General features: G+C 43.6%; 1 pseudogene; it reads right to left on the reverse strand.

Annotated features, from left to right (window-relative positions):
* Positions 1-5,785: 5,785 nt before the first annotated feature.
* Positions 5,786-45,251, reverse strand: LOC142712499 (gamma-tubulin complex component 5-like; annotated as a pseudogene).
* Between the last annotated feature and the right edge of the window lie 26,838 nt (positions 45,252-72,089).

Raw genomic sequence — 72,089 nt, forward strand, 5'->3', positions numbered from 1 at the left:
TTTGCTCCGTACATTGCATAGTGGACGTGCTGCCGAACTGCAGCTCTGCTCTTATTCACTTGAATAGGAGTAGAGCTGCAGTACTTCAAGCTCGGCCACTATTCCATGGCCCAAGCTATCTGCTTCCGGCATGTACATCCGGACCCCCACTGATAATATACCGATTTCCTATCCGGTGGATAGGTAATCAGTTGTCCAGAAGTGGACAACCCCTTTAAGATAGCAGCCTATGTGCAGGAGAGCAGTTAATCTCAGTGGCTGGATGACAGGATGCGCCCCTGCCCCTAGAGTTCCTGAGCAGCATCAGGAATTGTCCCCCTAAAGAACTAGAGCCCTGGGAAAAGAAAAGTGAGTGATGGATTTGTACTACAACACAACAGTATCTGTATCAGAGTGCACCCTGAAAATCAGTTTGTACCCCACAATCACTATAATAGAGTACAGCTCAGATACAATGCCTTCTAGATTTGCGCAGTTTTAGGATGTATTCACATGCGCAGGTTTTGTTCAGGTTTTTTTATGCCGTTTTCAGAGCCAAAACCAGGAGTTGATTTAAAGAGGCTCTGTCACCAGATTTTGCAACCCCTATCTGCTATTGCAGCAGATAGGCGCTGCAATGTAAATTACAGTAACGTTTTTATTTTTTAAAAAACGAGCATTTTTGGCCAAGTTATGACCATTTTTGTTGTTATGCAAATGAGGCTTGCAAAAGTCCAAGTGGGAGTGTATTATGTGCGTACATCGGGGCGTTTTTAATACTTTTACTAGCTGGGCGTTCTGATGAGAAGTATCATCAACTTCTCTTCAGAACGCCCAGCTTCTGACAGTGCAGACACAGCCGTGTTCTCGAGAGATCACGCTGTGTCGTCACTCACAGGTCCTGCATCGTGTCAGACGAGCGAGGACACATCGGCACCAGAGGCTTCAGTTGATTCTGCAGCAGCATCGGCGTTAGCAGGTAAGTCGATGTAGCTACTTACCTGCAAACGCTGATGCTGCTGCAGAATCAACTGTAGCCTCTGGTGCCGATGTGGCCGACACGATGCAGGACCTGTGAGTGCCGTCACAGATCTGCACTGCCAGAAGCTGGGCGTTCTGAAGAGAAGTGGATGATACTTCTCATCAGAACGCCCAGCTAGTAAAAGTATTAAAAACACCCCGATGTACGCACATAATACACGCCCGACTTTTGCAAGCCTCATTTGCATAACTACAAAAATGGTCATAACTTGGCCAAAAATGCTCGTTTTTTAAAAATAAAAACGTTACTGTATTCTACATTGCAGCGCCTATCTGCTGCAATAGCAGATAGGGGTTGCAAAATCTGGTGACAGAGTCTCTTTAAGTAAGAGAAGTAGTATCTTGCCTTTTATACTTTATCTCCCTTTACGATACACTCCTGCTTTTAAAAGACCTTTTACACAGGCCAATAATCGGGCAAACGAGAGTTCACAGTACGTTCGTTCCCGATCATTGCCCTGTGTAAACGTAGCAACGATCAGCTGATGAACGAGCAGGCACTCATTTATCGGCTGATTGTATCGTTTATGCAGCCGAAAATAAATATAGTTGTCGACAGCACATCTCCCTGTGTAAATATGTGCTGCTGACATGATAGAGATGTATGGGGATGAGCGATCCTAGTAATGATACATAGCTCCTTGTGAAAGGAGCAAACGTGCACTGATCAACGAGTGAGATCAATTAAATAAAGTTGAATCCAATGCTGAAGCAAGGAACAGTCAGCTCCCTGCTTTAGCATTTACGGTGCGAAGCGGCGTGAGCCACTCGGCACAGACAGGTGCGATGCAGTGACGTCATCACGCCTGTCTGTCATCGAGGACTGCTCGGGCACAGCGCTACTTTAAGCGTTAAGCCCGGGAAAGCCATTGACGTCACTGTCCATATATGGACAGTGATGTCGGGATTTCAACTGCGGAGTGCCCGGCCAGAGCAATACAAGCAGGGAAAGTCCTTGACATCCCTGTACGTGGCTCCTCCGGGAGCAGATTCCCCCGGCCAGAGCATTGCCGGCGCTCTGTTGGGAATTCCGGCACCTCAGGGCCCCAAATATCACTGTTCATATATGGACAGTGATGTCAGGGGCTCCGTTCTTGCCAGGGATTCCGGCATCTTAAATGTATACAGTATATACGGCGGATGTTTGAAAGGGTTTTTTTTAAAAAGCAAAAAAAAACAAAAAAAAAAACAACAACTATACCAATTTGGTTATTTATGTCACACAGTAAACAGCATAAATTTAGGACGCAGAACAGAATGAAAGTTTTTTTTCCATTACCCTTAAAGTTTTTGAGGCTGGTAAAAAAATGGGATGAATTTCATGCGTCCCCTTCAAGCATTTGTTTTGTTTTTATTTATACATTTGTAACGTGTTAACCCCTTAGTGACCACCAATACGCCTTTTAACGTTCCTCACTAAGGGGCCTTAGGCTAGGCTGACGCCTTTTCACGTTTGTCTAGTCTAAGTCCTGCACGGGTCTCCTGTGCAGGCTGGAGCCGGGGCTCAGCTGTCTGATGACAGCTGAGCTCCTGCTCCAACGCCCGCGATCGAAGTTTACTTCGATCGCGGCCGTTTAACCCGTTAAATGCCGCCAATAGCGACCGCGGCATTTAACTTTGTTTACAGAGGGAGTGAGCTCCCTCTGTCACCCATCGGCGGCCCGCAAATGCAATCGCGGGTCTCCGATGGGGTGTCATGGCAGCCGGGGCCTTGATAAAAGCCCCCAGGTCTGCCCTGAACATATGCCTGTTAGGACGCAACAGAGGCACGTCCTAATAGATTGCCTGTCAGATTTACACTGATAGGCAATAATGCTCTGGTATACGAAGTATACCAGAGCATTAGAGCAGGGATCGGAAGATCGCACAGTAAAGTCCCCTAGTGGGACTAATAAAATAAGTCACTAATGTGAAATAAAGATTATTAATAAAAAGTACAGTAAAAAAATAAATAAAACCATTTTTTTCCATAAAAAGTGGTTTTATTTAGTAAAAGTGTAAAACACTAAATAAAAGTACACATATATGGCATCGCCGTGACCGTAATGACTCCATTAATAAAGTTAATATGTAATTTAAACCGCAAGGTGAACACCGTAAAAAAAAACCGCAAAAAACAATGACGAAATTGCAATTTTTTTCCATTGCCCCCAAAAAAAGTCATAATAAAAATGAATCAATAAGTCCCATGCACCCCAAAACAGTACCAATCAAAACTACGTTTCATCCCGCAAAAAACAAGTCGAAAAAATCACTACATTGATGGAAAAATAAAAAAAAAGTTACGGCTCTTGGAAAGCAACGATGCAAAAACAAATAATTTTAGTTCAAAAGTGTTATTGTGCAAAAGTTGTAAAACATAAAAATTACTCTACATATGTGGTATCGCCGTAATCGTTTTTTTTATAATCCCCCCAAAAAAAGTTAATAAAAGTTAATAAAAAAATTATATGTACCCTAAAATGGTGCTATTAAAAAGTACAACTAATCCCGCAAAAAACAAGTCCTCATACAGCTATGTAGACGAAAAAAAAAAAAAAAAGTTATAGCTCTTTGAATGCGACTAAAATAGCTTGGTCATTAGGGTCTAAAATGGGCTGGTCACTAAGGGGTTAAAGAGGCTCTGTCACCAGATTTTCAAACCCCTATCTCCTATTGCAGTTGATCGGCGCTGCAATGTAGATAACAGTAACGTTTTTCTTTTTCAAAAACGATAATTTTTGGCCAAGTTATGAGCATTTTTATATTTATGCAAATGAGCCTTTCTTATGGACAACTGGGCGTTTTTAATCTTATTTCCAACTGGGCGTGTATTGTGTTTGTTACATCTGGGCGTGTTTACTTGTTTTACTAGCTGGGCGTTGTGAATGGAAGTGTATGATGCTGACGAATCAGCATCATCCACTTCTCTTCGTTACCACCCAGCTTCTGGCAGTTCACAGACACACAACGTGTCCTCGCTCGTCCGACTCGATGAAGTTCCTGTGGGAGGAAGTGAGTGACGTCACAGCGTGATCTCGCGAGGACACGCTGTGTGTCTGTGCACGGCCAGAAGCTGGGTGGTAACGAAGAGAAGTGGCCAATTGTCCATAAGAAAGGCTCATTTGCATAAATATAAAAATGCTCATAACTTGGCCAAAAATGCTAGTTTTTTTTTACAAAGAAAAACGTTACTGTTATCTACATTGCAGCGCCGATCAGCTGCAATAGGAGATAGGGGTTTGAAAATCTGGTGACAGAGCCTCTTTAACTCCATACCTAGAGCGCTCTGCGTTTTAAAAATCCACAAAGACCTAAAGGCTATGTTCACACAGAGTTTTTTGACGTGGAAACCGCGCTGCAAAACTCGTCAAAAACGGCCCAAAAATGCCTCCCATTGATTTCAATGGGAGGCGGAGGCGTCTTTTTTCCCCAAGAGCGGTAAAACCGTCTCACTATCGTTGGGCGTTTACGCCTCTGACCTCCCATTGACATCAATGGGAGGCAGAGACAGCGTATTTCACAGCGTTTTATGCCCGCGGCGCTCAATTGCCAAAAATCGTCGTGCAGGGAGAGGAAAATCTGCCTCAAACTTCCAAACTGAATTTTGAGCCAGAAATTCCGCTTGCAAATAAATTCTGTGTGAACATAGCCAAAGAATGCACCAAAAGTGAAGGAAAATGGCACAAACAAAAAAGCATTGTTTGTAGTGTGTTTTATATTTCACTATTGACTTTCAGCAAGCAATTGGCCTGTTTGTTTTTCTTAAAAAAAATTAAAAAAAAACAACAACAAAGGCCAGCACTGCACTGCAAAGCATTTTTTTTAAAAAACAACAACAAAAAAACGCTATGTGTGATGGCTTCCTTTTTTGTGCGGCTTTTTTTTGGCCCCAAAAGACTCATGTAATCAGCCTTTGATTCCCAGCATTTTTTGGAGCTAGTTTTCAAAGCATTTCTATCTTTAAAAGCGTTTTTGAAGCGTATTTTCTAAGCGCTTTTTTTTATTTTATTTTTTTTTAAGTGTCAACGGGAAAAATCAGCTTGTAAAACATCTGGTTTACAAAGCTTATTTTTACTAGGTGTTTTTTGTAATTTAGCAATGTAAAAATACGCTTCATATGAACTACACAGCGTATTTCCCATTAAAGTCAACGGGAAGCTGTTTGAAGGCGTATTTCAGCGTGAAATATAAGCATTCTACACTCCAAAATACGCCTGAAAATATGTTGTGTGAACATGACCTAAAAATTCCCTATGGACTTCGAGCTAACATCTGGCCATAGTGTTTTTTTGGTGCAAAAGTGTGTCGCTATTTCTAAAAAGCCTGCATATAAACCTGGATTTTAATACTCAAAACTTCGAATCTGTAGAGATTTTTTTTTTTCTCTTTTTACTGGGAAGCAAATAGCTGCTCACTATTAACAGCTAAGGCTTCGATCACATCCTTGTCAAGGCTCCGTTTCGACGGAGCTTTCCGTCGGAACGGAGACCTGACGGACAAACAGAAACCACAGGTTTCCGTTTCCATCACTATTGATTTCAATGGTGACGGATCGGTGCCAATGGTTTCCGTATGTCTCGGTTGTGCAAGGGTTCCGTAGTTTTGACAGGATCGACTACAGAGCCCTGACGCAAGCCTAAACTCAAGCAATGACTATTCAGCCTCTGGAATTTTCCAAGACCAGGAAAACCAATACTGCCCATTTCTGGACTAAAGACAATTTATTTATTCTTTGTGAGAGATACTGAATGGACAATTTAGATCAGAAAAAAAAAAGGAAACATTATTTAGAGCAAACACAAATTTTATCGTGTACAGGCATGAATAAAACTCAAATTTACAGCAGCTGGTATCTGTATATCATTACAGTTTATACAGCAGAGCTTTATAAAACACATCAATCTTTATAGATGAAACCAGAAATATTATTGTAAATCATAATATTTACAGTGCCAAATTCCATCTATGCAGTGATAGCTCAATATAACATAAAGGGGGACATTTCTAAAAACTAGTACAAACAAGAACGGTGGTGTCATCCATAGTGACTAGGTAGGTTGGAAATAAAAACTGGGACGTGACTGGTTGCTATAAGCATCACCACTTTTCCTTTGCACTAGGGCTAGATTTTATAAGCCTCCCCACTGTTTTATATACAGCAAATTTATACACACAACACTATAAACACAATTTAATTTGCATTCATGACTAAATCGTATTCATAGTCAACCAGGACTAACTTTGCTCCATGCCAGCCATAAGAGATAAAGCCAACGATTCCACTGTGACAAAAACAAAACAAAAAAAACAACTCAGTTGTAGCATCTAAAAGGTTGTTTTACAATATTTAAAGTGGTTTAAAGTGGGATACCTGCCATAAGAGACCAAACCAACTCCACCCACAGGTATGTGATAGCTGTAGACAGGACTACCCATAAACAGGCAAGTTTGACTCAGCTGAGCTTGTATGTTATAGAGGGAGATAAGGGTGTGTATAGTGTTGCTATTCTGCCTTATTTAGGCCCCAGCATTATAATAACCCTGTCATCTGTCATTAAATAATCCACCCGCTGCGGATCCTATCCCAGTTTACAGAGAAAAGCATTTCCACTAACTATGAAAAATCCAACCTGTTGAACCCTTCTTTCCCCCAGGAGAGTGACAGGCATTTTTTGAACCCTGAAAGAAAAGATTCTAAAGGTCTATGGCAAGCTTTAGAATTGGAAGGACTCTCAAAAGAAAAAGGGGAGGAAGAGGTTCAATCTCTAGCCAAAGAGAAGTGATCAGATTTTTGGCTGGTGATTGACTTATATTGGAGCATATATACAATAGGTCTCTCATTAAGGCATAACCTTGACAGATATAGTGAAATGTCAATACAGAGATGAATAGTCTCCATAAGTAGGTCTGCTTATGTAGACATAAGGCACCAAATCAGACTTTTCTAGCAAATATTTAATAAAGTACAAAATATATGCTCTATACTTACAGTGTGGAAACGACCCTCTGCAGACTGCTTTATTTAATACTTTCACAAGAAACTTGTGACAATTTGTAAAATCAGATTCCATCTTTAGGATAGATTCTGCCCTTGATAAAAAAAAACTAAAAAAAAAAAACGGCATTAAATATATTAGCACAAGAGGTTTACTAATTTTACATGCACACCGTGGGGAGTATATTAAGACTGGGCCAAGTCTTAAATTAAATTTACAGTGCATTCGGAAAGTCTTCAGACCCTTTCACTTTTTTCACATATTGTGACGTAGAGGCCCTGTGCTAAAAAAAAATTTTAAAAAAAAAATCTATATTTTTCCCATCATTCTGCACTCAATACCCCATAATGACAAAGTGGAAAAAGAATTTTAGAAATTTTTGCACATTTATTACAAATAAAAAAAACTAAAATTTCGCATGGACATAAGTATTCAGACCCTTTGCTATGACACTTGTAAATTTCCTTTGGGCACTTTCCTTTCCTCTAGATCATCTTTGAAATGTTTCTACACTTTGATTGGAATCCACCTCGGGTAGATTCGCTTGATTGGACATGATTTGGAAATACACCCGTTTATAGAATGTCTCACAGCTGACAATGCATATTAGAGGAAAAACCAAGCCGTGAGGAGGAAAGAACTGCCTGTAGAGCTCCGAGACATAATTGTGTGGATGCACAAATCTGGAGAAGGGTACAAAAAAAATTATGCTGCACTCAAAAGTTCCCAAGAGCACATTGGCATCCATAATTCTTAAAAGGAAGAAGTTTGGAACAACCTCTTCCTAGAGCTGGCCGCCCCACCAAACTAAGTAATCGAGGGAGTAGAGCCTTGGTAAGAGAGGTGACCAAGAACCCAATGGTTACTATGGCGGAGCTCCAAAGATCATGTGTGCATATGGGAGAAACTTCCAGAAGGTCAACCATCACTGCTCATCACCTGCACAATACCAACCCTACAGTGGTGGCAGCATCATGCTGTGGGGGTGTTTTTCAGCACCTGGGACAAGGAGACTGGTCAGAGTTGAGGGAAAGACGAATGGAGATATTCTTCATGAAAACCTGATCCAGAGTGCTCTGGACCTCAGACTGGGCTGAAGGTTCACCTTCCACTCAACAATGACCCTAAGCCAAGACGACACAGGAGTGTCTTAGGGACAACTCTGTGAATGTCCTTGCATGGCCCAGCCAGAGCCCTAACTTAAACCCAACTGAACATTTCTAGAGAGATCTCAAAATGTTATCACTGCCAAAGGTACTTCAACGAAATGCTGAGTAAAGGGTCTGAATACTTATGTCAATGCAATGTTTTTCCTTTTCAATAAATTAGCAAAGATCACTAACATTCTGTTTTTAATTTGTCATTATAGGGCATTGAGCGGAGGATGATAAAAAAATAAATCTGTTTTTTCCCCCATTTTAGCACGAGGCCTCAACATAACAAAATATGAAAAAAGTGAAATGGCCTGAAGACTTTCCGAATGCATTGTAGGTTGGTAGGAAACACCAAATTTACTGAGCGGTGCACATCTTTGGCAGTTCGTGTGACAGAAATGCAAACCTACACCTACTATGAGCAGGTGTAAAACTTGCGCCATAACTTATGCCAGTTCTGGCGTAAGTTACGGTAAAGCCGTTGTGCCCCTTCCGGAAAGTAGCGAGAGAAGTAAAAAGTCACAAATTGTAGTGCAACTATGGCGTGCGCCAAAATTTGCAACTATTTAACGCCAGTAAACTGGCGTAAACCTTTTAATGTATTCCCCCCAGCATGTTTCTAGCACAGACTGTACATCTGACGAGTCGGATTTATTTGTCCATTGCTTTAAAACGTCCAACTGATAAATCAATAAGCTGAAGATTACACTACTAGTTTAAAAGAGTTGTGAAGCTACGGATGCAATTCATTGTCAATTCTATGCTAAGGGACAATAATTTTTGTTAAAATGTCTTGTTTCACAATTAACCCCTTAGTTACCACCAATGCGCCTTTTCACGGCGGTCACTAAGGGGCCTTTGGCTTCACTGCCGATTTTCTGACGACAGCCAGGCTCCTGCTCCAATGGTAGCAATCGAAGTTTACTTAGAACGCGCCCGTTTAAGCCGTTAAATGCTGCGGTCAATAGCGACCGCAGCATTTAACTTGTTTACAGAGGGAGGAAGCTCCCACTCTATCCCATCAGCGGCTTGCAAATGCAATCGCGGGCCTCCGATGGGGTGTCTTGGCAGCCAGGGGCCTAACAAAGGCCACCAGGTCTGCCCTGGCTATATGCCAACTAGGCCGTGCCAAAGGCACGTCCGAATAGATTTCCTGTCAGTTTTACACTGACCGGCAATAATAATTTTGTATACGAAGTATACCAAAGCATTATATCTGCGTTCTAAACATTGTATAGTGAAGTCCTCTAGTGTGCCTAAAAAACATAAGTAATAAATGTTAAATAAAAATTACAGTAAAAAAACAAAACATTTTTTCCATTAAAAAAAGCAGTTTTATTTAGTAAAAGTGTAAAAAAGTAAATAAAAGTACAGATATATGGTATGGCTGCAACCGTAACGACCCAAACAATAAAGTTAACTTGTAATTTAAACCGCAAGGTGAACGCCGTAAAAAAAAGAACCGCAAAAAAAGATCGATTACTTACCGGTAATCTGTTTTTCAAGAACCTAAGACCGCACCCCTGGAGAGACGTCCGAGGAGAGACGTCCCATCCGCTGGACAGGAAACCTGAGGATATAAAATGGACACACCTCTCCACACACCCAGTCTTTAGGAAGAACTCAGGATGAGAAGTAGTTTAGTTTGTATGTGTGCTTTTTTTTTTTTTTTTGGTGAAAGTCCCTCACACCTTAATATGTACAATATTTACAGGGATGCTCAAATTAAGGGTAGCGATCCAGTTTATGAGGGTCATGTACTACAGACATGGGAGGGTAACAGCGGGGTGCTGTCATAGGTTCTTGAAAAACAGATTACCGGTAAGTAATCGATCTTTTACCTATTCACCTATGACAGCACCCCTGGAGATTTAAAATAGAAATCATTATTTCTAGGGTGGGACCACAGCTTGTAGTACCTTTCTACCGAAGGCCAAGTCAGAGGCTGTATGTAGTTGTAATCTGTAGTGTTTAAAGAAGGTGTGAGGAGAACTCCATGTGGCAGCCTTACATATTTGGTCTAGGGATGCATCTGCTCTTTCTGCCCATGAAGTGGATACGGCCCTAGTGGAGTGTGCCCCGAAGAATTCTGGGGGTTTGAGTTTTTGGTTTATGTAGGCTAGCCGTATGGCCTGCTTGATCCACCTTGCTATGGTAGCTTTGCTGGCTGCTGAACCCTTATTGTGACCATGAAACTGGATAAACAAATTTTGTGATGATCTCAGATCTTGGGTAACCTTTAGGTACTGGACTAGACATCTTCTTACGTCTAGGCAGTTAAACTGTTGTTCCCTCTGATTCTTTGGAGAGTCACAAAAGGAGGGAAGGACAATGTCTTGGTTTAGGTGAAAAGGGTGAAACCACTTTAGGAAGGAATTCTGGTAGGGTTTTTAAGATGACTATCATCTAGTAGTAGGGTATGTGGAGGAAAGGCAGAGAGGGCCTGGATCTCGCTCACTCTACGGGCTGATGTAATGGCTAATAGAAAGGTCATTTTGAGTGTTAGCATCTTCCAGGAAATAGAGTCTATGGGTTCAAAGGGTGGTTTCATCAAAGCCTGGAGAACGAGGTTTAAGTCCCAGGGAGGAACAGGGGACCTTATCTGGGGTTTAAGTCTGCAGGCGGCCGCTAGGAATCTTTTGATCCAGGGGTGTTCTGCTAATTTAAAATTGAAAAAGGAACTTAAAGCCGAAATCTGAACCTTTAATATAGTAGGCCTAAGGTTCTTTTTTAGTCCCGCCTGGAGAAAATCCAATATTAGGGGAATATCTGGATTGGTTAAAGGATTAACCTCCCTGCCTGCGAAGTTTAAGAATGCGTTCCATGACCTCATATATATTTTTGAGGTAATCGGTTTCCTACTAGCTAGTAGGGTGGAGATGACTGATTCTGAAAATCCTCTCTGCCTAAGGATTATCCTTTCAGTTTCCATGCTGTCAAGTGCAGCCTCTGAATATCTGGGTGTAATACTGGGCCCTGATATAGAAGATCTGGCCTGTCTGGAAGAACCCATGGTTGGTGTGATGACATTTTTCTTAGCTACGTGAACCATGGTCTCTTTGGCCAGAAGGGGTCTATCAGTATCACGCTGGCCCTGTCTCTGTCTTCTCTGATCTTTTTTAAGACTCTTGGGAGTAGGTCCAGGGGGGGGGGGGAAGCGTAGCCTCTCTCTAGACTCCAGCACTGGGAGAGTGCGTCTATTGCTGTTGGGTGATCTGAGGGATTTAGGGAGAAGAACCTCTGGGTTTTTCTGTTTCTTTTGGATGCGAACAGATCTATGGATGGGGTTCCCCATCTGAGAATGACCTCCTGAAATACTGTGGTGTTCAGGCACCATTCTGATTGGTGAAGCCTTTCCCGGCTTAGGAAATCTGCCACCAGGTTGTCCTTCCCTCTGAGATGAACAGCTGATCGAGTCAACAGGTGGTGTTCTGGCAGAGAAAATATCTGTGTGGCTAGGCCCATCAGTGAGGCCGATCTCGTACCCCCTTGTCGGTTTATATAGGATACTGTAGTTGTGTTGTCCGAATAGATCTTTAGGTGCTGACCTAAGATTGCCTGTATGGATCCCTTCAGGGCCTGAAGAACTGCTGCTAGTTCCCTGAAGTTGGAGGATCTGAGAGCGGTCTGCTGGTCCCACTGACCCTGAAGAAAAGATGAGTCGTAATGGGCTCCCCACCCCCAGGGACTCGCATCTGTGGTCATATTGAGAGTAGGGGTTAACCTCCATGGAATACCCCTTGTGAGATTTGCCCTGTTTAACCACCATCTGAGGGACAGCCTTGCTGTGGAAGAGATGTGAAAGGGTTGGTCCAGGGAGAAACTGCTCCTGTCCCATTGGTCTAGGATGTCCCACTGCAGTGGTCTGGACTTGAAGTGAGCCCATAGTACGGCTGGGATGCATGATGTCATGAGGCCTAAGACTGACATAGCTTCCCTGAAAGATGTCGTATGGTTCAGGTAGATCTCTGATATCCTGTTCATCAGGGGCCCGATTCTTTCTTCTGGGAGGAAGGTCATCTGTTTGGAGGAATCCAGCAGGGTTCCTAAGAATATACATCTTTTCGATGGATTTAAATTTGATTTCTTTAAATTTATGTTCCATCCTAATCTTGTCAGTATATCCCGGACTATCTGTATGTGTAGGGTCAGAGTTGGAACCATTTTTGCTACCACCAGGAAGTCGTCTAGATATGGAATCAGGAGAATGTCGTTCATCCTGATGTATGAGGTCACTTCCGCTATCAGTTTGGAAAATACCCTTGGGGCTTGAGAGATGCCGAAGGGAAGGGCTCTGTATTGTAGGTGGCATACAGACCCGTTGAGTGTTACTGCTACCCTTAGATACTTTTGATGATGGTGACATATGGGTACGTGATAATAGGCATCCTCTAGGTCTATTGAGGCCATCACGCAGTCTTTGGAGAGGAGGTTTATAGTTGACGTGATACTCTCCATGCAGAATTTTTTGTAGGTCAGATAGCAGTTCAGTTTTTTTAGGTTTAGAATGACCCTGTGTTTTCCTCCTGGTTTGTTCACTAGGAAGAGGGGGGAATAAAAGCCCTGACCTATCTCTGTGTCTGGAACCTGTATTAGGACCTCTTTTTTTTTTTTTATAAGTGACATAACTTCTACTTCTAGGATCTTTTGTTGGACTGGGTTCCTTAGGACCCCTGTGGGCTGTGGGAAGGAATCTATCTGGGGGGAGGGTTGTGAACTCTAGTATGTATCCTGTTTTTATGATTCCCAGAATCCAAGGATTCGATGAAATCTTCCGCCAATGTTTGAGGAACAGGGAAAGGCGACCCCCCCCATTGCCCCCTTGGCGTCATTGTTGGTCCCTATTTTTAGGGTCCTTCTGGGGCCTGAAAAGAAAGGACTTGTTTTTTCTTGGAAATCTCGAGGGTCTAAATTCCTGTGCTCTAGGGTTAGCGTACCCCCCTCTTTTGTTACTTGGCCCTCTGGGACGAAACGACTCTCTTGTTGGCCTTGTTTGTGCCGGGAACCCCTTTTTACTGTCTGATGCCTTTTCTAGCATGTCATCAAGTGGGGGCCCGAAAATGTAATCTCCTGAACAGGGGATAGCGCACAGCTTCCCTTTGGATCCGGTGTCCTCTTTCCAGGTCTTTAGCCAGATAGCTCGTCTAGCTGAATTCGCCAGGGCCGCTGATCTGGCGGAAAGGCGTACTGCGTCTACTGAGGCATCTGCCAAGAAGTCTGATGCTTTAGAAAGTGTTGGGAGGGAGGCTAAGATTTGATCCCGAGTAGTCTTGTCTTTCAGATGTACCTCCAGTTGTGCGAGCCACACTTTCAGGGATCTGGCCACGCAGGTGGCTGCAATGGCTGGTTTGAAACCCCCCGTAGAGGCTTCCCAGGTTCTCTTAAGGTAGAATTCGGCCTTTCTATCCATAGGGTCAGACAAGGAGCCTAGGTCTTCAAAAGGAAGGGAGTGTTTCCTTGAGATCTTGGCTACTGGAGCGTCGAGCCTGGGGATGTTATCCCAGTCCCTGCATGAGTCTTTCTCAAAGGGATACTTCCTTTTGAGAAACTTGGGAATGCTTGTCTTTTTATCAGGAGTTTCGCATTCCTTTTTAATAAGGTTAGATATGTTCCTATGGATGGGGAAGGTTCTATTCTTTTTAGGTCCTAGCCCTTGAAACATAATGTCCTGGATGGACCGTGGTTCTTTGGGGTTGTCTATATTCATAGTCGCCTTGACCGTTTTTAGGAGTAGGTCAACATCCTCCGTTGGGAATAGATTTCTCTCTCCCTCCTCCTCACCTGAGGAATTGTAGGAGCTGTACTCCCCTTCTTCGCCTAGCTGGGGGTCCCCTTCAGCTGAGGAATCCGAATCCAACCTGCTAGAAGAGGCTAAACCAAGAAAATATGATCGACTGATGCACATGAGATTAGAGAAAATATACAAATTTTATTGAATAAAAACATGAAAAAATTAATTCACTGTATTGAACGATACATATGATTTGCGCTCCCACAAAATATGAAAAAATTGTAAATTCACTGAAGTGATATATGAGTAAAATATATATCTTTATTTCATAACTCTCTAAAAACAGGGGTACAATCACCACTGTGAAAAGCCCCACCGTGTGTATTAAAAATGTATTAAACAATTACTCCAAGTCCTGATTCAGTTGCGAACCCTCTATGACTGGGTGTACTACAAAGATACCAATCTGGAATCAGCGTTTAAACATTGGTGTAACAGTGGTTTAGACCCTCAAACACACCGGAGCCCGCGATAACCGCACCAAAAACTCCTAATGCTCAGGTACACAACAATGCCACTGTTCCCTACGCTAAAATTCCTCACTTGAAACCAACCCTACGCGTTTCTATACTTATCAGGGGTCTGTAGCTTGGTCACTCTGGCCAGGATGCCAGCGATATTACTTCAACAGCAGATATTCTGCTGTACACCACGGATGCATGCTCGCATAGATATCAGCGGCATGCTTCACTACAGGACTCTGAGTTACTATAACACAACTCCTCCCCCAGGCCTCGGCGGCGCACTCCGAACCAGCCAATCACACTCACCCACCAGATTTGTGACGCCTGACCATGTGACTCCCGGCTGTCATCTGACATACCCGGAAGCAACAGACAACATCAGAACGAACGCGCAGGCGCAGTGGAGGCTGTAGGAACACCTCATTGCCGCACAGGAGCTCATTGTAATCGAGGATAGAGTATAACAATAATAATAAATTTGGATAAATATTGCGGATCAGCTCAAAACCGCAACTGGACTACCATCGATAAAGCACCATCCCTGTAGATACATATTGTATGAATGATTGAGCGATACAATGTCTACCACGCTTTGGAATTTTGAATCACCTACTGAAACGAAGAACCATGCCTCTTAACATTAAATGACATAATGCAAGCTGCTGTACAAGGACTTGGCACAACGGCCATAAATCTGCCTAGAAAACCCTCATGATATACAAACGATAAGGATGCATATTTAGATAAAACAGGCATAATTTGTCTGCTCGTTTAACCCTTCAGGCTGTACACATTCCAATCTATAAATCCATTGGGCTTCTTTACGCAGAATAAGGTTGTCCCAATCCCCTCCCCGCTTAGGACGACGTATTAGTTCAATTGCCTGAAATTTTAAACATTCTGCTCTGCCCTGATGTTTAGCATGTACATGTTTGGATATAGGAGTATCTCTCGAGTTAACAACATCACCAACATGTTCTCTAATTCGGCGCCGAAACTGCCGTACCGTTTTACCCACATAATTCAGGGGGCATGGACATGTTATTAAGTAGACCACTCCTGCTGTTTTACAATTCACGAAGTCTCGAATATCATACTCCACCTTTGTAGTAACACTTTTGAATTTTTTCCCACTCTGGATAAAATCACAAGCTTTGCAACTGCCACATCTATGTGTGCACGGTACGTGCCTGTCTAGCCAAGTTCCTTTTTGTGTAATGGGGTCAAAGCAACTCTGCATCACCCTATCCCTAATGTTTTTACCTCTACGGAACGTTACTGAAGGCCATTGTGTAATCTGATCCGCCAAGTCCACATCAGCACTTAGGATACGCCAGTACCTTTTTAAAATTTGCATGATTTCAGATTGTTTGGAGTCATAAGTACCTATGAGTCTCGTGACTCTTTCCTCTTTTCGTTGTCTAGGGACAAGAAGACTCTGCCTATCTGCATCCCTCGCTCCCTCATAGGCCTTTCTGATTAACCCCTTAGGGAAGCCTCTATCCTTCAATCTATTTGTGAGGTCCTGCGCCTGTATCTCAAAATCATCCATCGAGCTACAGTTCCGGCGTACTCTCATAAACTGGCCTCTAGGGATCCCTCGTTTGAGGGGATAAGGGTGGCAACTATTCCATTGAAGGAAGCTGTTGGTCGCTGATTCCTTACGATGTACTTTAGTACGTATTGTGCCTTCCTTAGTTTTGATGATCTTGAGATCTAAAAAAGATAATTCCCGATCACTGATTTCACAAGTAAACCTTAGCCCTAGATCGTTTACATTGAGGGCTGCCACAAAGGTATTGAATTCCTCCACTGTTGAATTCCAAAACAGCAACACGTCATCAATATATCTAATCCAGATCCCTATTGATGAAGTCCATTTAGCAAATCTGTCCCCGAATACTACTGTCTCTTCCCACCAACCAAGAAATAAATTTTCATAGGTGGGAGCAGTCGGACTCCCCATTGCTGTACCACGTTGCTGGTGAAAAATGCGGTCTTCAAAGATAAATACATTTCTTTCTAACACAAAATGTAGCAATTGCAAAACAAGCTGGTTATGAGCCACATATTGAGTACCTCTAGATTTTAGGAAATATTCCACTGCTTCACAACCAAGTCTATGTGGAATAGAAGAATACAATGCCTCTACGTCCAGGCTGGCCAAAAATATATTATGTTCCAGTGTGATACCCTCAATTTGTTTTAAAACATCCATCGTATCACGTACATATGATGTAAGGCCCAATACAAATGGACGCAACACTTGGTCTATATATGTGCTCACATTCTGGGTTAGATTGTTGATGCCTGACACAATAGGTCTGCCACGTAAGGGAGGATACCCTTTGTGGATTTTGGGCAGGCTATAAAAACATGCCATGATGGGAAATTGTGGAAACAAAAAGTCAAATTCACTGGCACTGATCAGAGACCTGCTCTTTGCATCGCGCAAAATACCCAAAAGCTCCTTTTTGAACAGTGCTGTGGGATTGACTTTTAAAATGGTATAACAGTAAGGATTGAGTAAAATGTCCTCACACATTCTTATAGTCTTCTCTGCTCATAACCACGATGTTCCCACCCTTATCGGATGCTTTTAAAACGATATTTTGTCTTTTTTCCAAAGTGGTAAGAGCTACTCGTTCAGACCAAGACAGATTGTTGTCAATGCCCCTCATATCCGGACTCAAAGCCTTAACCCATTAGTGACCGGCCCATCGTGTTTCTACGTCGGTCACTAACAGGCCTTATTCCAATGCCATAGACTTTTTACGTTGCGGCATCGGAATAAGTTTACAGAGCAGGGAACTGTCAGATGTCCCTGCTCTCAGCTGCCAGAGGCAGCTGAGGGCTGGGAGCGTCCCTGCTCTGCCGTGTGAGATCAATATCAGTATCGATCTCACCCGTTTAACCCCTCAGATGCGGTGCTCAATAGCGTGCACCGCATCTGAGTGGTTTTGGAGAGAGGGAGGGAGCTCCCTCTCTCCCCCACCGACACCCGGCGATACGATCGCCGAGTGTCTGTGTCTCTAATGGCAGCCGGGGGTCTAATAAAGGCCCCCAGGCTGCCCGAAGTGAATGCCTGCTAGATCATGCCGCAGGCATGACCTAGCAGATGCCTGTCCGTGTTAAACGGACAGGCAGTAATACACTGCAATACAGAAGTATTGCAGTGTATTATAATAGCGATCGGAGAATCGCATATTATAGTCCCCTAATGGGACTAGTAAAAAAGTGAAAAAAAAGTTTAACAAAGTTAATTTAAAAAAAAAATGTGAAAAAAATAAAAAAAACCAGCTTTTCCCCTTACAAACTGCTTTACTATTAAAAAAACAAAATAAAGTAAAAAAGTTACACATATTTGGTATCGCCGCGTCCGTAACGACCCCGACTATAAATCTATGACATTATTTAACCCGCACGGTGAACGCCGTAAAAAATGTAATAAAAAACTATGGAAAAATTGCTGTTTTCTGTGAATCCTGACTTTAAAAAAATGTAATAAAAAGTGATCAAAAAGTCGCATCTACTCCAAAATGGTACCAATAAAAACTACAAGTCGTCCCGCAAAAAAAAAGCCCTCATACAACTGCATCGGCGAAAAAATAAAAACGTTACGGCTCTTCAAATATGGAGACACAAAAACAAATAATTTTGAAAAAAAAGCGTTTTTACTGTGTAAAAGTAGTAAAACATACAAAAACTATACAAATTTGGTATCGTTGCAATCGTAACAACCCGCTGAATAAAGTTATTGTGTTATTTATACCACACGGTAAACGGCGTAGATTTAGGACGCAAAAAAGAGTGGCGAAATTTCAGATTTTTTTCTATTCCCCCCCAAAAAAAAGTTAATAAAAGTTAATCAATAAATAATATGTACCTAAAAATGGTGCTATTAAAAAATACAACTTGTCCCGCAAAAAACAAGACCTTATATAGCTATGTCGACGCAAAAATAAGAAGGTTATAGCTCTTGGAATGCGATGATTGAAAAACGTAAAAAATAGCTTGGTCATTAAGGTCCAAAATAGGCTGGTCATTAAGGGGTTAATCTCATCTCCCACCATGTCAACAAACAAATCCACATTTGTAAAATCTCCCAATGGTGGCAACTTCCTACTTTTAGTTTTTAGATTGGTAAAAGGGCCTAGTCATGGGGCTCTACTTGCTTCCTCAAGCAACCCTTCCAAGGCTTCTAGGCCTTCCAAATCAGAATCTTCTAAACCCATTTCCATACATTTTTTGCGGTTGTGATGTTTGAAAAACTTAATCCATTTTAATTTCCGAGCAAATAAATTTAAATCCTTGATCCATGTAAATGAATCAAACTTCACTGTGGGGACAAATGAAAGCCCCTTCTCTAAAAGCATGATCTCAGATGCACTCCGATTATATTCAGATAAATTATTAATTTGTAACTTATCCGTTCCTCTTCCCTTTCTTAATCCTTTTGTCCCCTCAGCATGTAGCGGGAAATGGGGGGATTGTTGGATAAAAAATTACTGCCACTGTTGGAAGAAGCTCTAGCCCGGCCTCTATTCCTACCTCTGGCACCTCCCCTATATTTCTGTCTACCACCACCAGTCCCAAAGAAAGGGCCCACTCTTTCAGAGTCTGTTGTTTCACTCTCAGATGTAGAGGGGTCAGATTCTCTTAAACCCCTATTTAACTGCTGGTGCTGCGGTTGTTGTTGATTAACAAAATTGTAAGCTTTTTTCTCCCTAAACTCCTGCAGATCTCTCTGGAACTGGAAGTGCTTACGCTCTTTTAGATGATTAGTAAACCTCTCCAAGGATTGTTGTAAGATTTTGTCTTTTTTATCAAAACCTGGGGTATCTACCAGAGTCTTGACCGTCTCAATTTCTTTTTTCAATTCAACACTGATATGATCAAATTGGATTATTTCTTCCTCAACCAAAATTTGCATTAGTCTCAGTGAACTCCCTGTGATCTCCTGCTCCCACCTCTCTTTTATATTAGGTGTCTTTAATCTGGAGGCTGGAGCAATAGGAACTCTGTCCTCTCGGTACTATTTTATTCTTGAGATAGTTCTCCAGGCTCTGAATTTCCCACCAACTCCTTGTATAGTCCTTATGTAATCTAGTGAGGTTTTTAAAGGTGGATTTAAGGGACGCACCCTGCGTTGTATGCACAAGTTCACACTCAGAGAAGACGCTTTTGGCCTCACTCATCCATCCTTCTGTACTTAAATCAGAGAGTGCAAAGGCTGCCATACCCAGATATAATATACTATATCATGAACTGTATAAATTCGCATTAATTCACTGTATTGAACGATACATATGATTTGCGCTCCCACAAAATATGAAAAAATTGTAAATTCACTGAAGTGATATATGAGTAAAATATATATCTTTATTTCATAACTCTCTAAAAACAGGGGTACAATCACCACTGTGAAAAGCCCCACCGTGTGTATTAAAAATGTATTAAACAATTACTCCAAGTCCTGATTCGGTTGCGAACCCTCTATGACTGGGTGTACTACAAAGATACCAATCTGGAATCAGCGTTTAAACGTCCCATCCACGCCTCCATTATGTCTACCGGTAGGTTTCACATTTTTTTCTTGCTCAGCAGCTGTGATTAAGCCTCACTTGTCATTCTCGGTCGTCCTTTGATCCAAAGTGCAATTGGCATTCAGCACTGCCCTATATTGTTCATATAATTGGTTGCGGTTTATACTAATTCTGTATACTTACTTAGAAATCGCCACCCCCATAATTAACACATCTCTACATTTGCCATATCTCTGTCAGATTTCATTGGATGTACTTTGTTACAATTTGCATTGGTTCCACTGGACACAGTTCTGTATGTGATTATATATATCCTCTTTTGCTGCTACAACAACATGTACATTGCTTACATGTCGACTTAACAATCATACCTGGTTTTTGATTGATTCAACGTCTTTTTATTGTGTGACTCATCCCCTATTCCATTTTTTAATTGTTTCATGTTTTTATTCAATAAAATTTGTATATTTTCTCTAATCTCATGTGCTTCAGTGGATCATATTTTCTTGGTTTAATCTCAAGTCAATTGTTGATCGATGCACCAAGTATTTCTTGGTCAAATATTCAGGATTCAATATAGTGCATAAGCAACGGTGCTTAACAGTTCATTGGTGTCCCTCTTGAGCATTATTTTTTATTGTATTCTGTCTGTTGGTATTTCATCGGTGTACTGCTAGAAGAGGCGACCGGAGGATCTCTTCTCTTTCTAAGGGACTTTAGTGAGCTCCTCACTTCAGCCTTTACAATATCTTTAATGCTTGTGGCTAAATTTGTGGACTCTTCTGATATAATATTATCTAGACATTTCTGACAGGAAAGAAGCGAGTTTCTTTTTACACATCGCACATTCCTTGTTATGGGCCTTATCCTGCTTTTTCCTAGGACAATCCCTGGCCTAAACATATGTACAAGAGAAAGGGGAACAGCATTAAGTAAGGGAGGTGTCTTCTCTTACCCCGCTCTGGCGTCCTCAAGTACCGGGCTGGAGGACTTGGCATCCGAGCGTTCAGTGCGTCCTGGAGCTTCTCCTGGCGACTCCATGACTGTGGAAGCAGGAGAGCGAGTCCTGCTGTTACTGGGCTAAAATAGGCCAAGGATTGGCTGGGAGGCCCTCACTCCGGACGCTGGAGCACCACCTCCCCACGTGGGCCACCAGAACACCTCCCCCTGGAGTGTTGCACGCGCCCGGAAGTGACGTGTCGCGGCGACCGGACTTGCCAGTGAGAGCACCGGGAAGCCGCCAACGCTGGGTCTGGTCCGGCCCTTCCCCAAGCCGAACGAGCCCCGGGGATCCGCTCTCCGCCAGAGGAAGGCCCACACTGTGGACCTTAAACCACCATCCTGTTTTGCAGCAGGAGGGGGACGATGGACCGGGAGAGGCGGGAGTACCTATCCCAGACTAAGGTTGCTCCCAGGGGGGAGACTTATACCTTTCCAGAGCACCCCTAGTGGAATAAGGTAAACCTTGCTAGGGGGTCTGCAATCCCGGAGAAGTGCTTTTTTCCTCAGGAGAATCTTCCATCCGGAGGACAGGAAACCTGACTGGGTGTGTGGAGAGGTGTGTCCATTTTATATCCTCAGGTTTCCTGTCCAGCGGATGGGACGTCTCTCCTGGGACGTCCCTCCAGGGGTGCCGTCATAGGTGAATAGGTAAAATATGACGGAATTGCTATTTTGTTCCCATTCCCCCCCAAAAAAAAAGTAATAAAAGTTAATCAATAAGTCCCATGTACCCCAAACAAGTACCAATGAAAACTACGTCTCGTCCCGCAAAAAACAAGCCCGCATAGCGCTAAATCGATGGAAAAATAAAAAAAGTTATGGCTCTTGGAACGTGACAATGCCAAAAACAAATAATTTTAGTTCAAAAGTGTTTTTATTGTGCAAAAGTAGTAAAACATAATCGTACCGACCCATAGAATAAAGGTAACATGTTATTTATCCCGCACGGTGAACGGCGTAAATTAAAAATGCATAGAGCAATGGCGGAATTGCTGGTTTGTTTTTTCTATTCCCCCCAAAAATAAGTTCATAAAATGTAATCAAAAGATTATACACTACCGTTCAAAAGTTTAGGGTCACTTAGAAATTTCCTTATTTTTGCAAGAAAAGCACAGTTTTTTTCAATGAAGATAACATTAAATTAATCAGAAATACACTCTATACATTGTTAATGTGCTAAATGACTATTCTAGCTGCAAACGTCTGGTTTTTAATGCAATATCTACATAGGTGAATAGAGGCCCATTTCCAGCAACCATCACTCCAGTGTTCTAATGGTACATTGTGTTTGCTAACTGTGTTAGAAGGCTAATGGATGATTAGAAAACACTTGAAAACCCTTGTGCAATTATGTTAGAACCGCTGTAAACAGTTTTGATGTTTAAAGGAGCTATAAAAAACTGACCTTCCTTTGAGCTAGTTGAGAATCTAGAGCATTACATTTGTGGGTTCGATTAAACTCTTAAAATGGCTAGAAAAAGAGAGCTTTCATGTGAAATTCGACAGTCTATTCTTGTTCTTAGAAATGAAGGCCATTCCATGAAAGAAATTGCCAAGAAACTGAAGATTTCCTACAACGGTGTGTACTACTCCCTTCAGAGGACAGCACAAACAGGCTCTAACCAGAGTAGAAAGAGAAGTGGCTGCACAACTGAGCAACAAGACAAGTACATTAGAGTCTCTAGTTTGAGAAATAGACGCCTCACAGGTCCTCAACTGGCAGCTTCATTAAATAGTACCCGCAAAACGCCAGTGTCAACATCTACAGTGAAGAGGCGACTCTGGGATGCTGACCCTCAGGGCAGAGTGGCAAAGAAAAAGCCATATCTGAGACTGGCTAATAAAAGGAAAAAATTAATATGGGCAAAAGCACACAGACATTGGACAGAGGAAGATTGGAAAAAAGTGTTATGGACAGACGAATCGAAGTTTCAGGTGTTTGAATCACATAGAAGAACATTTGTGAGACGCAGAACAACTGAAAAGATGCTGGAAGAGTGCCTGACGCCATCTGTCAAGCATGGTGGAGATAATGTGATGGTCTGGGGTTGCTTTGGTGCTGGTAAAGTGGGAGATTTGTACAAGGTAAAAGGGATTTTGAATAAGGAAGGCTATCACTCCATTTTGCAACGCCATGCTATACCCTGTGGACAGCGCTTGATTGGAGCCAATTTCATCCTACAACAGGACAATGACCCAAAGCACACCTCCAAATTATGCAAGAACTATTTAGGGAAGAAGCAGGCAGCTGGTATTCTATCTGTAATGGGGTGACCAGCGCAGTCACCAGATCTCAACCCCATAGAGCTGTTGTGGGAGCAGCTTGACCGTATGGTACGCAAGAAGTGCCCATCAAGCCAATCCAACTTGTGGGAGGGGCTTCTGGAAGCATGGGGTGAAATTTCTCCCGATTACCTCAGCAAATTAACAGCTAGAATGCCAAAGGTCTGCAATGCTGTAATTGCTACAAATGGAGCATTCTTTGACGAGAGCAAAGTTTGAAGGAGAAAATTATTATTTCAAATAAAAATAATTTTTTCTAACCTTGTCAATGTCTTGACTATATTTTCTAGTCATTTTGCAACTCATTTGATAAATATAAGTGTGAGTTTTCATGGAAAACACAAAATTGTCTGGGTGACCCCAAACTTTTGAACGGTAGTGTATGTACCCCAAATAGGTGTCATTACAAATACAAGTAATCTCGCAAAAAAAAAAAAAAAAAGCCCTCTGCTATGTCGACAGAAAAATAAAAAAAAGTTATAGGTCTTTCATTATATGCGACGATGGAAAAACCCCCAAAAAATAGGATGGTCACGAAGGGGTTAACTTTGGAGTTCGGTTCAAGTTTACATTGCCTTACTTACTTCCATGCTCCAAAACCAGCATGCCAGCGGTCTGCAAACATCAGCACAACATTCATCACTTTCATTATTGCTTCTTTTACAGAGCTCACCTGAAAGAAAAAATTAATATTACACTTAAGAAATACTTTAGTTATAATAGACTCAAACATTAAAATCATGAGTCTACTTCCCTCCTTACAGATATCAATGGATCAGTATACATCGAGAGGAGCGGCATATGTATTGTTCACTGCAGAATGAGACGAGAGACCGGCATTGGACTTTTTTAAATATTAGACTTTTATTGAGCAGTGCATATCACATTATTTTTCTGTTGAGATTTTCATTGGAAAAAAGGAATTGTTATAATTGGTTAAAGAGGATCTGTCATGGCAAGAGACCTGATACTGCACTCGCAGAACACATGATCGAGAGTGCCCTAATATAAAAGGTCTGTCGCCATGACAGATGCTTTAAGAATCCAGTCTATTTTCTATTGTATAATACTTATTCTCTTACCAGTCGCAATGCCATCTTTTAAAACACATAGCAAACATATTTCTTTGGAGCTTTCTTAGGACCAAAGTGGCATGTGAGAAGCGTCCATACACAACAGACACAGAATTCTATCAGAAAAGTATGTATGGTGCCCCTTTAACACCTACACTAACAGTTTTAAACTGACAAATTTTGGGGTGTAAACTATTAGTATTTATGGACACCAGACATGAGCTGGTATAAAAAAGAAAAAAAAAAAAAAGTGTCTAACATGTCTATTGAGCTACACCAAATATATCACATTTTGCGCCATTTTGATAAATATGACTGATCGTCTTGTTTTCAACAGGGTTGAGCTGTACCTTAGATGTCAGCATTACCTGACTATTACAGTGGGATTGACGGACCATCTAATAGGTATAGGGGCAGCCCAACCATTCAAGTCATATGCCTTCTGAATTTCAATTTGCTCCCTCTCCATTTTGAAAGGGATCAGCCACAGGTTTATGTGTGAGTCACGAAATATAACTGCAGACAACTGCTGGCATTACCCTTTCTGCATCTCCAGAAATAGTATGCATTTTTATGAATGAGAGATCAGGCATCAGATGCATATTTAAAGAGGCTCTGTCACCACATTATAAGTGGCCTATATTGTACATGATGTGATCGGCGCTGTAATGTAGATTACGGCAGTGTTTTTTTATTTAGAAAAACGATCATTTTTGACGGAGTTATGACCTACATTAGCTTTATGCTAATGAGTTTCTCAATGGACAACTGGGCATGTTTTACTATATGGCCAAGTGGGCGTTGTGGAGAGAAGTGTATGACGCTGACCAATCAGCGTCATACCCATCTCTCCATTCATTTATACAGGACATAGCGATATAGCTATATCGCTATGTGCAGCCACATAAACACACTATAACGTTACTGCAGTGTCCTGACAATGAATATACATTACCTCCAGCCGGGACGTGATGTCTATTCAGAATCCTGACACTTCGCTAATACAATCCCGACACTACAGCACAGGAAGCGTAATCTCGCGAGATTACGCTGTAAACGGTCATTTCAAACGAGATTACGCTTGCTGTGCTTTAGTGTCAGGATTGTGTTAGCGAAGTGTCAGGATTCGGAATAGACATCACGTTCTGGCCGGAGGTAATGAATATTCATTGTCATGACACTGCAGTAACGTTATAGTGTGTTTATGTGGCTGCACATAGCGATATAGCTATATCGCTATGTGCTGTGTAAATGAATGGAGAGAAGTGTATGACGCTGATTGGTCAGCGTCATACACTTCTCTCGTTTTTCTAAATAAAAAACACTGCTGTAATCTACATTACAGCACCGATCACATCATGTACAATATAGGCCACTTATAATGTGGTGACAGAGCCTCTTTAATATCTATAATGAGTTTTAGGGTATTATATGACCTTTTAATAATAGGGTATGAATGGATAGTCAAAGTTCAATAAAATCTTTCTTTACCTTTTCCCTTAAAAGACAGCGATCATGAATGGTAGACAGATATCTATAGTGAATTTTAATCAGTTGGTCCAGATCTTTTGCTTCCTCTACTTGATGTTGAAACTCCAGTCCTGTGCTATGAAGAATCTATGAAAAAAAAATGTTATTAAATAAGTTTAGATATATTGTGATTTACTATCTCCTCTTCTTAAATATAAAAATGATCAAATACAGTTATTAATATTAAGGCGGTATTCCCATCTTAAGCATTTATGACATATCCACAGAAAAATGGGGGTCTTCACATCATTTTCATTTTAATTGAATTAATAAAAAAATAAAACTGCCAACCCTGGTCATCATGTAATTGTGCAAGCTGTTGACAAAATGCATAAGCTTGACTCGGAGGAGAAACATGCAATGGATTTGTTGTTCCTTAGGCTCTGTTGGAGTTACTAGATGAGGAAGAAGTTGTGGTTCAGATCCAGACTCCGCTTTTAGAGATTCCTTCACAGCTGTGCTTACAAGTTCTATGAAAATATTGGTAATTAAAAACATTACAAGCATACCAAAAATAAGACAAAAAGCAACAAAGTTATGGGCACAGCAAACATAGCTGCCAATACAGTCAAATACTGTGCTCCCTCCCTGCTGAAGTTACAAATAAAGGCTCCAGGAATAGTAAATGGTCAAAACTGGAAAATTATTCTTTTTTCTGGCTCCACCGGAAATTTTCAGTCTTCACTGGGATTTCCAGGATTTTACATTAATGCCATTGCTTAAATGTGCTGGGTACTACAGTGAAAGGGACATTGTGCTCCAGCGAGCGCCATAACCCCTTCGTTCTGATGATCAGTGGAGTCCCATGTGTTATAACCCCCGCTGATTACCTATTCCTCAGGACAGGCCATCATCGTAAAATCCTTTAATTCATTATACTTTAATTTATTAAATCCTAAAAGTTTTTAAACAAAACAAGGCATTTCCAACAGAAAAATAAATAAATATCAAAATTGGTGGTAGTTATTGGATTTCTTTTTGGACTGACAACATCTCCTGTGCACCTCAAACACAATCTAACCCGAATAACAATCAGCTCTACGTTGAACAACTTAGATGTGATCGGTATGAGGGTATGTGCACACACACTAATTACGTCCGTAATTGACAGACGTATTTCGGCCGCAAGTACCGGACCGAACACAGTGCAGGGAGCCGGGCTCCTAACATCATACTTATGTACGATGCTAGGAGTCCCTGCCTCGCTGCAGGACAACTGTCCCGTACTGTAATCATGTTTTCACTACGGGACAGTTGTCCTGCAGCGAGGCAGGGACTCCTAGCATCGTACATAAGTATGATGCTAGGAGCCCGGCTCCCTGCACTGTGTTCGGTCCGGTACTTGCGGCCGAAATACGTCCGTCAATTACGGACGTAATTAGTGTGTGTGCACATACCCTTAGGGTAAGATTTTGTGTTAGAGCCACACAGAAGCCGCTGTCAGACAAGCAAACAGTCCAGCTGACTGAAAAACTTGGCTTACTGCGGCGTTATGCAGCTTCTATGTATAGTGGGTACATAGACGCTGCATTGCTAAAATGAAACATTTTAATAAAACTATATTAGAAAAATGATTAGTATGCAAAAACAGATACATTGCATAAAAAAAAAAAAAGAACCGATATCAAAAGGTTTTCATAGCCTTTACTCTTAACAGAATGAGAGTGTACTTACCATTAAATTGCACGACATCCAAACTGTATTTCGCCCATTTTATTAGTAACAAAAGTAGAAAGATCTAATTATAAATCTTTTGGCACTCTGAGCTGATAACGATATCAACAGGCCAAGGCACCTAGACCAATAAAACAAGAGGAGCAGTTGAGAAGACACACAGCATGTGTAAATGACAGAATATTTAAGGCAGCTATACACATGATTGTCATTGGCCAAATGCTCAGTAATGTCCCCCTTAGGGCCTGTTCACATCACAGTTGCCCTTCCGTTTTGGGGTTTCGACTGAGGTTTCCGTCGGTTTAACCCCTCAACAGAAAGGCAAATAGAAACCTAAGCTTCCGTTTCCCTCACCATTAATATCAATGGGGTGAGGGGTTAACCCAATGGAAACCTCTGACGGAACCCCTCAGCGGAACACAGACTGATGTGAACACAGCCTTACTCCCTCTAAAAAATGCACAATTAAATAGGGAGAGGAAAGTTATAAAGGAAGCATAAATCTGTGTATGTACTGGATACAATAAACTTTACTTTGTAACTCTGTACAAGACCGTGTATATACTGCATACAATATAGCATGACCTCATAACTCAGTACAAGTCTGTATATACTTCATACAGTAGTATAACCTTATAACTCAGTACAGGGAAGTGTATATACTGCATAGAATATGGTATGACCTCTGTAAAGGGAAGTGTTTTATATATTTATATCTATATACATGCGAGTGTAGATATATATAGATTTGTCCCTCCAGAAAGGTGTATACCCATCCCCCTACTAGATAATGGTATTCCATGAGGCCCAGGCCCCCCCTTTTTCGTGCATGAGCCGGTGATGTCACACAGGTGTGCACGGGGAGGTTTAAAAGGACATACGGTCCCAAAGTTCTCTCTCTTGTTCCTGCTACCTGGCTCCACTAAGGGTCTCCTCTTCCCTCCTGGCCTGCTCTTGCCTCATGGCCCTTCCTGAGAGACCTCACCAACTTGTACCACATGGACTGCTAAGTATCCACGTGTAGCAGCAGCTACACGTTATGCTCTCCCCCCTCCTTACTTCAACCCTTGTAGCCCTGAGTTCCTGTTTACCCTTGCTGCCCTGAGTAACTTGCTAGCCCCGCTTTACCTGTTTAACCCTTTCCTACCATTTACACAGCAACCCATTCTCCTTGTTAACCCATTGCTGAACCCTTAGAATATAGGGAAAGTGATATTAGGTAGCGTGTATTGTATTTTAACGTAACTGTATTCATATGTATGTTTAGATAAGTGGGTGGCGGTATAATTAGGATTGTGATATCGTGGTTATACTGTACTACGTATAGTGTGAGTATACTCAGTATATATTAACGTGTTATATGTATTGGGGTATACGGATACTATACGGTGATCAGTTACTGTGTTCAGTTTGGTGTATTTTATATGTAAGTGTGATTATTGTTAGTAATAAATAGTACCCTTTATTTACTATACAATTGTATTTATTGTACGGTCTTATTCCGTTGAGTAGAAGCAAAGCAAGTAGACGTTAGTATAAGAAAAAGGTAGGGGAACTAGTCATAACCCGTGTGACCCCGATTATAAAGGGGGTAGTAATAATGGGCGACCAAAGTAGGTGAAACCCAGCTATTATACCAGCCCTTTTACACACGTGGGTGAGTGTGTAGTGAGTATTCATTATATATATAGTTATATATACCGAGTCCTTTTTCAACCTCATAACTCAGTACAAGTCTGTGTATATATTGCATACAATATACAGTAGTATAACCTTATAACTCAGTACAAGGTTGCGTATACACTACATACAATATATATGACCTCATAACTCAGTATAAGGCTTTGTATGTGCTGGAAACAATATAATTTTTCTTGTAACAGTACAGGGTCATATATAGTATGTGTTGGATACAATATAATATTAACTTATACCTCAGTACAAGGTCATATACAGTATGTGCTGGATACAATATAGTATTACCTTATACCTCAGTACAAGGCCATATACAGTATGTGTTGGATACAATATAGTGTTACCTTATACAGGGGCGCAGCTAGGGGGGGGGAGCAGGCGGGGCATGTGCCCCGGGCGCAAATTAGACGGGGGCGCCAGGGCCACACCGTCCATGACGGCGGCCTGCTGCCTCTCTGAGGGGTTGGTGGCGCCACTGAAACAAGCCGCCACCACCCCCTCCTGCACTATAATTGTACCTGCTTTTATAGCACACAGGTACAATTAGAAGCAATGAACGGCCGGGTACGTTCCATGTCCGGCCATTCAGCGCCTTTCTACGAGTGAAGCAGCGCGATACTTTGCGCCGCTTGCGTCGTTGAAAGGCGCTAATTGACAGGGAAAGTCATTCTGCCCTGCCAATCAGCACCTTTCATAGACGTAAGCGGCGCGATCATGTCATCGCGCTGCTAGCGTCGTTTTAACCCCAGGAGACATGCGCAGAAGAGAGCAGGTCTCCATTGCTGTCGGGCGGCGCGGGAACGGGATTAAGGGGAGTTTGCATAGTTTGTTTTTTTATCCTAATAAAAAAAAAAAGTACGTGCCATTATCTGCTGGGGGTGGCTTTATCTACGGGGGGGGGGGGGCTATATGTGGAGAACTATATACAGGGGTAAACCACAGAATAAAGTGGGACATATAATAAGATTAAAAACACAAAAAATGGCCACACTCACAAATTGGGCAGGTATAATCCCAACAGGACGCGGCCAGGTCAAAAATGCTGCTAATTAAAGTGCTCAGGTGTGTTAAATAATAATAGCCACTCCCACTAGCCTTGAGGGGAGTGGCGTGTGGTGCATGGGATATGTAGTAAAAAGTAAATGAATAGTGTATAATATGCAAGTAGTAATAATATTTGTGAAATATAGGCGGCAGTACTGAGTATATTGAGTGGTGAATAACGTGTAAAATATAGGGGGCAGTACTGAAAGGGTCAGGAACGTGAGTGATGCGTGAAGTGTGGGTGCAGTGTGTAAAACATGGAGGGCTAATGCGTAAATCATGAGGCACAGCCTGTATAGCCTGGTAGCAGCCTATTTGTAACGCCATGATAATACATAGAGCGGGCTGCCCTGCTTGCTATGCCAGACCGCAACCCACCATGCTCTCCCAGCATTGAAGACCAGACCTCGGTCTGGCATAGCAAGCAGGGCAGCCCGCTCTATGTATTATTATGGCGTTACAAATAGGCTGCTACCAGGCTATATAGACTGTGCCTCATGATTTACGCATTAGCCCTCCATGTTTTACACACTGCACCCACACTTCACGCATCACTCACGTTCCTGACCCTTTCAGTACTGCCCCCTATATTTTACACGTTATTCACCACTCACTATACTCAGTACTGCCCCCTATATTTCACACATATCATTACTACTTGTACATTATACACTATTCATTTACTTTTTACTACATATCCCATGCACCACACGCAACTCCCCTCAAGGCTAGTGGGAGTGGCTCTTATTATTTAACACCTGAGCACTTTCCTTCAGCAGCATTTTTGACCTGGCTGCGTCCTGTTGGGATTATACCTGCCCAATTTGTGAGTATGGCCATTTTTTGTGTTTTTAATTCTATACTAAGGTGGGCTATATCTAAAGGGGGTCTATATACAGGGGTGGGCTATCTGTGGCGCACTATATACAGGGGTGGGCTGTATGCGGAGAACTATATACAGGGGTGGGCTATGAGATCTTTATCTTTGTTTATAGGTGTAGAAATGTTTGAAAAGTGAGAAGCTGAAGACATCTGAGCGGCAAACTGCAGAAATGGGCTGTGAGCGGGAGAAGTTATCATAGAGGTCTGGACCGGATGGAGAAAAATAACTAGAATCTGAGACGTCACCGGTGAGTAACTTAATGTAAATATTTATTTTGCCTCTAATCAGTACTCTAGTCACTGTATGATCTGTAGCGAGATGATGGGTTGTATGATATGATTTTTTTTTTTTGTGAAACAGCAACTCCCAGCATATCCTTACCATTGTTCGGGTCATGCTGGGAGCTGGAAACAAATTTAGTGCAAACCTATACGGCAGGGGTTGCACTAAATTGAGCTGTTTTTGTGCTGGTGTTGTATATATGTACTGAGCTTGGTTCTGGGGCTGTATTTATGTACTGAGCTTTGTTCTGGTGCTGTATATATATAATGATCTTGGTGCTGGAGCTGTATTTATGTACCGAGCTTGGTTCTGGTACTGTATATATGCAATGAGCTTTGTTCTGGTGCTGTATAGATGGACAGAGCTTGGTACTGGAGCTGTATTTATGTACTGAGCTTGGTTCTGCTGTTGTATTTATGCAACGAAAACCTATTCGTACAGACAGGAAATGATCTTGTTTAATGAATGTAAAAAATCATAGCATCAGTGCTAAACACAAGATCTTACGTAAAACCAAGTGTAACTTGGTGCATTGACCCTCAACAACTGATATAACACCTACAAAGAATGGGGTACAATTAACACAAAAAATAGAGCAGAATAATCACAATCTTTATTGACATATATAACAATGATAAAAAATTAGTCATGGATAAAAACGTTCAAAGATTACAGGGAATGTAAATACAGAGAAGTGGGACCAAAATTTGGTAACATGAACTAAGGTGAGGCAACCAGACTAGTAAGTAACATAGTCAGAACAAAGATACAGCAATGGTGATATATTGTGATCAAGTAGCATGCATGGATACGGATATATGATAATGACAGGTATATAGCAAGTCTGTTGCCAAACACCAATCTACCATGAGACTGTTATGCAGATAAGGACATATAAATAAATAATGCTCCAAGTGAGTATTTCATGGACACAAGCAGCATGGGGGAAGTAAATACAATGACATACCCATAGTAATGATAACCCTGTAATGAGAGACCGTCAGACCCGACGCGCGTTTCGGCGGGATGCCTTCGTCGTACATAGAGCGGGCTGCCCTGCTTGCTATGCCAGACCGCAACACACCATGCTCTCCCAGCATTGAAGACCTGGCTGCGTCCAAAAAGTAGTAAATATAATACAAGTAAACATGGAAAATACATGGGGTATTGGTTGTAATTTTGGCAAAAAGAACGCAAGCTTGCAATCCTCGTCACGGATCCCCACACTTGCGAGTCCCTAACTGGAACTTTTCGTTCCAAACTTGAAGCTAAACACAGAAAAAAAGTGGGACATATAAGAAGATTAAAAACACAAAAAATAGGTTGGTACCAGGCTATATAGGCTGTGCCTCATGATTTACGCATTAGCCCTCCATGTTTTACACACTGCACCGACACTTCATGCATCACTCACGTTCCTGACCCTTTCAGTACTGCCCCCTATATTTCACACATATTATTACTACTTGCACATGATACACTATTCATTTACTTTTTACTACATATCCCATGCACCACACGCCACTCCCCTCAATTCTAGTGGGAGTGGCTATTATTTAACACACCTGAGCACTTTCCTTCAGCAGCATTTTTGACCTGGCTGCGTCCTGTTGGGATTATACCGGCCCAATTTGTGAGCATGGCCATTTTTTGTGTTTTTAATCTTATTATATGTCCCACTTTTTTTCTGTAATATCGATGTGGGTTAAGACTTAAAACAGTATAACAGCGGTCAGCAACCTTCGGAACTCCAGCCTGTTGTGAAACTACAATTCCCAGAATGCCCTGACAGTCTTTGGCTGGAATAATAAGTCCTTTGATTGTCAGTTGTAGTTTCGCAACAGCTGGAGTGCTGAAGGTTGTATTACTACTCAGTGCTGTGACAAGCTCTCATTCTATACCATAAAAACATGGGCTAATGTTAATGAGCTGACATCATAGTCACTCTGACAGCAAGCCTGAGGCTGGTCCTCATAGGCTTCCATGCATGGCAGACCCAGAGACAGTTGTCGGGCCTCCGGTTGACATTTCAAACCCCACGATTGCATGGGGGCTGCCGATGTGCTACAAACCCCCTAAATGCGGCGATTGCCGCATTTAAGGGGTTAATTGCCGAAATCAGCGGCGATGCAACACTAGAGTATCAGCTGTCGGGGACGGTGTGCATCAGGAACGAGACAGTGACTTCCTGTCACTCTAAGAGGAAGCCTATAAGGACCAGCCAGAAGGTTGGTCCTGATAGGCTTCTGTGCATGGCAGACACGGAGGCCATTGTTTGGCCTCCGTGTTTGCCATGCTAACGATCGGCAAACCACGCGATTTCAGAGCGGGGTCTGCCGATATGCTAGAAACCCCTAAAACGATCGTCGCATTTAAGGGGTTAATTGCCTAAATCAGCAGCAAAGGACCCCTGGCCGGCAAGAGTGGAGTATCAGCTGTCGGTGACAGCAGACCTCCCGAATCCCAACCGACTCAGTAACTATACGTCCTCGTGCGGGAAGTAACCTCCCGCGATGATGTATAGTTACTGACTCGTGCGGGTAGGGGTTAAGAGGTTGTCCCACCACAGCAAGTGCTAATAAAACGATCCCATATCAAAAAGTTAGTTATGTATCAATTTAAACGCATTACAAAATCTGTATTAATCCATAGACATGACCTAGTTTCGTAGATGGCTCCCCTTGCGGTTTTGCGAGTACGCTGCTGTGCACTTCCGTCCAGTAATGCTATAGCTGGATACATATGTGAAGTCTGTTTCAGCGTGCGTCCGGATCTAGAGAGCACCTAGCGGCGGATGAATTCACTAGATGCTCTTTGCCTAGTGTCTTTGATTGAGCTTTCTCACAGTATAGCATCCTGTGTGCAGTAGTGGATCCCTGCTATGCCGATATTCAGGACGTCATGAGATTATTTATAATGGTTTGTAGTGAGCAGAGCAGGGAGGGAGAATCATACTCCGGCAACGATATGGCGGCAGGGGAAGGGACTATGATGCAGAGGCAGACTAACGGAATTATAGGGCTTGTAGGAAAGTGCCTCGCAAGATCCGTCACGTGTGCCTCCAGAAGATCCATCCTGTTAGGGGCCCCACAAGCTATCGCTTGGGGGACACGTGGTGGCACGAACCTCCTAAGGTTTTATAGTGGAAAGATGTGTTTTTGTGTATGTTTTCTCTTACCCTTCCCTCTTTTCTCCCTTCATGTCTATATTTTTAGAATGATACTTACCGTCTTGGCATCCCCTGTGTAAGCTGTGGTGGTGGCACGAGGCGGTTCCAGATGTTTCTGTCTCCGGGCAGATTATTCTTTGGTTCCAGGTGTAATGACGGGGGTGGGGAGACAGACAAGTGAGCCCTAATCTACCCACCACTCAGTCCCTGCCTACTTGCAACGACCCGCCCTAGGTGACGGGGTACAACTGGGCGACGATCCCTACGCTCAATAAGTGCACATCAGACAAACAGACAAGGGTACACAGAGCTAGGGGGAGAAAGGGGCAGTTGCCCACGGCAACACCGTGATCAACAAGAGAAGTGAACAAGCAGAGTCAAACCAGGAGAGTACGAGGTGCCAAACGCAGAGCAGAAGAGTAGTCAGCAAGCCGGGGTCAATATGAAGCAAGGACAATGGTACAAGAAGCTGCAGCAGGGCCAGGAAACCACACGAGAAGAATCACAAGCAAAGGAGGAACAGGAAAGGCAGGTATAAATAGACAGAGGGCGGGAGCTAGCTCCGTCTGGCCAGGCTGTGATAGGTTCTCCTACTCCTAAGCCTGCCACCCCGAGTGGTGGAAGATGGAGTCAGTCTCACAGACATAGAAGCAGGTGCAGACTGATTATCTATGGGCGTTAACCCCGAAGCTGTGCCTGGCAGATCCTTTACACCAGGTGATTGGACCTGAGTCAGCTATGCATTTGCATGAGCAGGTTCCAGAACTTTCTATCTCCAGGAAGAATTTCTGCTGGCACCAGCTGATGTGACATTTGAATTTCAAAGGCTGGAAAATGGGCCATAAAAAAAAGCTGTTCCGTCGTGATCAAGCAGTTCGTTTTGAAGATTTGGACCGACGCCCACCCTCCCTCCTTCAGGTCTTTGATTTCCTTCTTGTCGTTATTTTTAGAGGGGTTTGTCACCCTGCTAATGCTGGGCGAACTTTTTATTTTATTGGTTTTTAATATTGATATTTCGTTTTCAAGATTTCAATATATGGTTATTCTGTTTTTAATTATTATTTTATGTTACCCTTAATAAACTTCGTGGCCATTTTTTATCCAAAGAAATTGTTGTCGGATTTATTCTAGTTGGTAAGTTTTAGTGGGGTCTGTGCTACTATGGGATTACTGTGTGGTGCATATCACCAGGGAAATACCAAACGAAAAAAAAGGAGATGGAAAATGTATTTTGGGAGCCAATACAGCTCATTAAATTCACTTTATAACGCGTTTAGGAGGTTTAATTAGCGGAACAGGTGGTGGGATAACCGCTTGAATTATAAGATGACCATCCAAAATATCATGAGATGAATAGCAGACAGGGGCACAGGAGTTTGCGCAGACAGACAGACCAAATGATAGCACATAGTTACCTTTCCATGATACTACAGGAGCAGCACTCTTCTTTTCCCCATCATCTAGTGGGGTCCTATCAACCTGAATTCCTGAGTCCTCCCTACTAAGGGTCTCTTGATCATCTTCCTCCTCACTAATATCAGACCACTCCTGAAATCATATTTAACTAGCAGTCAGTCCACAAATTCCACTTTACCATAGGATACAAATGTTTTAGTACATGCAAAGCGCACGGCTGATTTTTTTTGTGGGGTTGGCAGAATGTGTAGTGATACATTTTTATCATTGACCTTTATGGAACAATGGAGTGCACATACTAATATTGTCGCAATACGAAGTCTACATGGACATAAGAAGAGATAAAACTTACCGGTGTGTCGTCTGCACTGAGACCAATGTCTTCCCCTTCCATCAAGTATTTTCCCCAATCAAATGGCTCCTCTTCCTCTATGATTAATCCACACAACAGGTCAGGAAAATGTAACGATTTACATCGATTTGACTGTATATTCTCAAGTATCGGTCTTGTTTTTTAGGTTTTAAATAACATTAAAACAAAACATTCATTACACAGATATTAAAAGGGTTTGTCTGACATTTATCCATACCTATAAGAGAAGAAAAGGTTTTTTTTTTGTAATCTACTCATAGGTAAAAATAGTGTAGTACCGTGTTAGCCAGAAACTATATGCAATGTTAAATACTTTTTTGTCAAAAAAGAAAAAATATTGTAGATACACACAAAAGTATTTGGCATTGCATACTTGTAGTTAAAATTCTTAAAGGGTAACTAAACTTTTAACATGTCACAGGTCAGGTTTGATCGGCGTGGGTCCGAGCACTGAGACCCCCACTGATAGTTAAAACTAAGCAGCAGAAGTACTTGGGTGAGCGCTGTACCGTTGCGTTTCTGATCGGCTTTCCTCGGAAAGACGAGTAAGCGGTGTACAGATTCAGACTTTCTACTGAGCCCGTACACCGCTCCAAGGGAAGGCGATCAGAAACAAAAACGGCACAGCACTCACCCAAGAACTTTGCCGCTTCGTTTTAGCGATTGGTGGGTGTCTTAGTGTTCGGACCCACACCGATCAAAACTTCTGACACGTCATTAGTCAAAGGTTTTTTCAAAAGTTTAGTTACCCTTTTATATCACAACATGCTACAGTGACATTTAGCAAAGTGACAAACTCCTGCAGTAGCAAATGGACGGAAGCAACGTAGTACGTTCATATCCAGCCCTCAAGGTGAACCAGAGTCGAGTGACAGCATGGGAATTGAGAATTTTAACTATAATTGTAGGGTATTTTGGGGTCAAACCTTTTAAGGGGGTATTCCCATCTCTGACATTTATGGAATAGACACGAAAGATAGAACCAGGTCCCACCTCTTCTACCTGCATTTATCTTTACAATGTAAATACCCCGTAATACCGTCTCCCACTGTCGCTGCTCTCCGGCCAATGAGTTAGGAGGTGGCCAGAGTACGGAAATAGCCAAGCTATGCTGTTCCGTAACTCCCATAGAAGTGAATGGGAGTTGCAGAAACAGCATAGCACAGCAAGCTACGTCGTTTACATAATCCCAGCCACCTCCTAACTCAATGTGATCTACCTAATGATGGCTCATTTGCCACAAACCATACCATAGGGAGGGTAACAGCGGGGTGCTGTCATAGGCTCTTGAAAAACCGATTACCGGTAAGTAATCAATCTTTTACCCTTTCACCTATGACAGCACCCCTGGAGATGTAAAATAGAAATCAGTATTTAGGGTGGGACCACAGCTTATAGCACCTTTCTACCAAAGGCCAAGTCAGAGGCTGTATGCAGTTGTAATCGGTAGTGCTTGAAAAAGGTGTGAGGAGAACTCCATGTGGCAGCCTTGCATATCTGGTCTAGAGATGCCTCTGCTTTCTCTGCCCACGAAGTGGACACAGCCCTGGTGGAGTGAGCTCCGAAAAACTCTGGGGGCTTGAGCTTCTGATTTATGTAAGCTAATTGTATGGCCTGCTTAATCCACCTCGCTATAGTGGCTTTACTGGCTGCCGAACCCTTGTTATGACCCAGAAACTGGACAAACAAATTTTCTGAGGATCTTAGATCCTGGGTAATCTCTAGGTACTGGACTAGGCATTTTCTTACGTCTAGGCAGTTAAACTGTTGTTCCCTCTGATTTTTTGGGGAATCACAGAGGGAGGGAAGAACAATATCTTGGTCTAAATGAAAGGGAGAGACCACTTTAGGAAGAAATCCTGGTAAGGTTTTTAAGATGACTATCGTCTAACAGTAGGGTATGTGGAGGGAAGGCAGAGAGGGCCTGAATCTCATTCACTCTATAGGTTGATGTAGTGGCTAACAAGAACGTCATTTTGAGTGTCAGCAGTTTCATGGAGATGGAGTCCATTGGATCAAATGGTGGATTTATCATAGCCTGGAAAACCGGATTTAAGTCCCAGGGAGGAACTGGGGATCTCATCTGGTTTTTGAGTCTGCAGGCTGCTGTTAGGAATCTTTTGATCCAGGGGTGTTCTGCTCATTTAGAATTAAAGAAGGAACTTAAAGCAGAAATCTGAACCTTTAAAGTAGTAGGCCTAAGATTTTTATTTAACCCTGCCTGGAGGAAATCCAATATTAAAAGGGATATCTGGTTTGGTTAAAGGATTAATATCCTTGCCTGCAAAATTCAAGAATGCTTTCCAGAACCTCAGATATATTTTTGAGGTAACCGGTTTCCTACTGGCTAGTAGGGTGGAAATGACGGATTCGGAGAATCCTCTTTGCCTAAGGATTAGCCTTTCAGTTTCCAGGCTGTCAGATGGAGTTTCTGAATGTCAGGGTGTATTACTGGGCCTTGATATAGGAGATCTGACATGTTTGGGAGAACCCATGGTTGGTCTGAAGAAATTTTCCTCAACCACGTGAACCATGGTCTCTTTGGCCAGAAGGGGGCTATTAATATCACACTGGCCTTGTCTTCCCTGACCTTTTTTATTACTCTAGGGAGGAGGTTCGGCGTAACCCCTCTCTTGACTCCAAAACTGTGAGAATGCGTCTATTTCTGTTGGGTGGTCTAAAGGGTTTAGGGAGAAGAATCTTTGGGTCTTTCTGTTTTCCTTGGATGGGAGTAGATCTATTGATGGGGTCCCCGATATGAGGATAATTTTCTGAAATACGGTTGTATTCGGCACCATTCTGATTGGCGAAGCCTTTCTAAGGTTAGGAAGTCTGCCACCTGGTTGTCTTTTCCCTTCAGGTGGACAGCCGATAGGGTCAATAGGTGGTGTTCTGCCAGGAAAAAAGATCTGTGAGGATAGGTCCATCAGCGAGGCCGATTTATATAAGACACTGTGGGCGTGTTGTCGGAATAGATCTTTAAGTGTCTACCTAAAATTGCTGGCATGGATCTCTTGAAGGCCTGAAGAACTGCCGCCAGTTCCCTGAAGTTGGAGGATCCCTGAATGGTCTGTTGATCCCACTGACCCTGAAGAAAAGAGGAGTCGTAATGAGCTCCCCATCCCCAAGGACTCGCATCTGTGGTAATGTTGAGAGTAGGGGTTAGCTTCCATGGAATACCCAGCATGAGGTTCTCTCTGTTCAACCACCATCTGAGAGACAGCCTTGCTGCGGATGAGATGTGTAGGGGTTGATCTAGGGAGAGACTGCTCCTGTCCCACTGATTTAAAATGTCCCACTGAAGGGCCCTGGATCTGAAGTGAGCCCATAGTACAGCTGGGATGCATGATGTCATGAGGCCCAGGACAGACATATTTCCTGAAAGAGGTCATATGGACTAGGTAGATCTCTGATATCCTATCAGGGGACTGATTGTCTTCTGGAAGGAAGGACATCTGCTTGGAGGAGTCCAGCAGAGTTCCTAGGAATACACATCTTTTTGATGGGTTTAGATTTGATTTTTTTAAATTTATGTTCCATCCTAATTTTGCTAGTATAGCGCAAACTATTTGTATTTGGAGGGTCAAGTTTTGAGATGTTTCTGCAACCAACAAAAAGTCGTCCAGGTATGGGATCAGGAGGAAGTCGTTCGTCCTGATGTAAGAGGTAATTTCCGCTATTAGTTTTGAAAATACCCTTGGGGCTTGTGAGATGCCAAAGGGGAGGGCTCTGTATTGTAGGTGAATTAAGGACCCGTTGATTGTCGCTGCTACCCTCAGATATCTTTGATGATGAAGACATATGGGTACGTCGTAGTAAGCGTCACGTACCCCATTTTTATGATTCCTAGAATCCAAGGATTCGCTGAAATCTTCTGCCAATCCCTGAAAAACCGGGAAAGATGACCCCCCCCCCCCACCATGGATTCTATGGCGTCATTGTTGGTCCCTATTTTTAGGGTCCTTTTGGGGCCTAAAGAGAAAGGACTTATTTTTCCTCGTAAATCTTGAGGATCTAAAGTCCTGTCCCCTAGGGTTAGGTCTTTTGTTATTAGCCCTTTGTGACTAAAGGAATCTCTTGTTGGCCTTGCTTGTGCAGTGAACCCCTTCTTGCTATCTGATGCTTATTCCAGAAGGTCATCAAGCGGGGCCCAAAGAGATAATCTCCCGAGCAGGGAATAGCGCACAGTTCCCTTTGGATCCGGTGTCCCCTTTGCAGGTTTTCAGCCAGATAGCTCGTCTAGCCGAATTTGACAGGGCTGCTGATCTGGCGGAAAGGCGTACAGAGTCTACTGAGGCATCTGCCAAGAAATCTGTGGCCTTGGAAAGTGTTGGAAGGGAGGATAAGATTTGATCCCGAGGGGTCTTGTCTTCTAGATGAAGCTTTAATTGTGCGAGCCAAATTTTCAGAGATCTGGCCACACAGGTGGCTGCAATGGCTGGTTTAAAGGCCCCCGTAGAAGCTTCCCAGGTCTTTTTTAGAAAGAAGTCGGCCTTCCTATCCATAGGGTCAGACAAGGAGCCTAGATCTTCAAAGGGAAGGGAGTGTTTCCTTGAAATCTTAGCTACTGGAGCATCGAGTCTAGGGGTGTTATCCCAGTCCTTACATACCTCGTCCTCAAAGGGATACTTCCTTTTGAGGAATTTGGGAATACCTGCTTTCCTATCAGGATTTTTTCATTCTCTTTTAATGAGGTTAGTTATGTTCCTATGAATGGGAAAGGTTTAATTCTTCTTAGGTCCTATGCCTTGAAACATTATGTCCTGGACTGACCGAGGTTCCTTAGGATCATCTATGTTCATAGTAGCCCTTACCGTCTTAAGGAGTAAGTCTACGTCCTCTGTTGGGAACAAATTTCTTTCTCCCTCATCCTCACCTGAGGAATCTAAGGAGCTGTACTCCCCTTCTCCTAGTTGAGGATCCTCCTCAGCTGAGGAATCGGGAACTATCCGGCTAGAGGTAGCCGGAGGACAGGAAACCTGACTGGTGTGTGTGGAGAGGTGTGTCCTTTTTATATCCTCAGGTTTCCTGTCCAGCGGATGGGACGTCTCTCCAGGGGTGCTGTCATAGGTGAAAGGGTAAAAGTGGTTTCCAATTATCTGCTTTTTAATTCAATAAAGCCATTTTTGGGTGAGTAAGTAAAACAAAGTAGAAGAGACAGTATGGCATAATGAGCATCTGTCTGAGAAAAATAAAATAAAAAAAAGAACAGATGAAATATACAAAAAATACAAAGAGAGGGAGGAACACCACAGTGATAAAATATCAGGTCAATTCCCACTAACCAGGTACTAGGACAATGTTTTCCCAGGGCTGGATTTTCAGGATCAATGGGTGGCAGATTACCGTTTATGTCTATATTTGTTGCCCTACACTGCTTTATATTATTATTATATATTATCGTTAATGTCTTTTTGAAGAACAAATCACATTAGCTCCACAAAATAACACATTTCATTTTTTTCCTAAACATCTGTCTGTCTGTGTCATTGAAATTCAGGAAATAAACAGAAGACAACACAATGGCAGTTACCTGTGTCCCCTCTATGCTGGGAAGAGGAAGATTCAAGAACGCCCCTGTCAGTCGCTTCCAGCTCTCAGCTTTACTCAGATCTGAATGGATCACAAACTTTTCATAGATCCTGTAAACAAAGCTCATTTTTTATGCTCCTTCATAGTAGTGTATATGCACGCTATAACAAATAAAAAGTTACCCGTCTAGGGTCCTGTGTATGTTGTGGCTGCTTACATCAAGATACTGATGGAATCTACAAAGAAATGAAGACATACAGATGAGAAACGATTTACATGTCAGTCACAATGCAGAGGTGTACAATATTTATGGGTAACATCCATATGATCACCCTTTTGCAAGACCTGTGATGAACCCAAACGAATAGGACCAGTGGAAGTAGCTTCCTAGAGAAAGATCTGCACAGGAGATGTCCCACCAGCACTGAACGAGACATCTGTCTATGGACCTTTCTTCTATACCTAAGGCCTCATGCACACGACCGTATTTTTTCCCACCCGTAAATACGGGTTCGGTGTCACACGTATTCGACCCGTTTTGCACCAGTATTTACGGACCCGTGCCCGTAAATACGGTTCCGGAATCACCAGTATTCCACCCGTATTTACGGGCACGTTTTCTATGCAAAATTGCACTGCACTAATCGGCAGCCCCTTCTCTCCATCAGTGCAGGATAAAGAGAAGGGGCAGCCCTTTCCGAGGTAAAAGTAAAAGACATTCATACTTACCCGGCCGTTGCCTTGGTGACGCGTCCCTCTCTTGACATCCAGCCCAACATCCCTGGATGACGCGGCAGTCCATGTGACCGCTTCAGCATGTGATTCGCCTGTGATTGGCTGCAGCGGTCACATGGGCTGAAACGTCATCCAGGGATGTCGGGTCGGATGTCGAGAAGGACGCGTCACCAAGGCAACGGCGGGAGACCGGACTGGAGGAAGCAGGAAGTTCTCGGTAAGCATGAACGTCTTTTTTTTACAGGTTGCTCTATATTCTGATCGGAATTCACTGTCCAGGGTGCTGAAAGAGTTACTGCCGATCAATTAACTCTTTCAGCACCCTGGACAGTGACTATTTACTGACGTCGCCTAGCAACGCTGCCGTAATGACGGGTGCACACATGCAGCCACCCGTCATTATGGGAGCTCCATAGACTTCTATGGGCTGCCCGTGCCGTTATTACGGCCTGAAATAGGACATGTTCTATCTTTTTCAACGGCACGGGCACCTTCCCGTAAGAAAACGGGAAGGTACCCGTGGCCAATAGAAGTCTATGAGCCCATTACGGGTCGTAATTACGACCCGTAATAACGGGAGTTTTTACGGTCGTGTGCATGAGGCCTTAAAGAGTAGGATCACAGGAGGACATCGTGGCACATTAGTCATCAATATCTAGAATACGGTCAGATTTCTAGAAATGCTGCAGACCTACTCTTGGGTTCACCCACCTAATTTTACAGTGTGCCATGCGTCATATAACCCAAGGAGCTGTATGATGCTGAACATCACCAGGATATACAATTGGGGTTTGCATTGAGGAAAGGTCAGCAGACCCTGAAACATCTAGCATTTGTCTTCCATTCTTTGTAATGTAATTTTGTCAGACAGCTGGCATTAATGCATTGGTAAATCTGCCCCATAGGAATATTAACATATAAACAAAAAAAGTAAATTTCTAGGCACAACCTAGATCTCTGGGTTTGTCCAGCTGGCAAAATATATGGACATATTAAAAGGGTCTGACCTTCCGATATCCAAACGTTCATCTGATTGTGGCCAAATCTTTGTGTCTAGGTCTTCCTTAACCCCTTAAGGTCCAGCCTATTTTGGGACCTTATCATTGCCACATTCCGAGAGCCATAACTTTTTGGTTTACCTGTTGGCCCAGCTGTAGAATGACTTATTTTTGGCAGGAGAAGTTGTAGTTTTTATTTTCTCCATTTTGGGGTGCATATAATTATTAAGTAACTTTTTGCTTTATTTTTGTACGCCCCATGCACACGGGTTGATACTACATATGTATACTAAATAAGTTTTTTTTTAAAAATAGGAGCCTATGGGTGACGTATGCCACTGGATGACATGTCACAGGTATACATTTAACATATATGTCATGTGCTTTTCAATATATTAAATGGATACCATAATAGCCTAATAGTGGCATGCGTCACTCATAGACTAGAACAATACCCGTATAATGGATACATCAGGACCCCAGTTCTTGACGTATACGTTTAACTAATACCATTATACTCTATGGTAATGGATGCCATTGTTAGGCATTCGTCAAAGCCCACGTTTAACGTATACGTTGGTAATTTTTCCTGACGTACATCAAACATAGGCAAAAACGTCTTGTGAACATAGTCTTAGGCTCCATGCACATAGCAGTAAATTTTGACCCATTCAATTCTATGGCTGACGGACACCTTCCCATATATTTACGGGAAGGCGTTCATGCAATAGAAAGGCTCCGCAAAAGATAGGACATGTCGTATTTTTTTGGTTTTTACGGACCGTGCTCCCATACTTTATATGGGAGTGTGGCCCCGCAAATGTGGGTGGTTACGGGTACGGTCTTGTGAATGGGGCCATACATTCATGCGAAGAAACCGCATACAGACCCAATACATCAAGTCTTGGCGATATTCTATAAGTATACATTGTAGCAAAACACAAGACTAGGAAGGTGATTTGTGCTGCTGATGCGTTGCAGCAAACCTTCAGCTGTGGGAATTATCAGGTTCTGTTCGGTATTTCAATGATAGATTCACTGCGGAATGGATCCTAATGGATCTTATTGACTTCATGGGTCCATCGGGTGGCCAATTTTATGAATAGTGTAGAAAACTACACCATTCAGGCCATCAGAGAGCAACACAGCAACAATATCGTTCCACTTTACGGACAGCAAACAGAGATCTTGAAAATATTTCGGAATTGAAATACAAATGGTATTATAAAGCTGTAGAACTGTTTACAACAATAACACTTCATTTAACAGACAGAAGGAGGTGATACAGAACTAGGAGCAAGTCACCGTCTCCCCTCCCATTATTAATGACGTGAACGCTGGGACTTGTAGTTCCACAACAGCAGCGGATAGTGTGCTACCAATAAGCACAGACCTGAAGTTGGACCCGGCGTACTGCAGCGCTAGCTGGTAGTTATTGTCGCTCTCATCGTCCAGGCCGGTCAGACTGGAGATCAGCTTCCTGACATCCTTCTCCTGCTCTCTTTCATAGCGGGTCCAGTGCGCCATGTCCCGTACATTAGCAGGCAGCCCGGCAAATGTCACCTGACCACGGATTGGACAGCCATACACCAATCACCAATCTTCAGTACGTTAGCCGACAGCAGCCAATCGTCTGTAGAGAACGGCACGTTTGCGTGAGGGGGTGGAGCGACTGTAAACGGACAGATTTGATTGGGTCTAAATATGCTCAACGTGTTTAAACCAAGCAGACTGTCGCCATGGTGAGACAATGTATGATGCGTTTGAAGTAATCCAAGCTCGTACACCAGCTCCTCAGACAGTAAATACACAAGTTCTAGTCCTGATCTTTTCATATTAACAAGCGTGTCTCTATGTACAGTATATTTTACGTAACTTTTCATCTTCTCTAGAGTTTTAAGACTCCAGAAGTTTTCAGCCATGCTGTTTGTTAAACAGTTATATACAGGACCGATTCTAGCTTATCGCCAACCTGCTCCCCTATGAAGGAAGAAGTCAATATAATAATTTTATCAATCACCACTTTATAACTGCCCGCCCTGTCTTCTACCTAATCTAATAGGCGCTTTAATGTAGATAAGTAACGTTTTTTGTGTTGTTTTTTTTAAAAAAACGTTTATTTTTTACAAAGAGGAGCATTTTAAGGGTATGTGCACACACACTAATTACGTCCGTGATTGACGGACGTATTTCGGCCGCAAGTAGTGGACCGAACACAGGGCAGGGAGCCGGGCTCCTAGCATCATACTTATGTACGATGCTAGGAGTCCCTGCCTCTCTGCAGGACAACTGTCCCGTACTGTAATCATGTTTTCAGTACGGGACAGTAGTTCCACGGATAGGCAGGGACTCCTAGCATCATACATAAGTATGATGCTAGGAGCCCGGCTCCCTGCACTGTGTTCGGTCCACTACTTGCGGCCGAAATACGTCCGTCAATTACGGACGTAATTAGTGTGTGTGCACATACCCTAAAGTGTTATGCAAATTCGTTCTTAATGAACAAGTGGGCGTTTTTTTTACTTTTCACCAAGTGGGCGTAGTAAAGAGAAGTGTATGACACGGACCATACGTTATCTATTAGATCAGGTCGAAGATAGGGCAGTTTTAAACTGGTGACAGCCTCTTTAAACTAGTACAATAAAATCAGTGTAAAATACTTAAAATGTGCACCTATGTAAATTCAAAACTTAGTCTATAGAAGTGTAAATTACTGCACTGACGAAAAAAACATAGGAAATCCAGGCTTGCCACATTTTTAACCCCTTCCTACCACAGCCATTTTTCAGATTTTAATTTTTTTCTCCCCACTTTCCAAAAGCCATAACCAGTGGCGCAACTACCGCGGTAGCGGCCGCTACGGGGCCCGCTGGTTGAGGGGGTCTGTACCGCCAGCCGACACGCCCCCCCCATATGCCCAGTGGCGCCGCTCGCAGCCGTTATGGCTGCTACAGCGGATGGAACCGCTACTACGAGGCCCGCGCCGCCAAGGCTCCAACAAGTATGGGCCGGGACGACACAGGCCCTCTCATGCCCGTAGGCGTTGCTAGCACCGGAGGGGGCCCAGGTGCTAGCGACAGAAAATACATGCATTAGCGCTGAATGGACGGGCATGTTTTGTGCCCGACCATTCAGCGCCTTGCAATGACGTTGATTGGTGGGGCAAAATTACTTGCCCTGCCAATCAGCGCCTTTCAACGACGCTAGCAGCGCAATTACATCATCGCGCCGCTTCCGTGCTTTTAAGGCGCTGATTGACGGGGAAAGTCATTCTGCCCTGCCAATCAGCGTTATTGAACGACGCGTTGCTCAGCTCCAGCAGACCTTCTCAGAATAGAGCAGGTCTGCATTGCCATTGGACAGTGCGGGAACGGGATCATGTGAGTATGTAACGTTTTTTTTGTTTTTCTCTAATAAAACTGTGAGTGGCATTATCTATAGTGGTGGCTCTATATACAGGGGGGTCGTCTATATGTGGGGATGTGGGCCACTATATACAGGGGGGTCTATATGTCGGCCACTATATACAGGTGTGGTCTATATGTGGGCCACTATATACAGGGGGTCTATATGTGGGGATGTGGGCCTCTATCTACAAGGGGGAGTCTATATGTGGGGATGGGGGCAATTATATACAGGGGCGTCTATGTGGGGCACTATCTACAGGGGGGTCTTTATGTGGGGCACTATATACAGGGGGAGCTATATGTGAGACACTATAAAGGCGTGGGCTATATGTAGAGCACTATCTATAGGGGAGCTATTTATTTAGGGCACTTTTTCTATAGGGGTGGGCTATATGTGGGTCACTATATACAGGGGTGGGTTACTTGGGCACTAGCTACAGGGGGCTATATGTAGGGCAGTGTCTATAGGGGTGGGCTATATGTGGGACACTATATACAGGGGGAGCTATATGTGAGACACTATCTACAGAGGTGGGCTATACATGGAGCACTATCTATAGGGGAAGCTATATGTAGAGCAACACGGTGGCTCAGTGGTTAGCACTATTGCCTTGCAGCTCTGGAGTCCATATGTGGGCACTATATACAGAGGGTTGTATGTGGAATGCTATCTACAGGGGCTTCTATGTATGGCACTATCTACAGAGGCTCTATGGGGGTCACTATCTCCGGGGGGCTATCGGGGCACTATCTACAGGGGGGGGCGAGGTGTGTGTATGACAGTGTATGGTTCTATTATAATCAGGGACACTGTATGGCGCTATTATAGTTAGAGGTGCAGTGTATAGCGCTTTATTATATTTAGAGGTGTTGAGAATTTTAACTTTGTTTATAGGTGCAGAAATGTTTTAAAAGTGAGAAGCTGAAGACATCTGAGCAGAAAACTGCAGAAATGGGTCATCGCCGGGAGAAATCCATCATAGAGGTCTGGACCGGATGGAGAAGAAAAGAACTAGAATCTGAGATGTCACCGGTGAGTCACTTAACCCCTCCCCAGATTTTCACGTACAGTTACGTGATGGGAACTGGTGTTTTCACGCAATTCCACGTAACTGTACGTGAAGGAGATGGAACTGGCTCAGGAGCTGAGCCAGCAACATAACCGCTGGGTGACATCTGTATGTTAGCTGGCACCCTAGGGTATCAGCCAGGACCGGAGCTAACCTCCGATCCGACCGATTAATCCCTCAAATGCTGCGTTCAATAGAGATCGTAGCATGTGAGGAGTTTATAGCCACCGGCACCCCAGCAACGTGATCGCTGGGTTGCCGGTGGCTGCAAAGGCGATCGGAGGCCTAATACTTACCTCCCGGTCTGCCAGCAACAAAATACTCCTATGCCCCGTCGTCGGCGGTACCATCAGCAAGATGGCGCCGGCTCAGCTTCCGGCTCAGCTTCCGGCTCAGAAGCTGAGCCGGCGTCATCAGCAGTGGGTGTCCGTTGTATGTTACAGCGGACATCCCACTGTAAAGGCAGGAACCGGAGCTAGCTCCGATTCCTGCCACTAACCCCTTCAATGCAGCGATCCAATGCGATCACTGCATCAAAGTGGTTTGTATCAAATCGGCAGCCTGCCATGCGATGGCACGGCTGGCGACTGCTACTATGGCAACAGGAGGCCTAACATTGGCTTCCTATCTGCTTCCTTCCTACATAGGTAGTGCTTCCTTCCCACATAGGTAGTGCATTGTATTAGAACTTCAAACAAACAGTTGGACCTTCAAGTCCCCTAGTGGGACTAAAGAATAGTGCAAAAAAAAAAAAGTGTAAAAATAAAAGTTTTAAAAAATACAATAAAAGTTTCAAGTAAAAACATAAAACACAATCGCCCTTTTTCCCTTTTCAAGTCATTTATTATTGAAAAAAATAATAAAGCCATACATATTTGGTATTGCTGCGACAGTAACGACCTGAACTATAAAAATATTATGTTATTTATTCCGCACAGTGAACGCCGTAAAAAAATAAAACTAAAAAATACTGACATAATTGCTATTTTTTGGTCACTTTGTCTTCCAGAAATTTAAATAAAAAGTGATCAAAAAGTCGCATGTACCCAAAAATGGTACCTATAAAAACTATAACTCATCTCGCAAAAAACAAGCCCTCATACAGCTCAGTTGACGAAAAAATTAAAAAGATGGCTCTCACAACTTGGCAACAGAAAAAAATCCATTCTCTTTACAAAAGTAATTTTATTGTGCAAAAAGTTGTAAAACATAAAAAAGTGCTATAAATTAGGTATCACCAGAATCGGACTGACCCGCAGAATAAAGGAAACATGTAATTTATAACGCTTGGTGAACACTGTATAAAAAGAACTAAAAAACTATCCACAATTGCTGGTTTTTGGTCACCTTGCCTCCCAAAAAAAAAAGGATAACAAGTGATCAAAAAGTCGCATGTACCCCAAAATGGTACCAATAAAAACTACAACTCGTCCCGCAAAAAAAACATCCTTCATACCACTACGTCTATGAAAAAAGTTAAAATGAGTTAAGGCTCCAATAAGTTAGGAAAGAAAAAATATGCAGTTGTGCCGACCCGAGGGGAACATTTCTTGTGTTTCAAGTGGTGAAATATCAAGGCCCCTAAAATTAGGGAACCAGGAAGGGGAGGGCTCAAACATATCCGCTGGAAGCGAGAGTGCCCGTATTATACCAGGACAACACTTCCCAGCAAAATTCCCCAAACTGCAAAGATGCCGAGTGTGGACCAAAAGGGGAATAAGTAAGGACCATTTATTAGTGAGACACCGGCCTGTGCAGAAAGGATTGTGTCACAGCGTAACAAATATCTATGGACTATTTTATTTATTTTTTTTACCCCATTATTATACCACCTGACTATGCCCCTTATATACTCCGCCCGGCTTACATGTACCCCCACATTATAAACTGAAACACCAGTAAGACTCCAAACAAAACTACTACCAAGCAAAATCCACGCTCCAAAAGCCAAATGGTGCTACCTCCCTTCTGAACCCTACAGTGTGCCCAAACAGCAGTTTACTTCCACATAAATGGCATCGCCATATCCGGGAGAACCCTTTTAACAAATTTTGGGGTGTGTGTCTCCAGTGGCACAAGCTGGGCACAACATATTTGCCACTGAAATAGCATATCTAGGGAAAAATTGAAATTTTTACTTTGCACCTTCCGCAGCGCAATCATTCATGGAAAAGGCCTGTGGGGTGAAAATGCTCACTACACCCCTTAATAAATGCCTTGAGGGGTGCAGTTTCTAAAATCGGGTCACTTTTCAGCAGTTTCTTTTATTATTTCACATCAGAGCCTCTGCAATTGTGATCCAACACTTTGTAAATGGCCAAATTAGGTCTTAATTTTACATGGTACATTTTCACTCCTGAGCCTGGTCGAATGTCCAGGCAAAAGATTAGGGCCACACATAGGGTATTTCTAAAACCGGGAAACACAGCATAATAATAAGCGAGCGGTCTTGTTATGGTGGCACAAGCTGGGCACCACATATTGGCATATCTATGGAAAAAATCCCATTATCACTCTGCAACATCGAGTGCACACCAATTTCTGCCAATCACCTGCGGGGTTAATATGCTCACTACACCCCTAGGTGAATACCTTGAGAGGTGTAGTTTCCAAAATGGGGTCACTTCTGGGGGGGTCCACTGTTTTGGTCCCACAGGGACTTTGCAAATGCGACATAGCGCCCAGAAACCAATCCAGCAAAATCTGTACTCCAAAAGCAAATGGCGCTCCTTCCCTTCTGAGCCCTACTCTGTGCCCAAACAGCAGTTTATGACCACATATACGGTATTGCCGTACACAGGAGAAGTTTACAAGTGTTGGGGTGCTTTTTTAAATTTATTTGTTGAGAAAATTAAAAATTTTCAGCTAAAACTACGTCTTATTGAAGAAAAAGGATTTTTTTTATTTTCACCAATTCTAATAAAATCTATGAAACACCTGTGGGGTCAAAATTCTCACTACACCCCTAGATGAATTCCTCAAGGGGTGTAGTTTCGTGAATCGAGTCACTTTTGGGGAGTTTCCGCTGTACTGGTACCTTAGGAGCTTTGCAAAAGTGACATGGTGTCAAGAAACCACTCCAGCAAAATCTGTGCTCCAAAAGCCAAATGGCACTGCTTCCCTTCTGATCCTTGCCGTGTGCCCAAACAGCAGTTTATGACCACAAATGGGGTATTGCCGTACTCCAGAGAAGTTGCTTTACAAATGTTGGGGTTCTTTTATTCCTTTATTTGTTGAGAAAATTAAACATTTTGAGCTAAAGCTACGTCTTATTGGAAAGAAAGGATTTTTTTTTATCTTCACTGCCCAATTTTAATAATATCTATGAAACCCCTGTGGGGTCAAAATGCTCACTACACCCCTAGATGGATTCTTCAAGGGGTGTAGTTTCCTAAATGGAGTAAATTTTTTGGCGTTTTTACTGTTTTGGTCCCTTAGAGGCTTTGCAAATGCGACGTGGTCTTCGCAAACCGATCCTGCAAAATTTGAGCTCCAAAAGCCAAATGGCGCTCTTTCCCTTCTAAGCCCTGCCGTGTGTCCAAACAGCCGTTTATGACAACATGTGGAGTATTGTTTTACTCGGGAGAAATTGCTTTACAAATGTAGTGGTGCATTTTCTCCTTTAGTCCTTGTGGAAATTAGAAAAAAATAGCTAAACCTACATTTTCTTTGAAATGTAGATTTTCAATTTTACGGCCTAATTCCAATAATTTCTGCAAAAAACCTGCGGGGTCAAAATGCTCACTATACCCCTAGATAATTTCCTCAAGGGGTATAGTTTCCAAAATGGGGTCACTTTTGGGGGATTTCCATTGTTTTGACACCGCAAGAGCCTTTCAAACCTGACATGGTGCCTAAAATATTTTCTAATAAAAAGGAGGCCCCAAAATCCTCTAGGTGCTCCTTTGCTTCTGAGGCCTGTGCTTCAGTCAATAAGTGCACTAGGGCCACATGTGGGGTATTTCTAAAAACAGCAGAATCTGGGCAATAGATATTGATTTGCGTTTCTCTGGTAAAACTTTCTGTGTTACAAAAAAATAGATGAAAAATTAATTTCTGCAAAAAAAAAAAGAAATTTGAAAATTTCACATCTACTTTGCCTTAATTCCTGTGAAACGTCTAAAGGGTTAAGAAACGTTCTAAATGCTGTTTTGAATACTTTGAGGGGTGACGTTTTTAAAATGGGTTGACTTATCGGGGGTTTCTAATATGTAAGGCCCTAAAATCCGCTTCCCAACTGAACTGGCCCCTGTAATAATAGCCTTTTGAAATTTTCTTGGAAATGTGAGAAATTGCAGCTAAAGTTCTAAGCCGTGTTACGTCCTAGAAAAATAAAAGGATGTTCAAAAAATGGTGCCAACATACAGAAGACATATGGGGGATGTTAATTAGCACCAATTTTGTGTGGTATTACTATCTGTCTTACAAGCAGATACATTTAAATTTAGAAAAATGCAAAGTGTTTTTCACAATTAAATACTTAATGTATCGTGCAAATTTTGCCAGTAACATAAAGTCCATTGTGTCACGAGAAAACTTTCACAGAATTGCTTGGATAGGTAAAAGCATTCCGAAGTTATTACCACATAAAGTGAAACATGTCAGATTTGAAAAAATTGGCTGTGTCCTGAAGGCCAAAACAGGCTGTGTCCTTAAGGGGTTAATGTAAATGTTCTGCCTTTAATCAGTAATGTAGTCACTGTATGAACTGCAGCGAGATGATGAGTGGTTTGATTATGATATGATTTTTTTTTTGTGAAACAGCATCTCCCAGCATATCCTTACCATTGTTCGTGCCATGCTGGGAGCTGTCGTTTTACGCCGTACAAACCTATACGGCAGGGATTGCACTAAATTGAGCTGTATTTGTTCTGGTGTTGTATATATGTACTGAGCTTTGTTCTGGTGCTATATATACACGTATGAGATTTGTTCTGATGCTGTATGTAAGTACTGCGCTTTGTTCTGGTGCTGTATATACGTATGAGATTGTTTTGGTGCTGTATATATGTAATGAGCTTGGTTCTGGGGCTGTATATATGTACTGAGATTGGTTTTGGTGCTGTATTTATGTACTGAGGTTGGTTCTGGGACTGTATATATGTACTGACCTTGGTTCTAGTGCTGTATTTATGTACTGAGCTTGGTTCTGGTACTGTATATATGTCAGAGCTTTGTTCTAGTGCAGTATTCATGTACTGAGCTTGGTTCTAGTACTGTATTTATGTACTGAGCTTGGTTGTGGTGCTGTATATATGTCAGAGCTTGGTTCTACTGCTGTATTTATGTACTGAGCTTGGTTGTGGTACTGTATACACCGCGTTCCAAATTATTATGCAAATGTTATTTTTCGCTGATTTTCCTAAATAGTCGATGCAAAAGACAGTCAGTATAATCTTCAAGCCATCAACCGTTGGAGTATAATGCTAATTTTATTGAACAAATCTCCTAATGATAACAGATTTTTTTTAGAATTAAAAAACTCAAAATGCACTGTTTCAAATTATTATGCACAACAGAGATCAAAACATTTTAAAGGTTGTAAAGAGAACTAAAATGGTAATTTGTTGAATTTGCAGCATCAGGAGGTCATATTTACAGAAATCAAAACCTCTTTCAATCGAAAAAACTTAGCAGGCCAAGTTACATGTTAACATAGGACCCCTTCTTTGATATCACCTTCACAATTCTTGCATTCATTGAATTTGTGAGTATTTGGACAGTTTCTGCTTGAATATCTTTGCAGGATGTCAGAAAAACCTTGCAGAGCTTCTGTTCTGATGTGAACTGCCTCCCACCCTCATAGATATTTTGCTTGACGATGCTCCAAAGGTTCTCAATAGGGTTGAGGTCAGGGGAACATGGGGGCCACACCATGAGTTTCTCTCCTTTTGTGCCCATAGCAGCCAATGACACAGAGGTATTCTTTGCAGCATGAGATGATGCATTGTCATGCATGAAGATAATTTTGCTACGGAAGGCACGGTTCTTCTTTTTGTACCACGGAAGAAAGTGGTCAGTCATAAACTCTATGTTCATTTTCACACCGTCAGGGACCCTAAAGGGGCCTACCAGCTCTCTCCCCATGATTCCAGCCCAAAACATGACTCCGCCACCTCCTTGCTGACGTCGCAGCCTTGTTGAGACATGGTGGCCATTCACCAACCATCCACTACTCCATCCATTTGGACCATCCAGGGTTGCACGGCACTCATCAGTAAACAACACGGTTTGAAAATTAGTCTTCATGTATTTCTGAGCCCACTGCAACCGTTTCTGCTTGTTTAGGGGTGGCCGAATAAAAACTTTATGCACACTTGTAAACCTCTGGATGATCCTACACCTTGAGGTTTGCGGGACTCCAGAGGCACCAGCGGCTTCAAATACCTGTTTGCTGCTTTGCAATGGCATTTTAGCAGCTGCTCTCCTAAACCTATTAATTTGTCTAGCAGAAACCTTCCTCATTATGCCTTTATCTGAACGAACCCAGTCTGTGCTCTGAATCAGCCACAAATCTTTTCACAGTACGATGATCACGCTTACGTTTTCTTGAAACATCCAATGTTTTCATACCTTGTCCAAGGTATTGCACTATTTCATGCTTTTCGGCAGCAGAGAGATCCTTTTTCTTTCCCATATTGCTTGAAACCTGTGGCCTGCTTAATAATGTGGAACGTCCTTCTTAAGTAGTTTTCCTTTGATTGGGCACACCTGGCAAACTAATTATCACAGGTGTCTGAGATTGATTACAATGATCCAAAGAGCCCTAAGGGTATGTGCACACGGTAGCAGGCTTTTATGTCTGAAATTACAGACTGTTTTCAGGAGAAAACAGCTGCCTCGTTTCAGACGTAATTGCTCCTCCTCGCATTTTGCGAGGCTTCTCTGACAGCCGTAAATTTTGAGCTGTGCTTCATTGAGTTCAATGATGAACGGCTCAAATTACGTCTGAAAGAAGTGTCCTGCACTTCTTTTGACGAGGCTGTATTTTCACGCGTCGTCGTTTGACAGCTGTTGTCTGCACAGTACGTCGGCAAACCCATTCAAATGAATGGGCAGATGTTTGCCGACTTATTGTAGTCTTATTTTCAGACGTAAAACGAGGCATAATACCCCTCGTTTACGTCTGAAAATAGGTTGTGTGAACCCAGCCTAAGACACAATACCATCCATGAGTTTAATTGAAAAACTAATAATTAAATGTTTATGACACTTAAATCCAATGTGCATAATAATTTGGAACACGGTGTATATGTCAGAGCTTGGTTATGGATCTGTAATAATATAGGATATATTTATAATAAGCAGGGCAGATGGAATTGTTCTCAATTCATTGTATATTTCATGGGAACTTGTCTGGTAGTTTTAACCCGTTGAACCTCCACCATGCAGTAATACATGACCTGACAATATTCCCTTGTATGTTTTTTTCAGATGCAGCAAAATCTTTAAAATCCACTTTTAAAACGGCGCACACTATATGCTAATTACTCATTAAGGGCCATGGGGCGTTGCCGCTATCCAGAAGAGTCACATAGTCCTGCCTCCAAACCCATCTTTCCATGTTTGAGTGACATCTCCCTGGCTGATACAACTTTCTCGGATGCGCCATTGCCTTGTGACCTATGACCGAATATACCATTTAACTTTTATTTTGAGTGCTGGATATACCTTCATCGTCTACTTCTATTACCTTGCATACCTGCTGTCAAAACAGGACCTCGTTGGAGGATATTTTCAAGCACCGGCAGCATTTGGACTATATTCACTTGAATCAATGAACGTATTGAAAACGCATTGAAAACGCGGTGAGCGAACTTTCTGTAATACATTTCTCTTTTTGTGTAGCACAATACACAAGGGGGAGCTGTGTGGCACTATACACATGGGGGAACTGTATGGCACTATTTAAGAGGGGGAGGGCTGTGGCTCTATCTACAGGGGGCTGAGTGTGGCACAATCCACAGGAGTCTGTGCGTGGCACTATCTACTAAAGGGGGGCTGTGTGGCACTATATAGAAGGGAGGGGGGCTGTGTGGCACTATATACAGTGGGAGCTGTATAGCGCTATATACAGTGGGGGCTTTATGGCGATATCTGCAGGGGGGCTTTATGGCACTATCGACAAGGGGAGGTGGGGGCGCTATCTACAAATGGGGTGTGACACTGTCCATAGGCGGGGCTATACAGCACTGTCTACAGGGGGCTGTATGGCACATTCTACAGAGGGCACTATTTATAAGGGGGGCTGCTTGTGGCACGCCGTTGGGGGGCCCCGGTCAAGAGTTTACTATGGGGCCTAGTCTTTCGTAGTTACGCCCCTGGCCATAACTTTTTTATTTTTCCAACGATATAGTCCTATGAGGGCTTCATTTTTGCGGGACGAGTTGTCGTTTTTCATGGCATCATTTATTGTACCATATAATGTACTAGAAAACGGGAAAAAAAATATTTGTGGGATGGAAAATAAAAAAAAACATACCAATTTATATAACTTTTTTTATGTTATAGTACTTTTACAAAGAATAAACTGACTAAAAAATAAAATGTATTTTGTGTCGCCAAATTCTGAGAGCCATAACTTATTTCTTTTTCCGTCCATTGAGCAATATGAGGGCATATTTTTTGTGGGACGAGCTTTAGTTATTAATGGTACCATTTCGGTGTACAAGCAAGTTTTTAGATTACTTTTTATTCCATTTTTTGTGGGAGAGGAGGTGACCAAAAAACAGCGGTTCTAGCATTTTATTTAATTATTTTTTACAGCGTTCACTGTTAAATAATGTTAGATTGTAATAGTTCAGATTTTTACGGACGCGGCTATGCCAATTATGTTTATTTTATTTTTTTACAATGCTTTAGGGTAATATTGGAAAATTTTTAATATTTTAATATTTCTTTGTACATAAAAAAAACGTAACTGATTTTGACTTTTTTTATTAGTTTCTCTAGGGGACTTGAACCAGTGATCGTTGGATCGCTAGCAGTGTATACTTTAATACTAATGTATTGCTGTAAATAGTGTTTCTGACAGGCTTCTATTAAGATTTGCCTTTCAGGATTCCAGGAAAGCTGGGTAACGAACCATGTGAAGGTGTAATAGAGACATCTGAATATTAAACCTACCTACATAAATCCCCCTCTTTGCTACCAAATTGTGCCAAAGCTAGGAAGATTTGCCTTTCAGAATCCCAGTAAAGCTGGGTAACAAACTATGTGGAGCTATAATAGAGATCTGCTGAATACTAAATCTACCTGGATAAATCCCTCTCCTTACTAACAAATCGTGCCATAGCTAGAAAGTTTGCCTTTCAGGATCCCAGGAAAGCTGGGTAACAAACCATGTGGAGCTATAATAGAGATCTGCTGAATACTAAATCTACCTAGATAAATCCCTCTCCTTACTAACAAATCGTGCCATAGCTAGAAAGTTTGCCTTTCAGGATCCCAGGAAAGCTGGGTAACAACCCATGTGGAGCTATAATAGAGATCTGCTGAATACTAAATCCCACTAAATAAATGCCCCTCCTCACTACCAAATTGCACTATATCTAGGCAGATTTATCTTTCAGAAGGCTGGGGAACTTGCAGTCCGTAAGGGCACGTTCAGACCTGGCGGACAATTTACGCGGCAGATTTTGATATGAATTCTTGGAAAATCTGCATATGTTACATGCAGATTTTGTTTCGGATTTAGCACCAGATTTGTTGCTGGTTTCAGCCTATGCAATGCAAAGGCTGAAATCCACAGTGAAAATCCGAGGCTTCGGCACAACAGAATGAGCATGCTGCGGATTTAAAAATACGCAGCTTGCCCCATCAACTTGTATTGTACTGTAAATTGCTGCGGATTTGTGATGCAGAACCCGCATGGCAAATCCACCGCAAAACCGCCGCATCTGGACTCAGCCTTAAACGACCTTCACACGAACGTGCAGTTTTTCACGTCCGAGGTTCACCTGTGAGGGACGCGTTATCACAGATCCCCCATAGACTAGAGTCTAGGGAGGGATGTCTGACACGCAGGAAAATAGGACATGTCTTATTTTTTCACGGACCCTTCACACGCCCTATTGAAATACATGAGTCTGTGTTACAGCCGTTGTTTTAACGCCCATCACATGGACGTGATACACACTCGTCTGAATGAACCCTAAGGCCTCATTCACACGACAGGGTCCGAGTGTCGGCCGTTTTTCCCGGCCGGTTTGCATCCGTTTTGCATCCGTTCCGATTCCGTTCCGGGCCGTGTTGCCATTTTTAACGGCCGATTTTGACCCGTTCTGCATCCATTTTTTTCCCTGTCTGTTTTAAAATCGGATGAATTTCATTTAAATTTGTTGCCACACACAGCCCTCTGTAGATAATGCCACAGCCCCCCCGGGTAGGTAATGCCACCCAGCCCCCTGTAGGTAATGCCACCCAGTACCCTGCAGGTAATGCCAACCAGCCCCCTGCAGGTAATGCCACCCAGCCCTCTGCAGGTAATGCCACCCAGCCCCCGGCAGGTAATGCCACCCAGCTCCCTGTATGTAATGCCACCCAGCCCTCTGCAGGTAATGCCACCCAGCCCCCTGCAGGTAATGCCACCCAGCCCCTGCAGGTAATGCCACTAAGCCCCCTGCAGGTAATGCCACCCAGCCCGCTGCAGGTAATGCCACCCAGCCCCTGGCAGGTAATGCCACCCAGCTCCCTGTATGTAATGCCACCCTGCCCCCGGCAGGTAATGCCACCCAGCCCTCTGCAGGTAATGCCACCCAGCCCTCTGCAGGTAATGCCACCCAGCCCCCGGCAGGTAATGCCACCCAGCCCCCTGTATGTAATGCCACGCAGCCCTTGGCAGGTAATGCCACCCAGCCCCCTGCAGGTAATGCCACCCAGCCCCCTGTAGGTAATGCCACCAAGTCCCCTGTAGGTAATGCCACCCAGCCCCCTGTAGGTAATGCCACCCAGCTCCCTGTATGTAATGCCACCATGTCCCCTGTAGGTAATGCCACACAGCCCCTTGTAGGTAATGCCACCCAGCTCCCTGTATGCAATGCCACCAAGTCCCCTGTAGGTAATGCCACCCAGCCTTTGCAGGTAATGCCACCCAGCCTTTGCAGGTAATGCCACCCAGCCCTCTGCAGGTAATGCCACCCAGTCCCTGGCAGGTAATGCCACGCAGCCCCTGCAGATAATGCCACTCTGCCCTCTGCAGGTAATACCACCCAGCCCTCTGCAGGTATTGCCACCCAAGCCCTCGGCAGGTAATGCCACCCAGCCCCTGGCAGGTAATGCCACGCAGCCCCCTGCAGGTAATGCCACCCAGCCCCTGTATGTAATGCCACGCAGCCCCTGGCAGGTAATGCCACCCAGCCCCCTGCAGGTAATGCCACCCAGCCCCCTGTAGGTAATGCCACCCAGTCCCCTGTAGGTAATGCCACCCAGCCCCCTGCAGGTAATGCCACCCAGCCCCCGGCATTTAATGCCACCCAGCCCCCTGTAGTGAATGCCACCCAGCCCTCTGCAGGTAATGCCACCAAGCCCCCGGCAGGTAATGCCACGCAGCCCCTGGCAGGTAATGCCACCCAGCCCCCTGTAGGTAATGCCACCCAGCTCCCTGTATGTAATGCCACCAAGTCCCCTGTATGTAATGCCACACAGCCCCTTGTAGGTAATGCCACGCAGCTCCCTGGATGTAATGCCACCAAGTCCCCTGTAGGTAATGCCACCCAGCCCCTGGCAGGTAATGCCACGCAACCCCCTGCAGGTAATGCCACCCTGTCCCCTGCAGGTAAGGCCACCCAGCCCCCTGCAGGTAATGCCACCCAGCCCTCTGCAGGTAATGCCACCCAGCCCCCGGCAGGTAATGCCACCCAGCCCCTTGTATGTAATGCTACACAGCCCCCGGCAGGTAATGTCACCAAGTCCTCTGTAGGTAATGCCACCCAGCCCCCTGCAGGTAATGCCACCCAGCCCTCTGCAGGTAATGTCACCCAGCCCCCAGCAGGTAATGCCACCCAGCCCCCTGTAGGTAAATCCACCCAGCCCTCTGCAGGTAATGCCACGCAGCCCCCGGCAGGTAATGCCACCCAGCCCCCTGTAGGTAATGCCACCCAGCTCCCTGTATGTAATGCCACCAAGTCCCCTGTAGTTAATGCCACACAGCCCCTTGTAGGTAATGCCACGCAGCCCGCTGCAGGTAATGCCACCCAGCCCCCGGCAGGTAATGCCACCCAGCTCCCTGTATGTAATGCCACCCTGCCCCCTGCAGGTAATGCCACCCAGCCCTCTGCAGGTAATGCCACCCAGCCCTCTGCAGGTAATGCCACCCAGCCCCCGGCAGGTAATGCCACCCAGTCCCCTGTATGTAATGCCACGCAGCCCTTGGCAGGTAATGCCACCCAGCCCCCTGTAGGTAATGCCACCATGTCCCCTGTAGGTAATGCCACACAGCCCCCTGTAGGTAATGCCACCCAGCCCCCTGCAGGTAATGCCACCCAGCCCCCTGTAGGTAATGCCACCCAGCTCCCTGTATGTAATGCCACCAAGTCCCCTGTAGGTAATGCCACCCAGCCTTTGCAGGTAATGCCACCCAGCCTTTGCAGGTAATGCCACCCAGCCCTCTGCAGGTAATGCCACCCAGTCCCTGGCAGGTAATGCCACGCAGCCCCTGCAGGTAATGCCACCCTGCCCTCTGCAGGTAATACCACCCAGCCCTCTGCAGGTATTGCCACCCAAGCCCTCGGCAGGTAATGCCACGCAGCCCCTGCAGGTAATGCCACCCTGCCCTCTGCAGGTAATACCACCCAGCCCTCTGCAGGTATTGCCACCCAAGCCCTCGGCAGGTAATGCCACCCAGCCCCTGGCAGGTAAAGCCACGCAGCCCCCTGCAGGTAATGCCACCCAGCCCCTGTATGTAATGCCACGCAGCCCCTGGCAGGTAATGCCACCCAGCCCCCTGCAGGTAATGCCACCCAGCCCCCTGTAGGTAATGCCACCCAGCCCCCTGCAGGTAATGCCACCCAGCCCCCGGCATTTAATGCCACCCAGCCCCCTGTAGGTAATGCCACCCAGCTCTCTGCAGGTAATGCCACCAAGCCCCCGGCAGGTAATGCCACGCAGCCCCCGGCAGGTAATGCCACCCAGCCCCCTGTAGGTAATGCCACCCAGCTCCCTGTATGTAATGCCACCAAGTCCCCTGTAGGTAATGCCACACAGCCCCTTGTAGGTAATGCCACGCAGCTCCCTGTATGTAATGCCACCAAGTCCCCTGTAGGTAATGCCACCCATCCCCTGGCAGGTAATGCCACGCAGCCCCCTGCAGGTAATGCCACCATGTCCCCTGCAGGTAAGGCCACCCAGCCCCCTGCAGGTAATGCCACCCAGCCCTCTGCAGGTAATGCCACCCAGCCCCCGGCAGGTAATGCCACCCAGCCCCCTGTATGTAATGCTACACAGCCCCCGGCAGGTAATGTCACCAAGTCCTCTGTAGGTAATGCCACCCAGCCCCCTGCAGGTAATGCCACCCAGCCCTCTGCAGGTAATGTCACCCAGCCCCCAGCAGGTAATGCCACCCAGCCCCCTGTAGGTAAATCCACCCAGCCCTCTGCAGGTAATGCCACCAAGCCCCCAGCAGGTAATGCCACGCAGCCCCCGGCAGGTAATGCTACCCAGCCCCCTGTATGTAATGCCACCAAGTCCCCTGTAGGTAATGCCACACAGCCCCTTGTAGGTAATGCCACACAGCCCCCTGTAGGTTGCACCCATCCTCCCCCCCTTCCAGGAGAAGTCACTGACTTGAATGTCCATATATGGACAGTGCAGTCACTGACTTCTCCTGGAGAGGAATCCCCGACCCAGGGATTCCGCTTCAGAAGTGAGTGACGTCACTGTGTCCATATATGGACAGTGTAGTCACTCACTTCTCCTGTAGCGGAATTCCCTGCCACAGGGTCGGGGATTCCGCTTCAGAAGTGAGTGACGTCGCTGTGTCCATATATGGACAGTGTAGTCACTCACTTCTCCTGTAGCGGAATTCCCTGCCACAGGCTCTGGGTTTCCGCTTCAGAAGTGAGAGACGTCGCTGTGTCCATATATGGACAGCGTAGTTACTCACTTCTCCTGTATCGGAATCCCCGACCATAGGGTCGGGGATTCCGCTTCAGAAGTGAGTGACGTCGCTGTGTCCATATATGGACAGTGTAGTCACTCACTTCTCCTGTAGCGGAGTCCCCGGCCATGGGGTCGGGGATTCCGCTTCAGAAGTGAGTGACGTCGCTGTGTCCATATATGGACAGTGTAGTCACTCACTTCTCCTGTAGCGGAATCCCCAGCCACGGGGTCGGGGATTCCGCTTCAGAAGTGAGTGACGTCGCTGTGTCCATATATGGACAGTGTAGTCACTCACTTCTCCTGTAGCGGAATCCCCGGCCACGGGGTCGGGGATTCCGCTTCAGAAGTGAGTGACGTCGCTGTGTCCATATATGGACAGTAGGATTGGGGATTCCGACTCCTACAGGGAGCAAAAAAAGACCCTCCTCCTCCTCACATGCACTCTGCACTGTGAGAAGGAGGAGGAGAGAGAGTGCGAGCGACGGAATACATGGCCATCACTCTGGACACATTCGGGTGATGGCCGTGTATTACCCAGCCCCATAGACTTCTATGGGAGCCGGGCGGCCGGGTAAACGGACGAAAATAGGGCATGTCCCATTTTTTGACGGCCAGGTTTCCCGGGCCGTCAAAAAAATCGGTCGTGTGAATAGCCCCATTAGGGGTCTATTGTTCCTAATGCAGACGTGTGACAGCCGATTTATGAACGGCCGTCACCCGGCCGGGAAACCCTGTAGTGTGAATAAGGGCTTAGGCCCTGTTCACACAGAGTTTTTTTTTTACATCAATGGGAAGCAGAGAAAGCGTATTTAATGGCGTTTTTGCCCGTGGCGTTCAATGGGCACGAGCAAAAAACGCGGTAAACAGTGTGCAGGCAGATCACTGCCTGCAGAAAACTCTGTGTGAACAGGGAGTGTGTTCACAAGTTTCATTTTCTTAGCATTTCCATTGCAGATGGATGGATGGAGGGGGCGGTAGGAATAGGCTCCTTCTTTCCTGCAAAATTTCAACCGCTTGTTTTTGCAGTTTGCTGGAAGTCTTGCAGGTTTATCTATAGGTGATAATTTTATATATGGATTTATTTAATTGATTGTGCCCTTTTAAGATTTAGTGTCCCTTTAACAGGAGACATGTGGAAGTGATGATTGTTCATGAGAAAACTCCTGAAGGGCAACATATTATAGGTACAGATCTGATGAACTATTAGGTTAAAAAAGCACAAAAAATATTCTAACAATAATACGCATGTATTCCAATAAATTATAGCTTAAGGCCCTGTTCACACAGTTTTTACCACAGTGTTTGCCCCCTATTGATTTGAATGGGAGGTGGAGAAGTTTTTTTTTCGCGAGCAAAAAAATTTTTTTATGCCTGCAAAAAAAACTCTGTGTGAACAGGGCCTAACAGTACTAATGGAAAGTGAACGTTTTCTAGCGGGGACGTGATGCCTACAAAAAGCTACACCTTGTCCTGCAGAAATAAAACAAGGCCTCAAATAGAAAAGTAGACATTAATTTAAAATAAGTTATGGCTGGGAGGCAAAAACAAAAAAAAGTCCAAATATGCTGCAACCTCAATAGGTTCATAGTTGTTCCAGCATAAGCCCTTTATATTTATTGACCTACAACAGGAGCTATTCTGAATTCTATCGCCAACATGTAAAGCGGCGTACTATGTGTTTATTGTCTAACAGTGTTGCCTGAAAATTTCATTTCTTCCAGATAATAAAACAATGATCTGCTTTCAGTGCTCTATAAATTCTGAATTCTATCACCAACTTGTAAAGCGGCATACTATGTATTTATTGTCTAACAAAGTTGCCTGAAAATATAATTTCTTCTAGATGATAAAACATAATGATCTGCTTTCAGTGCTCTATAAATTCTGAAGCTTCTCGCTTCAGTTAATGACATCACAGCTGATGGAATACTAAGGCATTTTGACGTGTCTTAGTTATAGACAAGCAGCAAGCTCATTGATGTAGAGCAGTCCTCATCCCATCAGATATGTTCTTGTAGTTCTCAGACAAGACCAGCGTTTTCTTCATAAGATCGTTATGTAATAATTGCGGGGTTCTGCAGGAAAGTTCACCGCAGGGAAGCAGGTAAGGACCATTCCAGTTTTGTTTGCCTTTCTGTAGAGCAGGGGGGGATATTCAGACATTATCTAGGCCATTTTTACATGTTTCTTTTAGTGTAAGGGTAGGCCCACACCTAGAGTAAATACTGCGGACTTTGCGCAACGTATTTCATTGAGGAAAATCAGCAGCGCAATACAGTAGCAGAAGAGTGGATAAGACATGGTGCATAAAAAAATATATAGACCTGCGATGCGATTTTTTATTCTGCAGCATTTCAATTTAAGACAGTGAATCGCTGGTTTTCCCCATTGAATTTAATGGGGAGCAAAAACCTGCGACAAATAGCAGAGTTTGCCATTTTTTTCAATGGAAAAGCTGTGATTCCGCCACAAAAACTCAGAAAAAAAGGTTATACTTACCTGTAGTCATGGCAATGAGTCCCTCTGACATCCTGTAGCCCGGCCTGCTGGAATGGCGTTTCATCCCATGGCAGCCAATGGCAGGCTTTTTTTATTTGTTACCGCTGTTTTCTGCAGTGGACCTTACATACTAAAAACTGCACCACAATTTGGTGCGGTTTTTCAGCCAAAATTCCCTATGTGAACTAACACCATGTGTGCATGTCCTGAAGGCTTACAAATACATGTTGTTAAATTAATTTTTCTCAGCCTGATAGTCCAGAATATATACAAGTTTGTTGCACGTTGAGTCGGCGAATGTGTTTTAGTTCTAATTGGCATTGTGCCCCTAATTCTTTCACATTGTGGGCAAAGAATGGGTAATTTGTTTTAGGAAGAAGAGGAATAGTGTACTAATATTGGTACCAGAAGAACGCGCCTCCAAAGGATGAAGAGGAACTAGGTGCGCTACGCCCCCGTCGGATCATGGAAAATCACATTTAGGTAGATATGGACACAAATTGCGATCGGCAGCAACGGACATTCTGGGCCATCAGGCTCTATCCTATCTTTTACCTACAGGATAGGAATTCTTGGTGTGATAAACACTTCTAAAAAAAATGCACCAATTCTGGAGATAGAATGGCCGGCTTAAAGCGTAGGAGAAGGCCGGTTTTTTTTTCTTTTAACACCATGTGTGCATGTCCTGAAGGCTTACATACATGTTGTTAAATACATTTTTCTCAGCCTGATAGTCCAGAATATATAGAAGTTTGTCGCACGTTGAGTCGGCGTTGAGTCGGCGAATGTGTTTTAGTTCGAATTGGCGTTGTGCCCCTAATTCTTTCTCACATTGTGGGCAAAGAATGGGTAATTTGTTGTAGGAAGAAGAGGAATAGTGTACTAATATTGGTACCAGAAGAACGCGCCTCCAAAGGATGAAGAGGAACTTGGTGCGCTACGCCCCCGTCGGATCATGGAAAATCACATTTAGGTAGATATGGACACCAATTGCGTTCGAGAGCGTCGTACTTTCTGGGCCATCAGGCACTTTCCTATCTTTCACCTACATGATAGGAATTTTTGGTGTGATAACACTTCTAAAAAATGCACCAATTCTGGAGATGGAATGGCCGGCTGAAGGGGTAGGAGGAGGCCGGATTTTTTTCTTTTAACAGCATGTGTGAATGTCCTGAAGGCTTATATACATGTTGTTAAATACATTTTTCTCAGCCTGATAGTCCAGAATTTATAGAAGTTTGTCACAAGTTGAGTCGGCGAATGTGTTTCAGTTCGAATTGGCGTTGTGCCCCTAATTCTTTCCCACATTGTGGGCAAAGAATGGGTAATTTGTTGTAGGAAGAAGAGGAATAGTGTACTAATATTGGTACCAGAAGAACGCGCCTCCGTAGGATGAAGAGGAATGTGGCGCGCTACGCCCCAGTCGGATCATGGAGAATCACATTTAGGTAGATATGGACACCAATTGCGTTAGAGAGCGTCGTACTTTCTGGGCCATCAGGCACTTTCCTATCTTTCACCTACATGATAGGAATTTTTGGTGTGATAACACTTCTAAAAAATGCACCAATTCTGGAGATGGAATGGCCGGCTGAAGGGGTAGGAGGAGGCCGGATTTTTTTCTTTTAACTGCATGTGTGAATATCCTGAAGGCTTATATACATGTTGTTAAATACATTTTTCTCAGCCTGATAGTCCAGAATATATAGAAGTTTGTCTCAAGTTGAGTCGGCGAATGTGTTTCAGTTCGAATTGGCGTTGTGCCCCTAATTCTTTCTCACATTGTGGGCAAAGAATGGGTAATTTGTTGTAGGAAGAAGAGGAATAGTGTACTAATATTGGTACCAGAAGAACGCGCCTCCGTAGGATGAAGAGGAATGTGGCGCGCTACGCCCCAGTCGGATCATGGAGAATCACATTTAGGTAGATATGGACACCAATTGCGTTCGAGAGCGTCGTACTTTCTGGGCCATCAGGCACTTTCCTATCTTTCACCTACATGATAGGAATTTTTGGTGTGATAACACTTCTAAAAAATGCACCAATTCTGGAGATGGAATGGCCGGCTGAAGGGGTAGGAGGAGGCCGGATTTTTTTCTTTTAACAGCATGTGTGAATGTCCTGAAGGCTTATATACATGTTGTTAAATACATTTTTCTCAGCCTGATAGTCCAGAATTTATAGAAGTTTGTCACAAGTTGAGTCGGCGAATGTGTTTCAGTTCGAATTGGCGTTGTGCCCCTAATTCTTTCCCACATTGTGGGCAAAGAATGGGTAATTTGTTGTAGGAAGAAGAGGAATAGTGTACTAATATTGGTACCAGAAGAACGCGCCTCCGTAGGATGAAGAATGTGGCGCGCTACGCCCCAGTCGGATCATGGAGAATCACATTTAGGTAGATATGGACACCAATTGCGTTCGAGAGCGTCGTACTTTCTGGGCCATCAGGCACTTTCCTATCTTTCACCTACATGATAGGAATTTTTGGTGTGATAACACTTCTAAAAAATGCACCAATTCTGGAGATGGAATGGCCGGCTGAAGGGGTAGGAGGAGGCCGGATTTTTTTCTTTTAACAGCATGTGTGAATGTCCTGAAGGCTTATATACATGTTGTTAAATACATTTTTTCTCAGCCTGTTAGTCCAGAATATATAGAAGTTTGTCGCATGTTGAGTCGGCGAATGTGTTTTAGTTCGAATTGGCGTTGTGCCCCTAATTCTTTCTCATATTGTGGGCAAAGAATGGGTAATTTGTTGTAGGAAGAAGAGGAATAGTGTACCTCTATTGGTACCAGAAGAACGCGCCTCCGTAGGATGAAGAGGAATGTGGCGCGCTATGCCCCAGTCGGATCATGGAGAATCACATTTAGGTAGATGTGGACACCAATTGCGTTCGAGAGCGTCGTACTTTCTGGGCCATCAGACACTTTCCTATCTTTCACCTACATGATAGGAATTTTTGGTGTGATAACACTTCTAAAAAATTCACCAATTCTGGAGATGGAATGGCCGGCTGAAGGGGTAGGAGGAGGCCGGATTTTTTTCTTATAACAGCATGTGTGAATATCCTGAAGGCTTATATACATGTTGTTAAATACATTTTTCTCAGCCTGATAGTCCAGAATTTATAGAAGTTTGTCACAAGTTGAGTCGGCGAATGTGTTTCAGTTCGAATTGGCGTTGTGCCCCTAATTCTTTCCCACATTGTGGGCAAAGAATGGGTAATTTCTTGTAGGAAGAAGAGGAATAGTGTACTAATATTGGTACCAGAAGAACGCGCCTCCGTAGGATGAAGAGGAATGTGGCGCGCTACGCCCCAGTCGGATCATGGAGAATCACATTTAGGTAGATATGGGCACCAATTGCGTTCGAGAGCGTCGTACTTTCTGGGCCATCAGGCACTTTCCTATCTTTCACCTACATGATAGGAATTTTTGGTGTGATAACACTTCTAAAAAATGCACCAATTCTGGAGATGGAATGGCCGGCTGAAGGGGTAGAAGGAGGCCGGATTTTTTTCTTTTAACAGCATGTGTGAATGTCCTGAAGGCTTATATACATGTTGTTAAATACATTTTTCTCAGCCTGATAGTCCAGAATTTATAGAAGTTTGTCACAAGTTGAGTCGGCGAATGTGTTTCAGTTCGAATTGGCGTTGTGCCCCTAATTCTTTCCCACATTGTGGGCAAAGAATGGGTAATTTGTTGTAGGAAGAAGAGGAATAGTGTACTAATATTGGTACCAGAAGAACGCGCCTCCGTAGGATGAAGAATGTGGCGCGCTACGCCCCAGTCGGATCATGGAGAATCACATTTAGGTAGATATGGACACCAATTGCGTTCGAGAGCGTCGTACTTTCTGGGCCATCAGGCACTTTCCTATCTTTCACCTACATGATAGGAATTTTTGGTGTGATAACACTTCTAAAAAATGCACCAATTCTGGAGATGGAATGGCCGGCTGAAGGGGTAGGAGGAGGCCGGATTTTTTTCTTTTAACAGCATGTGTGAATGTCCTGAAGGCTTATATACATGTTGTTAAATACATTTTTCTCAGCCTGATAATCCAGAATATATAGAAGTTTGTCGCAAGTTGAGTCGGCGAATGTGTTTCAGTTCGAATTGGCGTTGTGCCCCTAATTCTTTCTCACATTGTGGGCAAAGAATGGGTAATTTGTTGTAGGAAGAAGAGGAATAGTGTACTAATATTGGTACCAGAAGAACGCGCCTCCGTAGGATGAAGAGGAATGTGGCGCGCTACGCCCCAGTCGGATCATGGAGAATCACATTTAGGTAGATATGGACACCAATTGCGTTCGAGAGCGTCGTACTTTCTGGGCCATCAGGCACTTTCCTATCTTTCACCTACATGATAGGAATTTTTGGTGTGATAACACTTCTAAAAAATGCACCAATTCTGGAGATGGAATGGCCGGCTGAAGGGGTAGGAGGAGGCCGGATTTTTTTCTTTTAACAGCATGTGTGAATGTCCTGAAGGCTTATATACATGTTGTTAAATACATTTTTCTCAGCCTGATAGTCCAGAATTTATAGAAGTTTGTCACAAGTTGAGTCGGCGAATGTGTTTCAGTTCGAATTGGCGTTGTGCCCCTAATTCTTTCCCACATTGTGGGCAAAGAATGGGTAATTTCTTGTAGGAAGAAGAGGAATAGTGTACTAATATTGGTACCAGAAGAACGCGCCTCCGTAGGATGAAGAATGTGGCGCGCTACGCCCCAGTCGGATCATGGAGAATCACATTTAGGTAGATATGGACACCAATTGCGTTCGAGAGCGTCGTACTTTCTGGGCCATCAGGCACTTTCCTATCTTTCACCTACATGATAGGAATTTTTGGTTTGATAACACTTCTAAAAAATGCACCAATTCTGGAGATGGAATGGCCGGCTGAAGGGGTAGGAGGAGGCCGGATTTTTTTCTTTTAACAGCATGTGTGAATATCCTGAAGGCTTATATACATGTTGTTAAATACATTTTTCTCAGCCTGATAGTCCAGAATATATAGAAGTTTGTCGCAAGATGATTCGGCGAATGTGTTTCAGTTCGAATTGGCGTTGTGCCCCTAATTCTTTCTCACATTGTGGGCAAAGAATGGGTAATTTGTTGTAGGAAGAAGAGGAATAGTGTACTAATATTGGTACCAGAAGAACGCGCCTCCGTAGGATTAAGAGGAATGTGGCGCGCTACGCCCCAGTCGGATCATGGAGAATCACATTTAGGTAGATATGGACACCAATTGCGTTCGAGAGCGTCGTACTTTCTGGGCCATCAGGCACTTTCCTATCTTTCACCTACTTGATAGGAATTTTTGGTGTGATAACACTTCTAAAAAATGCACCAATTCTGGAGATGGAATGGCCGGCTGAAGGGGTAGGAGGAGGCCGGATTTTTTTCTTTTAACAGCATGTGTGAATGTCCTGAAGGCTTATATACATGTTGTTAAATACATTTTTCTCAGCCTGATAGTCCAGAATTTATAGAAGTTTGTCACAAGTTGAGTCGGCGAATGTGTTTCAGTTCGAATTGGCGTTGTGCCCCTAATTCTTTCCCACATTGTGGGCAAAGAATGGGTAATTTGTTGTAGGAAGAAGAGGAATAGTGTACTAATATTGGTACCAGAAGAACGCGCCTCCGTAGGATGAAGAGGAATGTGGCGCGCTACGCCCCAGTCGGATCATGGAGAATCACATTTAGGTAGATATGGACACCAATTGCGTTAGAGAGCGTCGTACTTTCTGGGCCATCAGGCACTTTCCTATCTTTCACCTACATGATAGGAATTTTTGGTGTGATAACACTTCTAAAAAATGCACCAATTCTGGAGATGGAATGGCCGGCTGAAGGGGTAGGAGGAGGCCGGATTTTTTTCTTTTAACAGCATGTGTGAATATCCTGAAGGCTTATATACATGTTGTTAAATACATTTTTCTCAGCCTGATAGTCCAGAATATATAGAAGTTTGTCTCAAGTTGAGTCGGCGAATGTGTTTCAGTTCGAATTGGCGTTGTGCCCCTAATTCTTTCTCACATTGTGGGCAAAGAATGGGTAATTTGTTGTAGGAAGAAGAGGAATAGTGTACTAATATTGGTACCAGAAGAACGCGCCTCCGTAGGATGAAGAGGAATGTGGCGCGCTACGCCCCAGTCGGATCATGGAGAATCACATTTAGGTAGATATGGACACCAATTGCGTTCGAGAGCGTCGTACTTTCTGGGCCATCAGGCACTTTCCTATCTTTCACCTACATGATAGGAATTTTTGGTGTGATAACACTTCTAAAAAATGCACCAATTCTGGAGATGGAATGGCCGGCTGAAGGGGTAGGAGGAGGCCGGATTTTTTTCTTTTAACAGCATGTGTGAATGTCCTGAAGGCTTATATACATGTTGTTAAATACATTTTTCTCAGCCTGATAGTCCAGAATTTATAGAAGTTTGTCACAAGTTGAGTCGGCGAATGTGTTTCAGTTCGAATTGGCGTTGTGCCCCTAATTCTTTCCCACATTGTGGGCAAAGAATGGGTAATTTGTTGTAGGAAGAAGAGGAATAGTGTACTAATATTGGTACCAGAAGAACGCGCCTCCGTAGGATGAAGAATGTGGCGCGCTACGCCCCAGTCGGATCATGGAGAATCACATTTAGGTAGATATGGACACCAATTGCGTTCGAGAGCGTCGTACTTTCTGGGCCATCAGGCACTTTCCTATCTTTCACCTACATGATAGGAATTTTTGGTGTGATAACACTTCTAAAAAATGCACCAATTCTGGAGATGGAATGGCCGGCTGAAGGGGTAGGAGGAGGCCGGATTTTTTTCTTTTAACAGCATGTGTGAATGTCCTGAAGGCTTATATACATGTTGTTAAATACATTTTTTCTCAGCCTGTTAGTCCAGAATATATAGAAGTTTGTCGCATGTTGAGTCGGCGAATGTGTTTTAGTTCGAATTGGCGTTGTGCCCCTAATTCTTTCTCATATTGTGGGCAAAGAATGGGTAATTTGTTGTAGGAAGAAGAGGAATAGTGTACCTCTATTGGTACCAGAAGAACGCGCCTCCGTAGGATGAAGAGGAATGTGGCGCGCTATGCCCCAGTCGGATCATGGAGAATCACATTTAGGTAGATGTGGACACCAATTGCGTTCGAGAGCGTCGTACTTTCTGGGCCATCAGACACTTTCCTATCTTTCACCTACATGATAGGAATTTTTGGTGTGATAACACTTCTAAAAAATTCACCAATTCTGGAGATGGAATGGCCGGCTGAAGGGGTAGGAGGAGGCCGGATTTTTTTCTTATAACAGCATGTGTGAATATCCTGAAGGCTTATATACATGTTGTTAAATACATTTTTCT

The sequence above is a fragment of the Rhinoderma darwinii genome, unplaced genomic scaffold, assembly GCF_050947455.1.
Source record: "Rhinoderma darwinii isolate aRhiDar2 unplaced genomic scaffold, aRhiDar2.hap1 Scaffold_432, whole genome shotgun sequence".
NCBI classification, from domain to species: Eukaryota; Metazoa; Chordata; class Amphibia; order Anura; family Rhinodermatidae; genus Rhinoderma; species Rhinoderma darwinii.